Source organism: Hemiscyllium ocellatum, chromosome 1, assembly GCF_020745735.1.
Source record: "Hemiscyllium ocellatum isolate sHemOce1 chromosome 1, sHemOce1.pat.X.cur, whole genome shotgun sequence".
NCBI lineage: Eukaryota > Metazoa > Chordata > Chondrichthyes > Orectolobiformes > Hemiscylliidae > Hemiscyllium > Hemiscyllium ocellatum.
Window position 1 is genome coordinate 87,198,280 of NC_083401.1, and position 72,089 is coordinate 87,270,368.

The 72,089-nt window shown below is 40.4% G+C and overlaps 2 protein-coding genes across 3 annotated transcripts in view; both read left to right on the forward strand.

Annotated features, from left to right (window-relative positions):
- Positions 1–346: 346 nt before the first annotated feature.
- Positions 347–39,817, forward strand: asah1b (N-acylsphingosine amidohydrolase (acid ceramidase) 1b). Of its 2 annotated transcripts, XM_060830495.1 has the most exons (14): positions 347–615; positions 8,582–8,628; positions 9,479–9,569; positions 12,359–12,445; positions 13,449–13,527; positions 19,111–19,185; positions 19,549–19,594; positions 21,732–21,876; positions 26,294–26,348; positions 27,027–27,108; positions 27,414–27,545; positions 27,662–27,785; positions 38,329–38,385; positions 39,126–39,817. In XM_060830495.1, exons 1-14 carry the CDS (start codon positions 403–405, stop codon positions 39,213–39,215), a joined length of 1,323 nt encoding a protein of 440 aa, XP_060686478.1. In that variant the 5' UTR covers positions 347–402; the 3' UTR covers positions 39,216–39,817. The 2 variants fall into 2 exon arrangements, with proteins under 2 accessions (XP_060686478.1, XP_060686487.1); XM_060830504.1 differs by lacking the exon at positions 19,111–19,185.
- A 22,302-nt stretch (positions 39,818–62,119) lies between these two features.
- The window catches only part of LOC132814359 (general transcription factor IIE subunit 1-like), a 12,819-nt gene continuing 2,849 nt past the window's right edge, over positions 62,120–72,089 (forward strand). The window contains exons 1-3 of the mRNA XM_060823588.1: positions 62,120–62,564; positions 65,040–65,241; positions 65,892–66,115. Coding sequence (XP_060679571.1) covers positions 62,120–62,564; positions 65,040–65,241; positions 65,892–66,115 — 871 coding nt within the window. The remainder of the gene's footprint in view (positions 62,565–65,039; positions 65,242–65,891; positions 66,116–72,089) is intronic.

Here is a 72,089-nt window from a genome sequence, read left to right on the forward strand (position 1 = left end):
GCTGTGCTCTTCCAGCACCACTAATCCAGAAATTAATAGGGAGTTCAGTTAATGAGCAAAAACAGGTAATAACACATATCAGCTCGAAATTATTAGACAGCAGAAATGTTTTTGATTCAGTGTGATCTGTTAATTCTTGTATCAATCCAGTTAATTATAACCAGTAATGCTTTAACACTGTCTTGCATTTATACCCCAGCCAATAACTTGTTTCTGTCTCTTTTGAGGAATGATGTCCTTCTGGACCAGCGAATTATGTTTTTTTAAATATACACTGAAATCTGAAAAAAAACATATCAGAGCTTAATCAATTTGGACGGGTCTTTTCCGCCAATGTATTGACCCTCAGATTTCTAAACGATAACAACTCATCCGCAGCCAAGTTTGCGATTGGATTAGATAATGGAGAGAGAGCGCTGTCGCTTTTTGTCCCAACCCCCATCCCTCTCTTCCTGTCTCCGCCCTCAGAGGCCGTCAGGAGCTGCTGGGGCCAGGATCAGAGGAACAGGAGCAGCAGCATTGGGGATGGGACTGAGGGGAAAGATGCAGTCGGGGAGTTGCTATCTCTTACTGGCTGCTCTCTCGCTTTCTGCACTGGCACAGTTCGTGCCGCCGGTGAGTGAATACATTCGCTGTTGATAAGTCACGGCCGCAGTGAGAGGCTACGCGGTTCCGGGTTTTCACAACAATCCAGGAACCTATCAGTTACTAACTATGGAAGGTTCCCGTGATAGATCAGACAGGATTCTGGTGTTTTAAACGTTATGAACTTTTATACAATGATGTACTTTTTTTTGTACCTTTGAGAATTTTTTTGTTAAATTATCTTCAATTGTACAATTCTCAATATTTCAGTATGAAATCTGTAGATATTTACAAACTGAGATCTTGTTACTTCTATGGTAGATTTTTTGATTTTGATGAGAAATGAAGGTGGTGTTTAACTATCTATTATCTTCACCCGTAACCTTATATCCCTTGTTTCTACAAAAATATTCTAAAGTTTCATAAAATGCAGAAGTTGACCACGCCTTTGTTGACTGACTTCTTACCCCACACTGGTCTCTCAGCTTCCATAATCTTAAACTTTTCCAAAATATACCTTCCCACGACTGAACTGTGTTGTCTACTAGTGTTGGGGTTTTTCGGAAATTGATTTTTCACGTGGTATTTGATCACGTGAATTGTTCTTGTGATATTTGATCAGGACGTTTGATCACACGACACTCTCCGTGTTGCAGAGACCTGACGTTGTTTGGTCAGTACACTATCACAAAGTTCTGACTAAATATTTGGTTTTGCTTACTAGGGAGTTAACTAACCGAAATTTTAAATCAATGACTAAACAAGAAAATAAACATTTTGAGGAAAAGTAGTATTTAGGTTAAAACTGCTATGACCTTTTTGTACTGAGCATGGTGAGAAACATCTAAACCCCCATTAATTCAGCACGAATATCATTGGTATGTGATTGCTAATTAACGTTTTCAGTAATCAAATTTGTCGATTTTACTTAACAATTAATAACACTAAAACCAAACTTAATTCTTATAATCCATGACTGAAGCCCAGCTTTAGGAATGTGATGCACAATCTTTGGGGAAGTACCAAGCCTGCTTGGTTTCTATAAGTAGATTCGTTTTGGTTGTGTACATAAGACTTTTAACTCTCAGCTCTGTGCTCTGCAATTTAATGCTCCAGTGTCCATCCCTGTAGAAACATTAGGATGGAAGTGTGGAATCGGACCTGCAACTGCCTCTCTGAATGGCATAGCATGTCCTCACTGTCAGCTGTAAAATCACCAACACTATCTTCCTGCTGGAAGGCTGGAAGTGCCTGTGGAAAAGCATAATGTTAAGAAACCTAAATCTTCAGGAGAAGATATTTCAAGAGCAAAAAAAAATCCCCAGCACACTAAACTCTGGTGAAAAACAGGTTCTTGTATTTACAGCTTAAGTAACTTCATATGTTGTTATAAAGGAAGTTTTGGGACCCCAGGCTTCTAACCAACATTCTGTTACAATTGTGGGATTATGAAAGGACCTCCCAATAAAGAGACTTGGTATTTATGAAAACTGCAAGCTATCTCATTGCAAGGCAAATATACTAATCTTAATGTGTAAATATTATGCATGGCTGTATATAATAGGTTTCATTTTCAGCATAGCCCTAAAGGCTATTCTTTAATTCTCAGTACAGCTTACTGAAAAATAATTCCTTATGGACATCTACCTAACTACTTCTTTGTTACTTTGCTGAGTGCATTTTATTTCAGTTCTGTCAATATGTATTTTTTGTCTTTTTGAAAATTGATGATTTCATGGCCACCATTACTAAAGACAGGTTTTATATATTCCAGATTTATTAATTGAATTTAAATTCCATCAATGTGACTTAGACCCATGTCTACGATGCATTCACATGGATTACCAGTTCAGTGACATCATGGCTACACCACCTTTGTCATTCTTCCCTTGTAGGATAATCTTGATCTAATGTCTTAAACTGGTTTACAAACAGTGGAATTTTTTTTTACTTGTTCTTAAAACCTTTTCATAGATTATCTGAAACATTCTCTTTTAACATTTTTTAAACTTAAAGTTTTCATTCTATAATATTTTGATTCAACTTCAAAAGGACATCAACAAGTTGGTAGATTTGGGTGACAGATGAAATTCAACATCGAAACGTGAGGTGATAGGAAGAGTTTGAATAGACAATATTAAATAAGGGGATCAATTCTAAGGTGGGTGCAGAATCCAAGGGATCTTGGTGCATATGCACATGGATCGTTGGCACAACAGCCGGAAAGAGCAATTAATAAAGTATATGGTATCTTGGGTTTTATTAATAGTTACATAGAGTACAAGAGCAAAGAATTTGTATGAGTCACTTGTTAGGTCACAGCTAGAGTCTTGTATACAGTTCCAGGTGTCACATTACAGGCAGGATATGAACACATTTCAAGAATAGTTTCACGCATGAGAAACTTAATCTATGAGGATAGATTGGATAAGTTGAGCCGTTCTGCTTGGAGAAAAGGTGGTTAAGAGGTGATCTAGTAAACCTTTCAAAATCATGGGGGAGCTGGATAGAGTAGGTAGGGAAAACTGTTCCTGCATATAAAATTGGTTTGAAGGTAGGAGACGGTGGGGGGGGGTGGTAGCGGGTTGCTTTTCAGACTGGAAACCTGTGACTAGCAGTGTGCCACAAGAATAGTGCTGGGTCCGCTGCTTTTTGTCACTTGTACAGATTATTTGAATGTGAATATAGGAGGTATGGTTAGTAAGTTTGCAGAGGATGCTGAAATATGAGGTTTAGTGGACAGTGAAGAAGATTATCTCCGAGTACACCGGGACCTTGATCAGAAGGGCCGAAGGCGTGAGGATTGTCAGATGAAGTTTAATTTAGGTAAATGTGAGGTGTTGTTTTGGTAAGGCAAACCAGAGCAGACTTGTACACTGAAAGGTAAGGTCCTGGGGAATAGCCATGTGTGTATTTTCCTAGCTTGGGGGGCAGGGGGTTCCAAAGCTAGAGAGCATAGGTTTAAGGTGAGAGGAAAAAGATTTTAAAAGGGTCCTAAGGAGTAATTTTTTCACGTAGTGTGGTATGTGTATGGAACGAGTTGCCAGAGGAGGTGGTGGAAGTGGGTGTAATTGCAACATTTAAGAGGCATCTGGGTGTGTATGTAAATAATAAGGATCTTGTTTGTTTATTTTGTGGGGTTGTGGGTGTTGCTGACTGGTCAGCATTTGTTGCCACTCCCTAGTTGCCCCAGAGAAAGTGTTGGAGGGCTGCCACCTTGAACTGCTGCAGTCCATTGTGTTGACCCATAATGCCATTAGGGAGGGAATTCCAGGATTTTGATCCTGTGATATATTTCCAAGTCAGGATGGCGAGTGGCTTGGAAAGGAATTTGAAGGGCATGGTGTATACATGTAGCTGCTGCCCTTGTCCTTCTAGATGGAAGGTTTAGAAGGTGTTGCCTTTGGTGATTGCCTTGTAGATAGTAGCATCGGTGTATACTAACTGTTGGTGGTGGAGGAGGGAGTGGATGGAGTGCCAATCAAGCAGGCTGCTTTGTCTCAGATGGTGTCAAGCTTCTTGTGTTTTTGGGGCTGCACTAATGCAGGCAAGTGAGGAGTATTCCATCACACTCCTGACTTGTGCCTTGGAGATAGTGGACAGGCTTTGGGGAGTCAGGAAGTGAGTTGCTTGTTGCAGTATTCCTAGCTTCTGACCTGCTCTGGTAGCCACTACATTTATGTGGTGAGTCTAGTTGAGTTTTTAATCAATAATAACTTCCAGAATGTTGATAGTAGGGTGGGGTGGGTATGGGATTCAGTGATAGTAACACCATTGAATGTCAAGAGGACCTGGTTAGATTGTCTCTTATTGGTGATTGTCATAGACTGGCATTTGGGTGGTGAGAATATTACTTGTTACTTCCACTTGTCAACCCAAGCCTGGATATTGTTCAGATGTTGTTGCATTTGGACACTGAATGCTTTGGTATCTGGGGAGTCGTGAATGGTGCTGAACATTGTGCAATCATCAGCAAACATCCCCAATTCTGGCCTTATGATGGCGGGAAGGTCATTGATAAAGCAGCTGAAGATGGTTGGGCCTAGGACTTTTGAAGAATTCCTGCACAGATGTTCTGGAGCTGAGATGACTGACCTCTAACAACCACGACTATCTTCCTGTTTATCAGGTATGACTCCAACCACTGATGAGTTTGCTCCCGATACCCATTGATTCCAGTTTTGCTTGGGCTCCTTGATGCCACACTCCATCAAAGGCAGCCTTGATGGCAAGGGCTCAGCTCTGGAATTCAGCTATTTTGTCCATACTTAAGCCAAGGTTGTAATGAGGTCAGGAGCTGAGTGGCCCTGGTGGAATCCAAACTGGGTGACACTGAGCACGTGCTGCTTGATAGCACTGTTGATGACACCTTCCGTCACTTCACTGATGATTGAGCGTAGACTGATGGGGCGGTTATTGGCTGGGTTGGATTTGGCCTGGTTTTTATGTACAAGACCTAAACCTAGGCAATTTTCCACATTGATGGATGCCAATGTTGTAACTATACTGAAACAGTTTGGCTAGAGGAGCAGCAACTTCTGCAACACCAGTCTTCAGTATGATTGCTGGAATGTTGTCAGGGCCTGCAACCTTTGCAGTATCTAGTGCCTCCATCCTTTCTTGATATAGTGGAGTGAATCAAATTGGCTGAAGACTGGGATCTGGAATGCTGGAGGCCAGTGGAGGAGGCCATGATGGATCATCCACTTAGTACTTCTGGCTGAAGGTTGCTGTGAAAACTTCAGCCTTCTCTTTTGCACTGATGTGCTGGGCTCCCCATCATTGAGGATGGGAATATTTGCAGAGCTTTCTCCTCCATTGACTTGTTTAATCATCCACCACAATTCACGACTAGATGTGGCAGGACTGCAGAGCTTAGATCTGATCAGTTGGTTGTGGGATCACTTAGCTCAGTGTATCACTTGCTGCTAATGTTGTTTGGTATGCATGTCGTCCTGTTTGGCTTCATAAGGTTGACCTCTCATCTTCAGGTATGCCTGGTACTACTCCTGGCATGCCCTCATGCACTCTCCATTAAACCAGGGTTGATCCCCTGGCTTGGTTGTAATGGCTGAGTGGAGGATATGCTGGCCTGTGAGACTACAAACTGTGCTGGAGTACAACCCTGCTGTTGATGGCTACAGTACCTCATGGATGACCAGTCTTGAGTTGCTAGAACAACAGGCCAAATGACAAATGGGACTAGGTCAGATTGGGATGTCTGGTCGGCATGGATGGGTTGGATCAAGCATAGGAGGACACTTTTTTCTGTAAATCACTATGAAATGTGAGAAAAGCATTTTCTCACAATGAGTAGTTAGGGTGTGGAATGCACTGTTTGCAATCATGGTGGAAGCAGGGTCTATTAAGACATTCAAGAGGACACTGGGTGATTTATTTAAATAAACATGCATGTCTATGTGGAAAAGGTCGTTCAATGACACTACGTTTATAATGGTCATTTGATGAGCTCATGCAGACTAATTGACTGTCCCCCGACACCAAAGTAATTCTGTGGTATCATGCTCGCCAATCTGTGCTGTGAATTTCAGTGGCTGAATCGATGAAGCTAAGGATTAAAGAATTGGAATGAGGAGGGTTCAAGTCCAGATTTAGCTAATAATGGCAGACATTGATGTAAAAGATTCAAGGCAAAACCTCAAACTGCTGTTTGATTTTTAAGTATTTTGCAGCAATTTTCATGTTGAGCTTGTAGCATAGGGTTTTATTTTGGAGTAGGATGTGTCCATTTGACTAACTACTTTTAAATACGTCCAGATTACATCAGAATTGGGAACAGCTGGTTTTTGCATAGATATGGTCATTGGGCTAAGATATTATTGTTGTGAAATGACATTGGTTCTGTCTCCATTGCACCTCGCTCTTGTGTTATGCCGAAATATTTTGCAAACTCAGGCCTAAAACTGCATGAAATGCTGGTTTCCTAAAGTCAGTTTTGAATCTTTTTGTTTGTTTTCTGAGCAACTCTGTTTGGCCCCTAGAGCTTATTGCAACACAGAACTGTGTAATTATCAAAAGACTACTCTTCCTGTGGAAGTCACTCCGACACCAGGTTCTGGTCTTTATTTCTCAAAGTGAAGCGGGGCTCAATTTTTTTTTTGCTTTATCATTCAGTCGCTTGTTTCCTAATTTTCTCCCCAGTGTATTGGCTACATCAAAATCATATCAGGCATGCCTTTGGAGTGATCTGAGAATGAATAAATTTGTATAAGCTCCTGTATCATATCCACTGTGAAAGTACCCAAAAGCTCAGACTTGCATTTAAACAAGACAAAGGATTAGTTTATTATGACTATATTGCTCGGCTACTTAAGTCAAAATGAGTTATTTGCTAAAATTCCATTCATAAAAATTAAAATCAGAATGAAAGATTCTTAAAAGACTGATTTTATTTCTGTCTTAAGATTTCTGGAAGCCTGTTACTTGTGTAAAGATTCTACCTCTAGAGTTAAGGACTGATAAGGTTGCATAGAAAATGTTAGAGTCCATTATAAAAGACTTAATAGAAGACCACTTGAAAAACAGGATCAGAAAGAATCATCAAAAGGGAAATCATGCTTAACAAATCCACTAGAATTTTGCAAGGATGCAACTATTACAGTTTATAAGGGGGAGTTGTTGTATGTGGCTTACTTGGACTTTCAGAAAGCTTTTGATCTGGTCCCACATAATTAGATTGTTAATATTAAAGCACATGGGATTGGGGCTAGTGTACTGACATGGATAAAGAACTTGTTAGCAGACAAAAGAAAAAAAGACAGTGGGAATATATGGATCTTTGTCCGAGTGGCAGGCAGTGACTACTGGGAAACTGCAGGGATTAATGCTTGGTTGCCAGCTATTCACATGTATTAGTGATTTAGGTGAGAGAACAAAGTTTAACATCTGCAAGTTTGCATGTGACACAAAAGTTGGGTCGGAGGGTGAACTGTGAAGGGGATGCAGAAATGCTTCAGTGTGATTTGGGCAAGTTGGCAAACGCATGACACATGAAATTTAATGTTGATAAATGTGAGGTTATCCACTTTGATAACAAACACAAGCAGATTATTATTTGCATGGCAATAGATTGCACCTCCCCCTTTCCTAATGATCAAAACTTAAAATTGCTGCTTTGCCAAAACTGGTAAATCCTGTATCAATGTTAAGTATTTGCTTACACCAGGCAGGTGGCAGAGACCCATCTGTTGCCTTGCAATCAGTGTACTTAACTGTTTCGACAATTAGCTTAAATGACTGTTGTTGTCAGGTTGTGCTCAGCTAGAAAGAGCTATTTATACCCCCAGGTGAACTAAGGACTTTATCAAGGACTTTCAGGGTTATCAATAAAAATAATAATTTCCAAAATGAATCTCCGATTTCTTCTGAGACAAGTACACTCAAATCCCAATGGCAACTGAAATTCACAAGTGATCATATGACTTTGGGAGGTATTGATTAGATTAGATTAGATTAGACTTACAGTATGGAAACAGGCCCTTCGGCCCAACAAGTCCACACCGACCTGCTGAAGCGCAACCCACCCATACCCCTACATTTATCCCTACCTAACACTACGGGCAATTTAGCATGGCCAATTCACCTGACCCGCACATCTTTGGACTGTGGGAGGAAACCGGAGCACCCGGAGGAAACCCACGCAGACACGGGGAGAATGTGCAAACTCCACACAGTCAGTCGCCTGAGTCGGGAATTGAACCCGGGTCTCGGGCGCTGTGAGGCAGCAGTGCTAACCACTGTATTTATTTAAAAACAGATTAACTTCCTTTACAAAATGTACAATATTACAATTACATAGTTGTGTTCGCTTTTAAAAGCAAGGTATTATTCTGGCCTTCTGTTTTTCTACGTTTTTTTTCTATGTGTCTTGAATCAGTGAATTTTTAAAATCCATAACAGTTTTATGGAAGGTACTTTTTTGATATATTATGAAAAGAAGGTTGAGCATTTTTAAAACCTTTATTTCTTTATGCAGTACACTGAAGATTGTAGAAGAGGCACATATCCACCGTCTGGGCCCACGTAAGTCTGAAACAGTTCAGAATTTTTGTATCAACTTTTCACTAAGCAAATTTCTCATTCATTTGAGGTGCACTTCTTTCACTTGCAATGAATCCACAGGTGTAAGTTACTGATGTGACTAATATTCAATCTTTACTGCTTTTCTCTGACGTAAGGCCAATAGATATGGCAGCAAAAGATTACATTCTCTTCTGTTCAGTTGCCTTAGAGCAGCTAGAGTTTGAGATTACTATTTGTTTTGTGTATGTTCTGAGCCTTAAAGTTATTTGTGAAATATATACCCACAATTTTTCAATGGGCAACAGCTGTCCTTGCAAACAATATTTGTAAATTATTTTCCCCTCTCCAGAGGTTTTGTGTCACTGAATTGTATCTTATATTTGAAACAAAGCTGTTTGTGAAAGCTGGAAAAATCACCCATTTTGAATGAAGTTTCTTCACTGATTCAATCAAACATTTTTAAAAGGATACCATGATCGGAAAATGGTGTTTGTTTGGCCATCAAAAATATTGATTTTGAGTACTTGACACATTCACTATTCAAAATCTACGCCTTTTTAAAACCCTTTGCTGCTTATTTACTATTTTGGTGAATACTAATTAAAGAATTACAATCTACTTTGAATAAACATCTTTTGTTCCTTTTCTCAGTACATATTCCTTTTTTTTCTCAAGTAAAGGACTGACTGAAACAGTAATGTTTAAAAATATATTTTGTTCATTTGTATGTTTGCTAAAACCTACGTGGTTGTAATATCAATACAATATTATTGTATCAGCAACATGGAATTAACCTTTTTCTGTTTAATGAGACATTGTAATTAAAAAAAGGCACTGTGTATGTTTACAGGTTTAAAGGCATTGTTCCTTGGTACAAGATAAATCTTGACTTGGCTCCACGCGTAAGGTGGAACCAGTTGATTGCTGATAAGAAAGTGGAGGTATGCAGCTTTCATTTTGTACTGTTACTACTATTGCAAAATATAACACAATTGACTTATGCTGATAGTTTTGAGTTTGTGCATCAAGTGCAGCTGTGCTACACAAATCAGGAACACCCAGGTTTGAAAGTTGCCAGTAGAAAGCTGACCTTTCTTCCAATATTAGTGATACGTGTATTGAAACAGATCTCCATTACTACCAAGCACCTTCTCCTTTTTCATCCAAATTCAAAAATGTGCTCAGCTGTTTCATCAGGACAAAGTGACTCCTCATAATCAAGTATGCGAAATATTCATAATCGAAGCTTATGTAGGAATAAAGCCCTCAAACAACTGAAGAAACTGTTTCCTGGAGGCAGGGGAAAAGAGGGAATGATTGATCAGAAAAGAATGGATGAGAAAGAGGAACAATATTTTACTAAAATATGTTTAGAGTGGATTGAACAACTTTAAGTAACAGCTGACTACATGGATTAGTTAAAGTAATAATATTAGCAACAGTGGTACTAAGATTTTTTTTATTACTTTTACAATGAAACTGTTTAATTTAGTTAATTTTAATTGTCATGAAATCAAAAGGTGGACTAATGATGGATTCTGTTGCAACTATTCCATAATTTAAGCACAAGTCAAGGCTGAGATACTAAATTATGCATGAGATGTTAAACGGAGACCTTGGCCTGTTCCCTGGGGTAGATGTAAAAGGTCTGTGGTACTATTTCAAAAAAAAAGGTGAGAACGGTATCCCTGGTGCCTTCCCCCACCTTATCTCAATCAATATCACATATCAATGTTTTCTGATTATTATCACCACATTGGCTTCAGCATTTCCTACATTACAGTAGCAACTACACTTTAAGCGTGCGTCACGGACTGAAGTGCTTTGAGGCATTTGGCTATGAAAAATGCTGTGTGAATGTAACTTCTTTTTCACAGTGCAATTCCAGAGTAACCACTGACATTTACTTTTCTTGTAATTTTTGAAAGATCAATTTAATTGGCCAGTACCTGAGCATTAGTATCAAAGTTCATAACTAACATTTTGTATAAACTAATTGGTCTTTGATAGTGTGAGAGGCCCTTGTGAAGGTGGTTGTTTCTGCAAAAATCATAAGGCTGATTCATGGGGATGGGGGCGGGGAGGGGAGGGATGGGGGCGCGGTATATGTTAAGACATTCTGCTCTTTGAGCCAGCACCACCATTCATTATGATCATGGCTGATCATCCTCAATCAGTATCCTGTTCCTGCCTTATCCCCACATCCCTTGATTCCACTATCCTTAAAAACTCTATCCAACTCTTTCTTGAAAGTATCCAGAGACTTGGCCTCCACAGCCTTCTGGGGCAGAGCATTCCACACACCCACCACTCTCTGGGTGAAGACGTCTCTCCTCAACTCTGTTCTAAGTGACCTACCCCTTATTTTAAACTGTGTCCTCTGGTTCGGGACTCACATCAGCGGAAACATGTTTCCTGCCTCCAGAGTGTCCAATTCTTTAATAATCTTGTACATCACAATCAGATCCCCTCTCAGCCTTCTAAACTCAAGGGTATACAAGCCCAATCGCTCCAATCTTTCAGCGTAAGATAGTCCTGCCATTCCGGGAATTGACCTCGTGAACCTACGCTGCACTCCCTCAATAGCCAGAATGTCTTTCCTCAAATTTGGAGACCAAAACTGCACACAGTGCTCCAAGTGTGGTCTCACCAGGGCCCTGTATAGCTGCAGAAGGACCTCTTTGCATCTATACTCAATCCCTCTTGTTATGAAGGCCAGCATGCTATTAGCCTTCTTCATTACCTGCTGTACTTGCATGCTTACCTTCATTGACTGATGTACAAGAACACCTAGATCTCAATGTTAAGCTAGATATACTTGCAAGCAGTTACAAGTAACTGTATCTTGCTTCTGCAAAAATCGCAAGGTGGAATCATGAGAGTATATACCAAGAAATAACTAACTGAAAAGGGAGGTGGTCGATTGCTAGATACAGATGTGTTGACATCACAATTGTCACGCATATAGGGAGTTAGTATGAATAAGATAACTGAATAAGACCATAAGATATAGGAGTGGAAGTAAGGCCATTCAGCCCATCGAGTCCAATCCGCCATTCAATCATGGCTGATGGGCATTTCAACTCCGCTTACCGACATTCTCCCTGTAGTCCTTAATTCCTCGATAAGATCCAGTGTTGCATCAGCAAAAGTAATAACACGCAGCTATCAAGGGTGGGGGGTGGGGGTTGCACACCAACAACAGGCCACAGATAGATGTGGTAAGCCAATTAGAGTAGCAACTGCACAGAGCAATACAACTATCAGATATGAAGTAAAAGGGGGAGTACCGAGAGACTCAATTGAACTGTATATATTGTAATGTAACCTCCTGATCGGTGTGCCTACTTTAATGGTCACCCGGCTTGCAAGACCATATGAATAAAGACTGCTTCAGAATTTGACTCAAACTGAAATTATTGAACAGTGAGCTTCGTTTCTCACAATAATATAGAAATGCAATTTTGAAACTTCTTTCTTTTTTAAAAGAAAATGAACTGTCATTTTGAAAATGCTGGATCCAAGAAGCATCTGTGCGCCTCTTTCACTCCTCCACCTTCCAGTCTCTTTTCCAATCTCTCCTAGTTATATTATTGTTTCAGGAAATGAACCTTGGATTCCAGCTACCAGAATTGTGTACACTATTGGTGCTGCATATAGTTAAACTGGCTTGATTTTTCATTCAAACAATATGTAACCTTTACAATGCATCTTTTCTGATGAATTTCAGCTGACCAGTTTAATCCAAGTGATCAAGAACTTGGCAAATGATTTCTTTCCAAGTGGAAAATTAATTGAAATTGTGGATAAAAGTTTGGTAAGGATACTTTTGTAATTGTTCCACAGCACACCGTTTATGTATTTGAATATACGGGAGAGTTATGTAATTAAATGGCCAATTACTTGAGCTTAGAAATTGTACTTGCAATGGATTTTTCAGAATTCACTCTACTCCATTCATCCTTCACTCTTCCCCCTCCCCCCAACCCCACCTCCAATATTTTTTCACAACCATTGCAAAAACTGTCAGAATTTTAAAGTTGAATTGGATTCTTTGCAATGCCAATTTTGGTGACTTTTCCCACTAGGTTTAGAAGTACTGTGCCAGAAGCAGACCCCCGTCCCCTTTAGGACTTGAGCTAATTGGGCTCATTTACAAGAGATGAGTCTCCTAAAATTCTGCTTTGACTCCAAGATCACCAATTATGCTTTGAGTAGAATTGCACCTCAACCCACTATGAAATTGTTTTTTTTAATAATAAATGTGACATGGGTGATGGATCCAAACTGAATTAAATTCTTAATTATTTTGTGATAATCTATTTTCAACTAACTTTGCCAAGTTTACCACTATTAAATAAACTAAGGAATATTATCAAAGCAATTTTATAATTTTCAAAATACTGCTTCATCATTCTGTTACATAGGGAATTTGTTTCTATTAAATAAAATAAGTTTGTGTGCAAATTTATGGTGTAATTTGTTCAGATTTGTTAATTGTGCCTGTAGCAACTCTGAGGTGTTGAATTTCATATGGTCTGTTGTTTGTCAGATCTTAACACATTGCTTTTCTAAGCTAGACCTGAGATGAGGTAAGAACCTCAGCTAGATTTGTACTGTTTAGTTTACCTCCCATTGTATCTATAACTAATTTATATTCCTGCAATGCCTCTTCATTAAACTAATTTTAAGTTGACTTAAATTATTCCTCAGTTCTCAATTTGAAAGGCATATGCATAAATTAAATCTGCCAAAATGATCCTCTACATTTTCAGATTTTAATATGTATGAAAAAATTTTAAATGCAGTTTTTCTTTCAGGCTCCACTGGTGGACACACTTCCTTCACCATTTAATGAAGAACTAAAAGGAATTGCAGATGTATCAGGAGTGCCCTTAGGTATGATACATACTTGTAAAATAGATGCTATTGGACATAGATTATACCACATGATGCAGTACCTATTACTGTGAACATTGTTACTTCAATGGATTCTGGGTAATCCAAGATGGAGGGCGGGAACAATTCTGGCTAAAAGAGCTGCTCCTTTTTGAGGTAATTTCAGTGTTGAAGCTGATTTTCCTCAAGTTCTCGGAGCAGTCGTGACTTTTTTTAATAAGCTGTTGCATTATTTTGGAACTGGGAATAGAAAATAAAATCAGAACAATGGCACTTTTAAAAAGGAGGAAGTCAGACAAAGGTAGAGATAACTAGGGGAAGTGATTCAAAAGGAGAAAGAAACTTGCACAGCAGCTGCCTTTGCTGTTTGGTTTCAAGTATATGAGGATATTGGAGTTCATCTAAGAAAAATAATCAAACAGCGAAATTCACAGCTGACCTGTAGAAACCTACGTGGGGGTGTTCACAATAGGGGAAACAGTTAATTGGCAACCTTAAGTGTGTCCTTTTTAAAAAAAAAAATCTACAATACTGATGGCATGCAGTTCTGGTCTCCCTGTTTGTAGGAAGGATGTTGTCAAACTTGAAAGTGTTCAGAAAAGATTTACAAGGATGTTGCCAGGATTGGAAGGTTTACACTATAGGGAGAGGCTGAATAGACTGAGGCTATTTTCCCTGTAGCATTGAAGGCTGAAGGGTGACTTCAAAGGTTTATAAAATAATGAGGAGCATTGTTAGTGTAAATAGGCATGGTCTTTCCCCCAGAGTGTAGGGAGTCCACAACTACAGGGCATAAGTTTAAAGTGAGAGGGGGAAGATTTGAAAGGTACCTAGAGGGCAACTTTTTCACGCAGAGGATAGTGTGTGTATGGAATAAGCTACCAGAGGAAGTGGTGGAGGCTGGTACAATTACAACATTTAAAAGGCATCTGAATGGGTAAATGGGCCACATGTTGGCAAATGGGACTAGATTAATTTAGGATATCTGGTCAGCATAGTAGAGTTGGACATTTTGGGTCTGTGTCCGTGCTGTATATTTCTGACTCAAATTAATGTTGCCTCATTTATATCTGTAGGATTGAATTTTGTGGAGGTAATAAACTTCCAGGAGATAAGCAGAATTCAGGGACATTGTAACTTATTTCCCGCATCTATCAGTACAATGCAGAGAGAGGCTAATGACTACCCCAATCTGTCCTCGACGTGAGAGTTCAATTACCCCCTTAATCTTTGACTTTTCTTCTGATCTGAGCCAATGATGCTCTAATTTCAAGAAAAAACAATTCTCATACTTTTTCTTATTACCTTAACATGGCGGCACATACTCCCTCCTCCTGTATATTATTGGTTAATAACAGTTGTCCAACTGTGATTGGGTTTTTAGTACATGACTCTAAATTAGTAATTGCTTGTTGTTATAATCTGATTGGGCTTTGGTAAGTGAAAAATTGAACTCTCTGTGGTCAGCTGTAACCTTTGATCTCTCAGCTCTGACATCTGTGTCTGCCATCTCGTACAAGGCAGACACTTGAGATTTCTCACCATTCCAACTCTCTTAGTCCTTGATAAGAAATAGGGATGCCCCTCTCCATTACTCGTTATTAGTTTTTAAACCTTTATTTCTAATGTTTTTATTTAGTGATTTGTATGTGTTAAGTCTAATTTATTTGGAAACTATATGATCTTGAAAAATCTTAATTAAAAACTACTTGTATTATAAATATTAGAAAAAAACTTGAGAAATAATTAATTGGTGTGAAATGTACTTATCTTTTGGATAACAAAGAATGTTGCACACTCATTGTTTCATGTACTGAGACATTACTAAGCAAGTGTTTCCCACACTTTTCCCACACTTCCATGGGCGGCACGGTGGCACACTAGTTAGCACTGCTGCCTCACAGCGCCAGAGACCCAGGTTCAATTCCCGCCTCAGGCGATCAACTGTGTGGAGTTTGCACATTCTCCCCGTGTCTGCGTGGGTTTCCTCCAGGTGCTCCAGTTTCCTCCCACAATCCAAAGATGTGCGGGTCAGGTGAATTGGCCATGCTAAATTGCCCGTTGTGTTAGGTAAGGGTTAAACGTAGGGGTATGGGTGGGTTGCGCTTCGACGGGTCAGTGTGGACGTGTTGGGCCGAAGAGCCTGTTTCCACACTGTAAGTAATCTAACCTAATCTAATCTTTACAGTTTCTGTTACTGCAAAGCATGTTGGGAATTGTGGCCATTTTATGCTATTCAGTCATGGGCAGCCTTCACATTATTGATCCACTGTATTTTTTTCTGCCAGCTGTTATGTCTCTTACTTAGAGTCCTAGAGTCATAGAGATGTACAGCATAGAAACAGACCCTTCGGTCCAACCCGTCCATGCCGACCAGATGTCCTAACCCAATCTAGTCCCACCTGCCAGCACACAGCCCACATCCCCCCCCCCAAACCCTTCCTTTTCATATACCCATCCAAATGCCTCTTAAATGTTGCAATTGTACCAGCCTCCACCACTTCCTCTGGCAGCTCATTCCATACCCGTACCACCCTCTGTGTGAAAAAGTTGCCCCTAAGGTCTCTTTCATATCTTTCCCCTCTCACCCTAAACCTATGCCCTCTACTTCTGGACTCCCCGACCCCAGGGAAAAGACTTAGCCTATTTACCCTATCCATGCCCCTCATCATTTTGTAAACCTCTATAAGGTCACCCCTCAGCCTCCGCGCTCCAGGGAAAACAGCCCCAGCTTGCTGAGCCTTTCCCTGTAGCTCAGATCCTCCAACCCTGGCAACATCCTTGTGAATCTTTTCTGAATCCTTTCAAGTTTCACAACATCTTTCCAATAGGAAGGAGACCAGAATTGCATGCAATATTCCACCAATATCCTATGCAGCTGCAACATGACCTCCCAACTCCTGTACTCAATACTCTGACCAATAAAAGAAAGCATACCGAATGCCGCCTTCACAATCCTATCTACCTGCAACTCCACTTTGAAAGAGCTATGAACCTGCATTCCAAGGTCTCTTTGTTCAGTAACACTCCCTAGGAACTTACCATTAAGTGTATAAGTCCTGCTAAGATTTGCTTTCCCAAAATGCAGCACCTCGCATTTATCTGAATTTTAAACTCCATCTGCCACATCTCAGCCCATTTGCCCATCTGGGCACGATCCTGTTATAATCTGAGGTAACTCTCTTTGCTGTCCACTACACCTCCAATTTTGGTGTCATTTGCAAACTTACTAACTGTACCTCTTATGCTCGCATCCAAATCATTTTATATAAATGACAAGAAGTAGAGGACCCAGCACTGATCCTTGTGGCTCTCCACTGGTCACAAGCCTCCAGTCTGAAAAACAACCCTCCACCACCACCCTCTGTCTTCAACCTTTGAGCCAGTTCTGAATCCAAATGGCTAGTTCTCCCTGTATTCCATGAGATCTAACCTTGCTAATCAGTCTTCCATGGGGATCCTTGTCGAACGCCTTACTGAAGCCTATAAAGATCACATCTACCATTCTGCCCTCATCAATCCTCTTTGTTACTTCCTCAAAAACCTCAATCAAGTTTGTGAGACATGATAAGGAATTGAGATTTGTTAAACAATTTCAGGCCATTACTAAGAGGTTTCTCTTGGCATTTTCAATATTAGTTCCTCTACACTTGTTTTAATTGATGTCGTGGCTCTATCATAGCATCTTGAAAGCACTCACCAATGTCTTTCCCCTCATTCCATCTCTATTTCCTTCTTAACTGGTACTTTATGAATTTAGTGACTCATTGAGTCATCCCATGATGAAAGCAGAGCTTCAAATCTGGGAATATAAATTGCACTGAGCCCTTTACCTTCTCTTCGTATCATTTTTCTGTCCCTTAGATAGTCATCCTTTGTTCCTACTTCATTACTTGCTCGCCTTCTCATTGTTGTAACTACACACTGCAACACCCATTCCAGAAATATATCTCTGTCCCAGATCTCTCAGGTCAAATTCTTTGGAAGTTCTGAAATTTTAACCTTGCAAAGTGACACTTCCTGCTATGTTTGCCCAAGTCTGTCATTTGAGATGCCACTTTTTAATGTTTAGATAGTTCATTAGGTTTTCAATAACTTAGATATGTGCATAAATGTCAGACTTGGGAACAGGAGCAGGTCATCCAAACCTTTTTAGCCTACTTCAACATAGAATAAAATCATGGCTAATCTGGTTTTCTCAACTCCATATACCTGTCTGTTTAGCATAACCTGCAACTCCCTTTTTAAAAATCTAATTCAGCCTTGAGTAAATTTAATAGCATAGCTTTTACTGTTTTCTTGGGAAAAGAATTTCACATACTCTTAAGTGACATGCTGTTGCACAATTTAAGATCCAAACTCTTTCTTTCAATACAATAGATGTCAACTACTTGCACAGAGTCCATTTCTTGTCACCAAATCTCATTTGAGGCTTTGTCAGTGAAGATGACCATTATAAACTGCTGTAGTGGTTGGCTGTTCTAGTTTGAAGTGTGAATCATTCCATGATATTAACAGCACTTCTGACTTAATTATAATGATGCATGCCTTAAATTGTAATTTTCTGTCTGAAACCGCCTTGGCTTCAAACTGTATTGGTTTCACAAAAATTAATTTGAAATAGCATGAATATTATAAAGACTTCTAAATTGGATATAAACAATTCATAATAATTGTTGTGATCCTCTGGCTCTGCACCCTAATGTTCTGACTGAAGAAAATCTTATCACTAATAAACTATTCAATGAAATATTCTGAAGTACATTCAACTGTAACCAAGCTCCTGTAAGTAAATATTTACTGTTTAACCATTTCTGTTTTTAACATACTTTTACCATATTTTGGCCAAATGACAGTAACTAACGTTGCTTACAGTTAAAACCTTCATGAACTCTTAACAAGAAATCTCTCTCTCAAGTCCTGCATTGTGATCATTTTTAGATGAGTAACTTTTACAGAAGGTGTTGAACTGGATAATTGTGTCATAAAGGAATGATTATCTTGTTATAATGTTTCCTTTGGGGTGTATCAGATCACTGAAGTATCTCCTGTTTATGTTGGAGCTTTTGAAACCTTGGGTTTAGGTGTGATTGTCTGAAACGAATTTGGGAATCAATTATTAATTTATTTTGTAGTAGAAGCAGTCCCGACAGCAGAAAGTCTACCTTTGTACTCCGATTCAATCTCCCGTTTCAATAGATTACATCATGAGCAAATATGGTACTGAAAACAGTACTGTACAGAAATACGTTTGGAGTTAGGCTTTTACCTATTGTTGGGACTGTTTTGAAGACAGGTAGTGAAGTTCCACTGCTTTCCATCATGATATGGGACTACTTGATGGTGACACATGGTGCTCAAAGTGGGCGTGTTTATTTTTCACCATTCGTATCATTCCTCCTTCTTGATCATTTGTTTTAAAAATGAAGAAAAAGAGGCGGAAATTTAGTCCAACTTTACATTGACAAATGTGCAGGCCTAATTTGCAGAACTTGGAAAGATGGTTAAACTGAAATGTCAAGCTTACAGATTTTCTTTTATTCTTAACCTTTTATTCCTAACATTTTTTTTCCCCTCTATCAGGAGAAGTTATGCTCTTTAATATCTTCTATGAAGTTTTCACGGTGTGCACATCCCTTGTAGCTGAAGATAATGCAGGTATATCGTCAACTGAAGATTTCTCATCTATTTCTGTTGGGTCACATTTTATTGGGAAGTGGTAAAGAAATTAACTGAATCCTTCGACATGCCTTTATGGCAAGAATTGTATCAATATTTCACTACTTTTATTTAGTCACAGTTTGGCTTATTAGACAGCCTATTGCCCATCCATCAGATCATCCCAAGTTACAACATCTGTTAACTACTTTAATTCCTTTATTTGTATATCCTTCATGTTCCTGTTACACGTAGTGGATTTTTTTCAAGGGGGACAGAAAGAAGCAATGGTTTCTAATGTTACTTGCATTGTTCAGGCTGACGTGGCAGAAGAACTGAACATATTTATCTTTTGACTTTTAGGGAGACTGTACCATGCTAGAAATCTGGACTTTGGATTATTCCTTGGGTAAGAAACTAAGTTGATTTTATATTTAGGGACTAAAACCTTTATCTCTTTAAGATTAATCTTTGCATCAGTTTTCAGTTGGTAGACACTAGGAACATACCAGGCCTTTGAAAGTCGGGGGCAAAGGTGAGTGCAGTGGCCATCATGAAGGAGGAGGTACTGAGGAGGCTGAATGGATGAAAGTGGATAAATCACCTGGACCAGATGGACTACACTCCAGGTATCTGAGAAGGTAGCTAAGAATTTAGAGGTATTGTTGGGGATTTTTCAAGAATAACTAGAGTCAGGGAAGGTAACAGAAAATGGCAATTGTAATAGCCCTGTTCAAGAAGGAAGGGAGACAGAAGACAGGAAAATAAAGACTGATTAGCCTGACTTTGTTAGTAAAATTAGTAAACCCGTTATTAAGGATTAGATTAGAGTACTTAGAAGTGCTGAGTAAAATAGGGCAGACAGAGCATGGTTTTATCAAGAGGAAATCATTGGTACGTCTGCTCAAATTCTTTGAGAAGGTAACAGTCGAGTTAGACAAAGGAAAGCCAGTTGATGTGATCCATTTGGATTTGCAGAAGACCTTTGACAAGGTGCTGCATAGGCTGCTGCAAAATAAGACAAGCCCATAGCATTAGGGGCATGTTGCTGGCATGGATAGAGGATTTGCTGACTGGAAGAAGGCAGTATGAGGGCAATTGGTTGTTTTTCCAGGATAGCATCTGCTTACGAGTGGAGTTCCGCAGGGGGGCGTGTTGGGAACAGAATTAATCACATTATGCATTGACGATCTTGGGGATGAAGGAATTAAGGGCATTGTTGCTAAGTTTGCAGATGAGACAAAAATAGGTGAAGGAACAGGTTGTGGTGAGGAAGGAGGGAGCCTGCAGAAGGACTTGGAGAGGCTAGGAGAGTGGGCAAAGAAGTAGTAGATGAAATATCATGTAGAAAAGTGTGAGATTATGCACTTTGTTAGGAAGAATGAAGGTGCAAAATCTCTGAGCGAGAGTGGGAAGTTAGTTTATCGCTAATCAGCATTAGTGTATGTGTATACAAATCCCCTAATATCAATATCCTAGGGGTTGCTATTGACCAGAAATTGAATGAGGCCAGTCATACAAGTACTGTGACCACGAGAAGATTGGATACTAGGAATCTTAGTGAATAACCCACCTCCTGATTCCGCAGAGCCTGTCGATTATCTGTTAGACACAAGTCAGTAATGTGATGGAATACTCTCCGCTTGCTGGAGGATTGCAGCTCCAACAGCAATGAGGAAGCTCGATGCCATCGAGAACACAGCAGCCCATTTGACTGACACCACATCCACAAACATCTACTCTCTCCCACTGATACTTAGCAGCCGTTTGTACTATCTACAAGATATGTTGCAGAAATTCACCAAGGCTCTTAAGACAGCACATTTCAAACCCATGACCACCACCACCATCTAAAAGGACAAGGGCAGGAGGTACATGGGAATCCTACCACCTAGAAGTTCCTTTTCAAATCACTGACTGTCCTGATTTGGAAATATATCTCAGTTTCTTCTGTGTTGCTGGGTCAAAATACTGAACACCCTCCCTAATGGTATTATGGTTCTTTTACAGCACAAGGACTGCAACAGTTCAAGAAAGTAGCTCACCAGCCTCTTGAGGATTTAGGGGCAGAAACAAATGCTAGTCGGTTGGCGATGCCAACATCCCATGAATAATTTTTTTTATGCATAATGGTTATCAGGTAGCATCTGACCTGGTGGTCTACCCTCAGAAAAGTCTGCTGTTGCAGTTGAAAGATTTAAATACCAGCTTCCTCAAAGTCTACTTGCAACTGTTTCATTGTGCTGGCTAATCCATGTGCACTCACAAAGCAGTTTCCCAATACTTTAAAGACTCCAGACATGATGTGAGGTTCCTTACCCTTACCTATGACTGAATATACTCTGTAAGAATATTATTCTTGTACAGCTAATACATTATAGACTTTGGGTAAATCCAATATATGAATACTGACTCAAAATAAAAGGTATAATATAAGGCATTTTTTAGTGGCATGGGGAGTTGTTTTTGTTTGGTGCCGATGCTCTGCTGGTGTTTGGGGTAATGGTATTATTTGTTTTAATCGTACTTCTGTCTTCTCCCTGCAGTTGGGATGTCAAAAATGAGAGCTGGAAAATTCCAGAATACCTTCGACCTCTAACAGTTAACCTGAATTTCCAGAGAAACAACAAAACTGTATTTAAATCCACTAATTTTGCCGGATATGTTGGAATGCTGACTGGCATGAGACCTGTGAGTTATTGGAAATTCCAAAACTGCTTCTGTCTTTGCCTTCTAATCTATCAGCTTTAAAAACCGTGTTGCTCCAATGCCTGTTTTGTAGATCAAGATGTAGATCTGCATTTGTCAATAATATTCAGTCTCCCATCCAAGGAAAAGAATCTTCTGTCCATGTGTTTGTCTGTGAGACATAAGACATCACTGTGCAGCAATATGTCTGCCCATTGGCTAACCTTAGCCCCTGACTTTGGGGAGTGTGTGCCTCCTGATGAGTTTTTTTTCCCCTACCTTTTATCAATTCATCCCTCCCTCACCAGCACTGGTTTTGATATAAATCCTCCATTGTTAGCAGGATGAGACGACGACAGTATATGGAAGAATCCAAACAATCCCTTCCTAATTAATAATTTAAAACTCACCAGCCATCCTGTGGCCTTAGGGTCGTCCGATCGTGCTAGCAAACTGCTGTTTTTCGAAAAGAAACCATGTGTAGAGATAGCTGATCTGGGAATACAAAACAATAGAATGGGCAAGGACACTGCTCTCCTGGCCCTGCCAAGACACAGATGAGGGACTAAAAATGGCAAATGCTGATACTGAGGATGTCGTGGAGAAAATGTAGAGAATCGCCAGGAGATGTGAAGAGTTATTCAAGGAGTAGGTCTTTTTATTTGCAAACAAACAACTGTGACACTCAGAAAGCAAATTCTTGAATGCCCTAAACCTCTGGGTCTGTGGCTCTTTATGCCATTTTATTAATCATGTTTTTGTTAGCTTATCAGCATGCCCAACTGTATTAATCAGAATTACCTCACTCCAGCTATACAATAAACCAATCATGTTAGTTTCCATTATCTCTCTACTTCTGCCACTATGGTTTTTCCTACATTCTACTTTAAATCGTAACATTAGTATATTAGATATTTTACTGCCACCTCTACAACAATGGTCTTCCATCCCAGACCCTACTTAATATTATTCTATGATTAGATATTTTACAGTCAAAAGTCTCAAGCAGGCTGACTCTACTAACTATTAATTAAATATTTAATGTCTTGTCCTAAATATTTATTGTCACGACTTGTCCCAACCTGCCATGATTATATTTAGCAGACGAGGCTGACTTTACAGATTGTTGTTATCTCAGCCTGATCTTTCAGCCCCAACTTTACTCTGCTCATTGGTGTAGCAGCATTCCACTATTCCTATCCCGTCCTGCCACAGTGATCTTTTGACTAGTGTTTCATTTCACAGACCCCTTGTAACAGATCACCAGTAGTCTTCGTGCTTTAACCCTTCCCATGCTTTCATGCTCTTTATTTTCTATATTGACAGCTGTTAATCTGATAAACAATAAAAATAGCCATCAAGCAGATGATACTGGCACACTGAAAGGTTCTAGATTCTTGAGGCAGGCTCTTTTTGGTGGGGAGAGGAAACATCCTGTGGCCAGGAGCATCAGGTAAATTTAAATGCGAACGTGTCCAAGAGAACACTCTCGTTCTATCTCCTGTACTGCTACAGCTATCCCTGCTTAACTTCAGAAAATCTTGGTTTGAATTTTATTTAGGGGAGCAAGGATGGGCAATGGGTGTGTGGGGATAGGGGTTACGGTTACGATTGACAAGACTACATTGAAGCCAATCAAAGCCTCAGCTCTGCAAAACTGTTGGTGTGCACCCATGCTTTAAACAAGTACAAAAACAAAGCAAAGTTCTGTGGTAGCTAGCAATCTGAACGAAGTAAAGTTGTGTAAAATTCTTAATGCTACTGTCTGTGTTCAATTCCATAATTCTCCACTGCCAGACCAGCTGAGCTTTCCCAGCACTCTGTTAACATTTTTACTTTAAACAATCCTTTGTCTTCACTTGTGATGCCCTGTGGCCTCTGTCTGAGTCCAGTAGCTGCTCCTTCATGTGGGACATCATCAGAAACAATATCCAGGCTCCTGTGCCTGGCCACTTTTATATGTCTTGCAAGTTCTTGAAGAGCAATTGTTTCAGTGTAGGCTTAAGGTAGAAATCTGAATATAACCCAGATGTTGGTGATGGTCTCCTTCTCCTTGCAGGATGCTCTCAGCTTCAGTAGCATTTATTTAGATGAATCCTCCTGAGAGCTCCCGCATCATGCAGGTCAGTCTTCAACTAGTTCGCTTCACTCACGTGATATCAAGGAATGGTTGGAGATACTGGATACTACAAAAGCAATGGACCCTAACAATATTCTGGCTAGCCAAGCCAAGCTGTGTTACTCCACCTGCAACACTGGCACCAATTCTGTAAAATGGAAAATTACTCCGGTCCTTTCCGCAAAAAGCAGGACAAATCCAACCCAGCCAATTACCATTCCCATCAGTCTGCTCTCCAACATCAGCAAAGTACTGGAAGCGGTCATCAGTAGGACTATTAAGCAGCACTTGGAAAGGAGTAGCCTGATTGCTGGTGCAGAGTTTGGGTTTTGCTAGAGTCTCTCTTCTGAAATGAATTGGTGCCAGTGTTGCAGGTGGAGTAAAACAGCTTGGCTTGGCTAGCCAGAATATTGTTAGGGTCCATTGCTTTTGTAGTATCCAGTATCTCCAACCATTCCTTGATATCATTCCTGATGAAGGGCTTATGCCCGAAACGTCGAATTTCCTATTCCTTGGATGCTGCCTAACCTGCTGTGCTTTAACCAGCAACACACTTTCAGCTGTGATCTCCAGCATCTGCAGACCTCATCTTTTACCCGTAGAGTCTCTCTTCCCCTAATCTGTACATATCTAGTCCAAATGTGCTCAAAAGAGCAGAGATGCACTGTAACAATTCACCAAGATTCCTTCAGCAGCACCTTCAAAACCTGAAACCCTTACCATTGGAAGGGCAAGGTCAGAAGATACAAGGGGAGGTGGGGGCTGGAAACGAGAATTTTAAAAGCAAAACTTAGCTTGGCAGGTAGTCATTGCAGTTCAACAAGTACAGGGGTAATAAAACTTGATACAAGTTAAGATACAAGCTATGGAGTTTTGCAGTAATACAAATTGTGTTTAGAATGTGGGAGAACAGTTGAGGAAGCATTAGGATTGTCCAGTCTGACACTAACAAATACATAGACAAAGGTTTCAGTAGTTCAGCTCAAGCAAAGGCAAACTCAGGTGATCTAGCAGAGCATTTTAAACATGTAATTAATGAGATTGGCTCTGATAGAGAGAGAGATAAAAATATTGTTTGCTTCTTTATGCAGTATTGATATTCTGCATCCACAGTTGCCCTTGAGAAGGTGGTTTTGAGCTGCTTTCTTGAACTACATTTGATGTGGGCATATCCACAATTCCATCAGGAAAGGAATTCCAGGACTTCAATGCAGTGAAACTTAAGAAACACCGATGTTTCAAAGTTTAGCTGAGTGGCTGGGAGGAGAACTTGAAGTGGTGGTAAATCCAAGTATCTGTTGCCCTTGTCCTTCTAGATGGTAGCGATCATACTGCCTAAGGATCATTGGTAAATTTCTGTGGTGCATCTTGTGAATAGTACTCGCTGCATATCTATGGTGATGTGGATGTGCCAACCAAGTGGTTGTTTTGTCCTGGATGGTGTCAAGCTGCTTCAGTTTTGTTGGAGCTGCATTCATCTCACACTCCTGACCTCTGTCTTGAAGATGGTGGACATTCTTTGCAGGGTCAGAAGGTGAGTTACTTTCCCCAGGATTCCTAGCCTCTGACCTGCTCTTGTAGCCACTGGTTTTATAGATATTTGCTAAGAGCCATTCCGAGGTGCTGTGACATATTTCTGGAGCAGGTGGGACTTGAACCCAGGCCTTCTGGCTCAGAGGTAGGGATATTACCACTGCCACAAGAACAATATCTATATGACTAGTCCAATACTTAAGTAAATTACAATACAGCAATGGTAGTCTTTCCTGCACTTTTTGTTTATTATACAGGTTTTAATAAACTTGAAAGGCTCTTACTGGCTTGATTCCAAGATGCCCATGGTTTTATGATTCTGAAGAATAGAAGAGAAGTCTACAGACTAGTGTCAATCTATATAGATTGTCCAGAATAGACCATAGAAATTGGTCATTTATTCTTAAACATTTCCACAAACAATCATTTTCTTCATGTTCATGTCAAGAAACCCTTTATTCATTTTTAGGCCTCTCTTCTAGAGAAGGGAGTCCCAGCCAATTTTAATTTTTCTCGTTGAGTATAATTCTTGACACCGATATCATCTACTAAATCACCAACAGTTTGACTCTTTTGTACTCTGAGGTGACTATCTCCTCCCTGTTGGACCATTGACAATTGAATAAGATTACAAGTTAATGCTTTGTATCTAACTGACCATTGGAAAATAATTGTCAATACACAATAGATTCAGTGTTTTAAAAATAATCATGTGGCAGTGCACTTTGAGGACCCTCTAATGTGTAATCCAAACTACTGTCTTTACAGGGGACATTTACACTTACAATGAATGAACGTTTCAGCATTGATGGAGGATATATTGGTAATTAACACTGATTATCATTAAGACTTGGATTATTTTAGCAAAATGTAGTTTTATAACACTTTTCCTTTGTATCTAAGGTGACTAACATTCTATACAAGCCACTATTATATAAACGTTTATAGAAATTTTAATTTATTTAAATATCCTCCACCTGTGAAGCAGTCTCTTGATTACAGCAGACTTGCTTCCTCTCCAATCTAATTGATTCTGCAATTACTAAAGCCAATACATTGGCAGATTCTGCCACATGTGGGAGAAATGGGCCACTTGAAGGATTCAGTAGCTGGGATATTTAGAAGTTTGTGAACTCGGTCCCTTTCTTCAACTTCACCTCCGTATAGTGCCGACAAAGTTGGTGCCTTCCTGGTTGGGCCTTCTTGACTTTGACCAATCACAAACCAGAGCTATCTGTAAGTTGGCAGGTCTGTTTGACCTCTTCAAGGATTCATTTCTGATGTCCTTATCGGAGTCCCCTGCCATGACTAAGTTCCCATTAGAATCTAAGAATCACAGCTAACATAAATGATGAAGTGTCATGAATTGTCTTTTTTTTTCCCCTGATAAGTGTCAACACAAGGTTTCGTAGGTTAGATCCAAATTTTGGGGTTCTTTCCTGTAAGTTTGGGGTATTTGCAAAATTCCAACATTTTAAATCTATGTTAACTCGATTTGCAGGCATCATTGAATGGATATTAGGTAAAAGGGATGGTATATGGATGAGTTTCCTCACCCGATCTGTATTGGAGAATGCGACCAGGTAATGTGTCTATCATAAATTCTATTGTATTTTGAAGGTAGCTATTTCTCTTCCTAATTTAGATATTCTGTACTCCTCAGTGAACTATTTCAGAATTTCAACATCTAGTTTCTATTATATAGATCTTTCAGCCCAGAAATAATTCCTCAAAGACATTCTGCGGTCCAAATGTTAGTAACAAACTGAGATAATTTTCTTTTTTGCTTTTCCAAATGCCAGATTTTTATTCAAGCTAGAATCTGTAAACTCTCCTTGATTTTGATGGAATGGATTTACCCACCCTAACATTTTTGACTATCTTGCAGTTACGCACAAGCCAAGGATCAGTTAGCCAAAACAAAAATGCTAGCACCGGCCTATTATATTCTTGGAGGAAACCAGTCTGGTGAAGGTTGTGTAATCACCCGTTCAAGGACAGCTGCTCTGGATATCTGGGAGTAAGTAAATCCAAATGAAATAGGATTTCTATGTTCTGCATTGTAAATGCAGTGGGACATTTGGATCAGAGAGATTTGTTAGAGTTTGATTTTGATTTTTTTATGTACAAACCTAGGCTTGACATTGAGCATGGCATCTGGTATGTGCTAGAAACAAACTATGATCATTGGAAGGACCCACTGTTTCTGGATAATCGTCGAATTCCTGCCATGAAGTGCATGAATCAAACAACGCAAGCTGTAAGTCTGTCTTTGCTAGCTTACACCATTGTGGTCATGGCTGGAAATGTACTTTGCATCTGTCAAGCTCTCTCTCTCAAAACAGGACAATGTGTACAACCTAACAGTGTTCTAGCAGACACAGCTATATGTTGTGAAAATTTAAAGGCTCTGTGTCTGTATATAGCATTTATAACGAAATGAATGAATTGACAATTCAAATACAAAGCAATATGTATCTTACATTATCCATTATAGAGATATAGATGCAAGATTTTAAAAATAACTGGTATCTCAGTATTGAAAGGTGTATGACATTTCAAAAGCTGAGAAAAAGTTGGAGAGGCTCTGTTAACTAAAAATATTAGTGCTAGTTATAAATCCGTTTGGATAGAGGTAAGTCTCTTGGAATGATTTACAGGCCCCCTGCTGGTAACTACAATGAATGACAGGTATACATGAAGAAATGATGGAGTCACGAGAGAAAGGTATCGTGGTAATTATGGACGATTTTTAATGTGCACATAAATTCACTGAATCAGATTGGCAAAGGTAGCTTGGAAGATGAGTTCATTATGTTTTCAGGCTCATGTTGTGCAGCCAGTGGGAGAAGGCTATCCTAGATAGGGTAATGTACAGTGGGACAGGATTAATGACTTTTCAGTGAAGGCACCCTGAAGTATTGGTGATTGAATGTGAATGTGATTGCATTTCACATTCATTTTAAGGGCGAGAACAGTAGATCTTAAGAGTATTGTTTTAAACTTAATTAGACCAATTGTGAAGCTCTAAAGAAGGGGTGAGCTTGCCAATGTGAATTGGGAAATTTACATTATGAGAAGAACATAAAAATGAATGGAGTGGCCAACATTTAAGGAGTTATTTCAGAACACTCGGGACATATATTCCAGTGAAACAGGCACCTGGAGAAGAGTGCACTCTCCATGGCAAACTGAGGAACTTAAAGATAGAAGATGTGTACAATTCACAAAGATCAGGAGAGGGTCAGAAGATTGGACAATATTCTTTTAGAAAAGCGAAGAATGACTAAAAGTATAAGGATGGAATTGGAGTATGAGAAAAACCTGTCCAGTATTATAAAAATAGGTATAAATAGTAGAAGGAGAAAGTGAGGACTGCAGATGCTGGAGATCAGAGCTTAAAAATCTGTTGCTGGAAAAGTGCAGCAGGTCAGGCAGCATCAAAGGAACAGGAAAATCGACGTTTTGAGCATAAGCCCTTCTGAAGAGTGTCGATTCTCCTGTTTCTTTGATGCTGCCTAACCTGCTGCGCTTTTCCAGCAACACATAAATAGAAGGGTAAGTAAGCACTGATCCTCAAAAGCAAGTCTGAGGAACTTAGAAAACATGGAAACGGCAGGTGAACTGGACAGATTTTGTTTTTACCTGATTCAAATAATATCCCAGAAATATGTGAGATTCAATATGTGGAGGTGAGGGAGGAACTTAAAACAATGATCACCACCAGGGAAAAAAAGTATTGAGGAAAACTGACGAGCCCTGATGGGTTTCATCCCAGTGACTTATAGAAAGTGGTTCCTGAGATAGTTTATGTACTAGTTTTAAATTTTTGAAAATTCCTGAGATTCAAGAAATGTCTTATCCAATTGCAAAGTAACAAATGTAATTCTTCTATTCAAAAATGGAGAGAAATGCGAAGCAGGAAACTGCAGGGAGTTAATATCTACCAAAAGGTTAAAGGTTTAATCTGGGGGATCCAAGATGATCTATCTAGGAAGATTGCATTGCAGAGCTCTGTACCACATCGCAGGCAGGACAAAGTCCTAACCCAGCCTACTCAGGTCATCGTGATATTCTAGGACTCTGAAAAATTTAGAGTCCTAGAAAGTTTGAGGAAGTCACTTACCTGCCTTCTCACTGTCCAGGGATGTCTAAGAAGGGAGCAGGCTCGCTCGAGACCAGGGCCGTGGCCCAGTCTACAGGATCCTCTGACTGGATTTTGTATCAGGCCCTGGTATCGGAGTTCGTGAGATCTCACGAGACGCTGGGTAAGCAAATTGAAGAGAAGCTGGCCCCAATCCCTATTGTGCTGCAGAAGCACAAGCTGCAGCTGGGAACCTCAGGAAAAGGTCGAACGCAGTGTCACAGTGGTAGAAGCTGAGACTGATTCCTCCAAGGATAGGATCCAGAGCCTGTAGACCCAAGTCCGTAATTTGCTTGACCAGGTCAATGATCTCGAGAACAGGGGCAGGAGGGAAAAATATTCAAATCGTTGTCTGCCGGAGGGGAAGAAAGGTAAGCGACCAGTGGAATTTATTGAGGATTGGCTGCTGAAATTCCTTAACTTTGGAGGCTGGAATGGGAAGTCTGAAGCTTGAGAGGGCTCACCTGATCATGGTATGGAAGCCAGGTCTGGGCAACGCCCTCGCTCTATCCTGGTGAGGTTCCATAATTATAGAGACAAGCAGAGAATCATGGAAGCTTCCAGAGTCCAGAGGAAGGTCTTAGTTTACGGGAGTTCTAGGATCATGTTTTTCCAGGACTCCTCGGCAGCGGTGATCGAGAAAAGGAAATCCTATGATGGCATTATGAAAAGACTGAGAGAGATTGGGATCCAGTACTCTCTCAAATACCTGGCGGTGCTTCAGATTACCTTTAATGGATCCTTACACTACTTTGACTCATCAGAGAAGGCAAGAGACTTTGTGGACGAGTTAACTTAGTCTGAACAATTCAATGTGTATAGATAATAGCGCTTTTTGGATTTTTTTTTAAGAAAGTGAAGTCCTGTTAGGATTTTCTTTTCCTCTTATTTGTGGGCAATAATCTGGGTTAAATTATGCTCTGGGATGGATGGGGTATTTACTTTAACTTTTAATCTATACCAGGAGATGGGGTACTTACTATTCACTTTAATTTCTTCTTTCACATTGTTATTCTTTTTTGTATTTCCCTTTTTTGTGTCACTTGTGTTTGTGGTGTGGCTCTAGCTAGGAGGAGAGAAAATGGTTGGGATGGCTAGTCGCCTATTTACAGGCAGTTCAGGTATTTAAATGTCCTGATTGCTGTGTTGGCAGTTTGGGGTGTGTAGGTGTCCCCTTTGGGCGGGGTGTGGGGGAGCTCCCCTATCAAGTGCTGTTGGTGCTTTATATATAATTTTTTTTGGTTTTTGTTATATATAATCTTTGAAAGTTGTGTAGGTTTGTTAACTGTAGCGGTTTTAGTTTGTGTTGTTTTTAGGTTCTGTGGATTTTCTTTTATTAAGGCTCAGAGTTTTGTAATTTGAGTTCTCCCCCTCTGGAGTATAAGTGTTACTGCAGAAGGTTATGGCTAATGATTCTTTTAAATGGCCGTCCCTGGAATGTCAAAGGGAGTCACTCGCCAATTAAGAGAAAAAAGGTACTCTTGAGCCTTAGAAAGGAAAAGATGGATATTACTTGATTGCAGGAGACACACTTGGATGATAGGGAGCATTTGAATCTACAGCAGAATGGCTTTGATCGGGTTTACTTTTCATCTTTTTAATATTAGGAGTAGGGGAGTGGCCACATTGGTTAGGGAGGAATCTCCCATTTAAGTTACTAGAAAGTGTTAAAAACACACGGGAGGATCGTATTCCTTAAAGCTTTGATCAATTGGGAAGAATATGGTATTGTAAATTATGACTGTCCCCCGGCCCATCCCCGCAAATTTCTGGTAGATGGGTTCTCTAAATTGATTAGTCTTGAATCTCATCATAGGGGGAGATTTTAATTGTCTTATGGATCCCACGGTAGACAGGTTGCCCAAAGGCCCCCCCCCATACCTTCTTTACACACCAAGCAAATAGTGGTTCTGTGTGTGGAGTTAAGGTTGGTGGACGTCTGGAGATGTCTCCACCCTATAGACAGGGATTTCACTTTTTTTTTCCACAGTGCCGCACTAGGATTGTTTTTTTTTTCTCTCTAACCCCGTGGCGACCCTGGACTTGGTAATATTACCATCTCTGATCACACTCCAGTGTACCTGTTGGTTAAGATTAGGGACACTGTAGTGGGCCCGAGGCACTGGCGAATGGATCCCTTTATCCTTAAGGATACTAAGTTTGTGGAGTATTTCTCTAATGAGTTCAAGGCTTTTCTAGACACTTAATTCAGGTTCAGCTAGTAGTCCATCCATTCTTTGGCATAAGCTTCAGCAATTTCCCAGAGGGTTAGTTATTTCCTATTCTGCCAATTGGAAGTGGCAAAAGGGTGAGCAGCAATGTCTGCTTGAAGCATGGTTGAAGGCAGCTGAGAAGGTCTACTTTGACAGGCCCTCATTGGCCAAGCTACAGAGGATCACAGTGCTTCGGTCTGCATTGAACTCCATGCTCATGCAGACAGCAAAGAAGGAGCTTGCTTTTGCAAAACAAAGGCTGTTTGAGCATGGTGACAAACCGGTAAGTACCTAGCGTAACTTTCCAGGAAAAAGAGTGCCCCCCAATCCATTATGTCAATCAGGACAGGTTTTGGAAACCTAACCTGTGATTCTAAAAAGATCAATGTGGCGTTTCAGAGATTTTACTCTGAATTATACCAGTCCAAAGGTTGTGAGGATAGGTGGGCTGGGATGGAGTCTTCTCTGGAGCTTCCGGGTGTAACCCCTGAACAAGTCTTTTCTCAGTGCCCCTTTATCAGAGCAGGAGGCTGTGAAGCAGTTTGAGTGGAAAGGTGCCTGGTCCTGATGGACTCCCCATCAGTGAACTTTTTAAGGAATTTATAAGCATATTGTCAGGTCTGATGCTCAACATGTTTAATGACTCAGACAGTCATGATCACCTCCCACCATCTCTGAGAGAGGCCAATATCTCTCTCATTCTCAAAAAAGGAAAAGTCCTGGAAGACTGTGCTGCTTATAGGCCCCATTTCACTTTTAAATTTTGATTTTAAAATCCTTTCCAAGATTCTTGCGTCAAGGCTGGAAACTGTGTTGCCTTCTATTATTAAAGGGAACCAGACGGGTTTTATAAAGGGCTGCAGATATGCCAATAATGTTGGGAGGTTGCTTAATGTAATTGAAGCGTGTCAACAAGGATTGGTGATCTCTCTCGATGCAGAGAAGGTATTGACCAGGTCGAGTGGCTGTAACTCTTTAGAGGGGTTTGGCTTGGGCGAAGTCTTTATAAGATGGCTAAAGGTTCTCTATAGTGACCCTCTCGTCACATTTCTCATGAATGGTGTGCGATGAAGTAATTTTAATATCTCAGGGCAGCCGACAGGACTGTCCCCTTTCACTATTGCTTTTTACGTTTGTGAATGTGGGTACTGGAGTAGTGCTGGAAAAGCACAGCAGGTCAGGCAGCACCTGAGGAGCAGGAACATTTGGCATTTCGGGCAAAAGCCCTTCATCAGGAATGAGGCTGGGAACCTCGGGTGGAGAAATAGATGGGATGGGGGTGGAGCTGGGGGGAAAGTTGCTGAGAGTGCAATAGGTGGATGAAGGTAGGGGTAAAGGTACATTGGTGATCAAGGCATTGGCGAAGGCCATTTGTAGGGATGATTTGGCGGCATGGTGGCTCAGTGGTTAGCACTGCTGCCTCACAGCACCAGGATCCTAGGTTCGAGTCCAGCCTCGGGTGACTCTGTGTGGAGTTTGCACATTCTCTCCGTGTCTGTATGGGTTTCCTCCAGGTGCTCCAGTTTTCTCTCTCAGTCCAAAGATATGCAGGTCAGGTGACTTGGCCATGGTATATTGCCCATAGTGTTAGGTGCATTAGTCAGAGGGAAATGGGTTTGGGTGGGTTACTCTTCGGAGGGTCGGTGTGGACTGGTTGGGCCAAAGGGCCTGTCTCCACGCTGTAAGTAATCTAATCTAGTACATCAGCTCCAGAAGTGGGGTCAAAATCACATAAGATTTGTAAATGGATGATGTCCTCATCTTTTTGTTAAACCCACCAGTTGTGCTGCCTCATCTGATACAATGTATCAATTTGTTTCTGGTTACAAAATCAGTTTTGCAAAATCAGAAGCTATACCTGTGGGTGGTCTTATGAAAATACTAGATTTTGAGAGCGAATCTTGATTCCTTTTTGGAGTCATGGTTGGGTGGGGAGAGGTGGTTCTTTATTTGGGTATATTCATTACTCCAGTTTTTGATCGGCTGTTTACAGATAATTTAGGTCACTTATTTGACAAAATCAAACCAGTCCTTTATGAAGGTGTGAGGGGCTTCCAGTTTCTTGGTTAGCATTAAAATGAACATTTCCCCCCCTGTCTATTGTACCCTATGTTTAGATTAGATTACTTAAATGTGAAAACAGGCCCTTCGGCCCAACAAGTCTACACCGACCCACCGAAGCGCAACCCACCCATACCCCTACATATACCCCTTACCTAACACTACGGGCAATTTAGCATGGCCAACTCACCTGACCCGCACATCTTTGGACTGTGGGAGGAAACCGGAGCACCTGGAGAAAACTCACGCAGACACGGGGAGAACGTGCAAACTCCACACAGTCAGTCGCCTGAGGCGGGAAATGAACCCGGGTCTCTGGCGCTGTGAGGCAGCAGTGCTAACCACTGCGTCGCCATGCCGCCCACGAATGCTATCCTTGAGTTTCACTAGACAAATGTTGAGGAGACTGGCTGGTTCAGCTCTTTTATCTAGCATTGTAAGCAGCCCGTTATTAAGTTAGCTAAATTGCAGTTGCCTCATGGACTGGGCGAGGTGGATCTCCCAGACATTAAAAACCATCAACTAGGCTCGCTTTTATCTTATGTGAGTGACTGGGCTTGTGGGGGACCCTCTTTCAATATGTCTAGATATTGAAACTTCTCATGCAAGGTGCCCCCTTACTAGCTTGCTATTCCTGGACAAGACGAGGACAGTTGAGGAATATTGCCACAACCCAATAGTTATCAATACTGTCAAAGCATGGAGGACAATGCGGCAGAGTGAAGGCAACATTGTCAAAGCATCTTTTTTTACACCTATAGTAGGGGTATGCCAGGTTTTTAACCTGAGATGTTAGACTCCGGGTTTAAACTTTTGGACAGCTAGGGATGTGTCCTGTATGGGTGACTTATTTGAGGGGGATACAATTATGTCATTTAACCAGTTGGCTCAGAAATATGAGCTATCAAGCAGTGAACTCTTTCTTTCATTTGTTTTTCTAATTAGGGATTTCATTCAAAAACGGGCTACGCTTTTAATCCCTACAGATCCAACATAGAGAAGAGGGTGCTCAGTGTTAAGATAATACTTTCTATCAGCATTCTTTATCATCTGTGGCGGGGGGGCAGCCCTTTTGGATGAGATCGAACGGCTTTGCAGGGAATGGGGGAGAGTTGGGTGTCAAGATCTCCTCAAAGACATGGGAAGGTATATGAGAGAACGCGAGAAAGATCTCAATTTGCAGTAGGACCCACGCTTTACAATTGAAGATTCTCCACAAGGTTCACTTGGCTCCAGATCATTTATGGGAGTAAGTGAGGACTACAGATGCTGGAGATCAGAGCTTAAAAATGTGTTGCTGGAAAAGCGCAGGTCAGGCAGCATCAAAGGAACAGGAGAATCGACGTTTCGGGCATAAGCCATTCTCCTTTGATGCTACCTGACCTGCTGTGCTTTTCCAGCAACATATTTGTAAGTCTAGATCATTTATCAAAACTTAAACCAGGATCATCAACATGTCCCAAGTGCAAAGCGAGTATGGACACTCTTACTCATTGCCTCTGGTTCTGCTGCAGGCTCTGAACATACTGGAGCGCTGTAGTAGGTATATTAGAGAGGATCTTGAGGACAAGGGTGGAGATGGACCCAATTTCTCCTCATCTTGGCCTTTCCTGTAGATGCGTATAAGAAAAAAACTTTTCAGCATCCATACTTTTTGCGCAAGAAAGAATATTCTGTTAGATTGGGTGTCTGAAAATCCTCAGTTTGTTGGGTTGGCATAAGATAATTATGGAGCATATCCCTTTGGATTTTCTTACAAGTCCTTTTGGACTACCTGGACACAGAGAGCCAGTATTTTGTCTCGCTGAGCCATGTTGTTGTTGTTGTTGTTGTTGTTATTTTTAGTTATTATTATTTTGCATATTTGGTTTCTATATATAGATTTATACATGAGTGCAGTTTGGTATTTTTCTTTGTACTGTGTTGAATTACATTTTTAGATTTTTTGATATTACAACAAATACATTTTTCTATAGAAATGTATTTTAATAAACAAGTTTAATCTATTATTGAGGGGTTTGTAGCAGGGCACTTAGAAAATCTCAATGGCAGAGCTAACATGGTTTTGTGAAAAGGAGAGCAGACCTTACTCATTTTAAAGTTCTTCAAGGAATTAACGTGAAATGTGGATAAAGTGGAACTGGTGGATGCGGTAAATTTACATTTCCACAAAGGCATCTGATAAAGATAACAGAAACATACATGATATTACTCATAAGAACTGAGTAGAGGGTAAATGTTTGCATAGTTATAAGCTTGCTTAGCTAACAGGAAATACTAGGCATAAATGGGTTGCTGGTAGAGAACAACACAGATCAATACTGGGACTTCCACTATTTGCAAACTATGACAATGTGAGAAACGAAGCTCACTCACTTCAATAATTTCAGTCCGAGACAAGATCCGAAGCAATCCACATGTTTATTATACGCTTGCAAACATGGTGCCTGGAATACGCACGCAGAGTTTAGCAAGTACATATATCTTATATAGGATTCACTCCTCCAAACCCAGTGTCCATTACTGTTGTTTATCTCTTGCCTTATCCAGCCTTGTGCATAACAAAGTACAAGTTTTACTTGGCAGTTTCACCACAACCTGCTGTGGTCCATTGTTAGGTATATCCTCCTTCACTACTATCTACTTCCCCCACTTGTGACATTTCCTCCCATTCCCCAACCATATTGATCCTTATGACCTTTTAATTGTTTTTTTTTGTTTTTCCTGAAGTGGGAAGCAGATGCTTATAGCTACTGTTTGTGCAAGCATATCTGGCTTAACCTACATCCTCACAGCACCTTATCTATTTGTCTGTAACATCTACCATTGTTTTCAGGCACATTTCATTCTTGTATGCACATTTTAGCTAATACAAAAACAATTGTATATTTCCTTCACATAGTTTTCATTCTTGTTGACTCCGTTCTTAGTTGAAACAATTATACACTGGTGTGAGTGCATTTACCTTGCATAAGTAATTATGATTGCAGAAGTAACACTACTTTACCTATATCCCACAACAATGACTTGGACTGAATGTGTGATTGTTAAATTTGCTGATGACACAAAGGTAGTTGGGATAGTAAATTGTACAGAGGACTTGAGATGCAAAGGAATATCTGTAGTGGGTGAGCAAAAAATTATCAGATGCAGTATGATGTGGAACATGTGAATTTGTTCACCTTGACAGGATGATTAGAGAACAGCATATTACTTAAATGAAGAGAAATTGTCTACCTCAGTTTTACAGAGGTCTGGGAATTCTGGTACATTGCCAAAAAGATCATATGCAGATATGGCTGTTTTAGTTCATTGCAATGGGAGTGGAATTTAAAAATAGCTATATTTTAAGGTTGAACAGGTCACATCAGAGACCACATCAGAGGTACTCTGTACAGTTGTGTTCTTTGAAGGACGCAATAGCATTAAAACAGTTCAGAGCAGATTCACATTACAGATTTCTTTGGATAAGGTGCTAGTCTCATGAGCTGCAAATGTGTTGCTGGTCAAAGCACAGCAGGTTGGGCAGCATCTCAGGAATAGAGAATTCGACGTTTCGAGCATAAGCCCTTCACGGCTAGTCTCATGAGGAAAGGTTAGAAAGACTGGCTTTATGTATTAGAAGAATGAGGGGTGGGATCTTGGAACATTTTAAGATTCTGAGGACACTCGACAAGATGGATTCTAAGAAGATGCTTCCCCTTGTTGTAGAGAATAGAACTAATTGATCATTCTAAAAAATGTGGAGTCTCCCATTTTAAAATAGATCTGAGGATTTTTTTCCTTCCTGAGGTTTGAGTTTCTTTAGAGCTCTCTTCCCAAGAGCATGGTGAAGACAGGATAATTATTTTTTAAAATCCAGGCAGGCAGATTGACTCGTTTGTTAGTGCAACAAGGGCAGGAACTTGGAGTTTGTGCATAATTTGATCGTAGCCCTATGTCATCAACTAATGAAGCAGGCTAATGGAGCCGAATAGTCTACACTCACATGTAATTGTTAGCTTCTGTGTAGGTCAACTCAGGTTAAGAAATCTAAATGCAAATATAAATAATCCAGCTTGGTTTTCATTTTCACTGATGAAACTTGACTGTTTATATGGCTGCTTGGAACATATTAAGCTGATCTTATTAAAATATTCAGTAAAATTATTTAAAAGTTGACATTTTGTTGTTTGCAAAGTTACATAAATTTCTAACTTTCTGAGCAGCACTAGTATTTTTTGAAAACTTATTCCATCATTTTGATAGTGACATCTGACAACAGAGAATTTTGTCTTTTTTTTGAAGATGTAGTAAATGTTGATTATAAATTGGGCAGTTTTGTGTTAGTGCAGTTTGCTTACTGAAAGTATAATGAGATGCATGCCTTATTCTTTGTCTTTCAGAATATTTCTGTAGAAACTATTTATGATGTTTTGACAACAAAGCCTGTTCTCAATAAGGTGAGTGTAAATTGAATTGTTCCATTTTAGATGGTCTGTCTTCTCTCTTTTTAGTGCAAAGGTACAATGTTGCTCAGCCATTTTGGGAATTATACTGCTTAATATTGGTAGATTCCAGTCATTTTGTTAATCTCTAGTCCTTTTTAGATTTTCTTTCTCCTCATTTATTGCTGTTTTAACAGTGTTCCAGATTGATCAAGAAACAAGATTCTCCTATTAGTATTCGTTAATTCCAGTTTTACTTAGCAAGAAGTATTTCACCAGTCACAATCTTTGAATTGACTAAAGTGTGTGTGTATGGGTAAATGTGATTTTATATATTTATATGCAGTAGGACAAACTTCATGGCTTAGCACATGTTCAAGAAAGCCCTGAATGAATTCTGGTATCAAAAATCTAAACAGTGAGGAAGAGAGAATACAGATTCAAACTGGTCGAAGACCAGATCCTTGACACTGATCAATGCCCAAAACAAACTTCTGAATAAAACTCTGGACTCTTTTCTTTTAAGTAAATGGATAGGGCTATGGCAAATCTGACATTTTATTAACAGGGATTACCTGAGAGATTTCTCCTTGCGTGTGAAATATGCTTGCACTACTTGAATCTCGAGTCTTTGAAATTATGATTTGACTTTTTTATTTTTGCTATATGAGCATGAATTTATATTGTATATCGATAGTATTTGGACTCGACCTAGGAAATTTGAGAGATTTTCTAATAATATTTGCATTTCACAGTTGACTACATATACTACCCTGATGGAAATCTCTGAAGGAACATTTGAATCATATTTACGTGATTGTCCAAACCCATGTATGCCATGGTAGACATCTGTACAAGGCTGTACTGTGGAATTTAACAGCTGGATCTGAATATGGACAAGCAGTTCAAGCTGCATATATGCTGCTTACGGAGTGTATTAATTTCTGATGGCACTGAATTTCTGTAATGTGCAAAACATTTTAGGTTTTCATGTAGGCTTTTGTTATACAGATTTTCATGCTTAGCTAAATATTTGAAATTTAAATGTATGGACTAAATGTGAAAATTTCTTGTATAATTGATTAGTTCAGTAATTTCAAACCTAGCAAGAAGCACTTTAATGATTATGCTGAGCAGAAAATTCTATTGATATCCTTTTCTTACTAATCAGTAATTTATTTGATATTGGGGAAACTAAGCATTGCTTATTAAGATTTCTGTTTTTAAAATTGTCTTTAATTGTTAATTTGATGTAGACGGGACCAAAAGACAAATATTTCAGTCCTCTTTTGACCATACAGTCTACACTTTAGTGAATGTTTGGAGTTTATCATTTTGCTAAATAACCTGCTTGGATTCTAGTTTGTCAAACAAGTTTGTTACCAAAATACATTATGTACAAGATCAGTGTGTTGTATCTGACCATTAAAGCTGATGGATAAATCTATTGATTAATACTATTTAAGTTCAAATTTTCCATTTTAATAGTTACTAATATTTATTTTATAATGCAGTAGTTCCTAACTCTGGCTGTCCATTTTTGCCAACATCACCTAACTTCATCCTTGTCTCAGTTCAAATGACAAAACCCTCAATTATGTTTTTTGTTATGACCTTGCGTTTCCACCTCACTTCTAACATCTCTTGCACACTCTGCTTCCACTTTGTCCCCTTCATATGTGACACACAAACTCCATCATCCAAAATTCTATCTAAACTCTATGTAAGTCTCATTTCCCTATTGCCGCTCAGCTCACTGACCAACATCGACTCCTATCTTTGTGGATCTGTCACTCCCAAGTTTGTATCTCGTTTAGTCTGGATATTCATAATCCTTTAAATCAGGTCTGTGATACTTCCCCAGTTTCAGTTACTGTAACAATGGTTGCTGTGCCTTCGAATGTGTGGCCCTGAGCTCTGGAATACTCTTCTAACATCTCTCTGCCTTTCAACCTTGTTTCTTTCTTGGAGGTGCCTTTAAACCTACAAGGTGGACCTATGCTTTGGCCATTTGTCCTAATGTCCGTCTAAGGGGTGAAATGCCATACTTTTGTCTTAGAAATCTTTGATGAAGCATTGAACCATAAGTTATTGTAATCGTTCAGAGGCTCGTCTCCAGGTTGTTGGGCAGCTGATTACAAAAATCAAAGGTTATCTAAACAAATTATAAAATGTTAGACTAAAGTAGCAAATAAAAAAGGGTAACTCAGTCCTCCCTTCACAAACCATAGTGATTGTCATTACATTCAATTTGTTTGAGAAGTTGAGTTGTTCTAAGCTGCTTTAGTCAACAACTTCAATTATTGCACATGTTAATGCAGGCTGGTATGTAGCTTAGAATTATTTATTAATATGTATGTTCCTCGACATCTCCATGTTCAAAGTTGAAGGGATGGGATATTCTGTTGTTGACCTAGAGTTCTTCCAGTCTATCCTCCAATAACCTGAATCTTTCAGTCTGGGAATAATTCCCTACTTCTTAACTAGGTCAGGCAAAAGATGTCCATATTTTTGGAGGAGGTTTCAAGCCAAATCTACAAGCTAGGAGTCTTTCCAGCCACAGCAGCAGAGGCTGGTTCAGAAATTCACGTAGGCAGCAGAGAAAACTCAAACCTCCCAGCATCGACCTAGGAACACAACATTGGGCTAAGCTATCCACACTAATGGGTCAGATCTAAACTGGATGTAGTCTTGACACAGTTGGTGGAGTTGGTGCTGTGATGATAATGCCATTGAATGTCAAGGGGCAGTGATTAAATTGTTTCTTCATGGAGATGGTCATTGCCACTTGTCAGCCCAAGCCTGGATATTGTTGCATTTGAACATGAAGTACAATTCTGCTGTTGTTGATGGCCCAGGACAGTTGCTTGACCCGTTCCAAGACTGTCTCATTTAGTGCGGTGATAGTGCATACAATGCTATGGAAGGTATTCTCAACATGAAGGCAGAATTTTGTCTCTACAAGGACTGTGTGGTGGTTACTCTTACTTAAACAGTCATGGACAGATGTATCTGCAGCTGGCGGATTGGTAAGAGTGAGGTGAAGTATTCTTTGCTCTTGTTGGTTCCCTCAATGAGTGCCACACACCCAGTCCAGCAGCTATGTCCTTTAGGACCCAACCAGCTTGATCAGTAGTACTGGTTCTGAGTTACTGTTTATGGTGGACATTGAAAAGCCCCACCCAGAATACATTTGTGCCTTTGCCAATCTCGGTGTTTCCTCCAAATGTTGTTTAACATGGAGGAGTATGGATTCATCACGTGAGGGAGGATGGTACGTGGTAGTCAGCAGAAGGTTTCCTTGCACGCGTTAAACCTGAAGCCAAGAGTCCCTGGTCCAGAGTCAGTAGTCCAGTCTGAACTCTGAGTGCAACTCCCTCCCGATTATGTACCACTGTGTTGCCACTTCTAATGGTTCTGTCCTGCCACTGGGACAGGACATCCAGGGGTGATGATGGTGTGTCTGGGACATTGTCTGCCAAATATGATTCTGTGAGTATGACTATGTCAGGCATTTGCTTGAATAGCCTTGAGATGACTCTCCCTGTTTTGGCACTAGCCCCAGCCATTCGTGAGGAGGACTTTGCAGGGTCGACAGGGTTGTTTCTACCATTGCGTTTTAGGCACCTAGGTTGATTCCAGCTCTTCCAGCTGGTTTTATTTGTTTGTCGAGACTTTGTATTGATTGATACAACTGAGTGGTTTGCTAGGCCATTTCAGAGGGCAGTTGAAAGTCAACCACTGGATCTGGAGTCACATTTTTGCCAGTCCAAGCAAGGAGACAGATTTCCTTCGCTGAAGGCCGTGTGAGTTTTTCCAACAATAACAATGGTTTCATGGTCATCAGTAGCTTCTTAATTCCAGATATTTTGCATTGAATTCATATTCCACCATTTGCTGTGGCAGGATTTGAAACCAGCTTCCGGGAACATCAGCTAAGCTTCCTCAATTAATAGTCAAGTAATAATACCACTTAGGTCATCTACTCCTTCCGTGGTTACAATTGTTTGAGGTCAGTCACCTCCACTCCAGGCTGTCTCTGCAGGAGCTCCTCAGGCTAGTGTCCTCGACCCAAACATGTTCAGCTGCTTCATCAATGACCTGCCCTCCACCAGAAATGGCGATATTCGCCAATAATTTCACAATGTTCAGCGCTATTCCAAAACATTAGATGCAGAAACAGCCCATGTCCATTTGCAGAAATACGTGGACAATATTCAGGTTGGGCTTAAAAATGACGAGTAACGTACATGCCACACAATGTCAGACAACGATCATCTCCAACAAGAAAACGGCTAACAGTGAATGACATTACAATGACTGAAATTCCCACTACAATATTCTACCTGTTTAAAGTCTGGTTGAAGATTTGTAGCTCGGGTGTCCGTTGTTGTGGTTCTGTTCGCCGAGCTGGAAGTTTTTGCTGCAAACGTTTCGTTCCCTGGCTAGGGAACATCATCAGTGCTATTGGAATTCTACCTGTTTATCACTGACCAGAGACTCTACTGGAGCAGTCATATGCATGCTGTGGATGAAAGAGTAGATTAAAGGCTATGAGCAATTCAACTTCAGGACATATGTCAGGAGTGTGATGGAATGGTCTCCACATGCTCCACAGCTTGTCATTTTCCAGGATAAAGGTACCCATGCAGAACAGAGACAAGAATTTGTGTTTTTTTTTTGGCGGGCTGAGACACTTTGGAACTCTCTGCCTAAGGCAACAGTGGAGGAGGCAGGGTCATTGAATACTTTTAAGTCAGAGGTGGGTAGATTCTTACTAGACCGGAATTGAAGAGAGGTGGCAATGTGGAATGCAAAACACAAACAGATCTGCCATAATCTTATTAATGGCAGCAAGGTGCACTGCAGTAACTTGACAACTCTAACAATGATGCCTAATACCTGAATACAAGGGCAGCAGATGGGAACATCATCTCCTGTAACTTCCACATACCAGCCCAGCTTAAAACTATGTGACCATGCCACTTTCACTATCAAACTCCTGAAACTCCCTTCCTAACTAAATGTGTGGATGTGTCTAAGGTAGAGTCGCCATTGTCCTCCCAGACCATAGGCTGCTCTGTCATTAGGGAGAGAAAACAGGTGCTGGTTTAACCTAAGGGTCACCAAGCCTCAGCAAAGGGAAACTTTGAGATGGACAGATCTTCATGTGAACATCAGCCAGTGCAGGAAATGAACTCACGATGTTGGTGCTAGTCTATATTGGAAACCAACCGTCCAGCCAAATAAGCTAACCAATCCCAACATCCCCAAGGTTCACCATGCCTGGTGCAATTGGGAATGGGTAATAAATACTCATCTAGCATTGGCTTCTGCATCTTGTGAATTTTTAAAAAAATTAACGTTTATAAATTCCCATTCCCTGGCCCTCGGGAATCTTATCAGTTACTTCTTGACTCAGACTGAATGTTACCAGATCTTGCTTTGGGCTGATTAATTACCAGATGAGTTATGATCTGAGTTTTGTAGGGACTGTCTTCAAACAGCTCTGCTCCAGTGCTTAATGATAGAAGAAAGATCATTGCTAATTGTGTCAGGGTTGTTTCTCTGAGGTTTTTTTTTAATTCACTTGTGGGACACTGACTGGCCAGCATTGTTATCCTATCCTTACTTGCCCTCGTGGTGGTGAGCTGTTTTCTTGAATTGCTGCAGTCCACTTGCTGTGGGTTGACCCACAATGCCGATAGGGAGGGAATTCCGGAGTTTTGACCCAATAATTGTGAAGGAATGGCAATATATTTCCAAGTCAGGGTGGTGAGTGGCTCGGAGGGTACTTGCAGGTGGTGGTGTTCCCGAGTACCTGCTGCCCTTGTCCTTCTAGATGGAAGTGTTCGTGGGTTTGGAAGGTGCTGTCTCAGGACCTTTTGGTGAATTTCTGCGCTGCATCCTGTAGATAGCATACACTGCTGCTACAGTGCCAGTGGTGGAGGGATTGAATGTTTTAGATGTGGTGTTAATTAAGCGGGTTGCTTTATCCTGGATGGTGTCAAGCTTCTTGAGTGTTATTGAAGCTGCACCCATCCAGGCAAGTGGGGAGGATTCCATCACACTCCTGACTTGTGCCTTGGAGATGGTGGAAAGACTTTGGAGTATCAGGAGGTGAGTTACTTGCTGCAATATCCTTAGTGTCTGACCTGCTCTTATAGCCAATGTGTTTATGTAGTGAGTCCAGTTGAGTTTCTAGTCGATGGTAACCCCAAGAATGTTGAAAGGGGGGATTCAGTGATGGTAATACCATTGAATGTCAAGGGACAGTGGTTAGAGTGTCTCTTATTGGTGACGATCATTGTCTGGCATTTGTGTGGCATGAATGTTGCTTGCCACTTGTCAGCCCAAGCCTGGATATTGTCCAGATCTTGTTGCATTTGAGCACAGACTGCTTCAGTATCTGAGGAGTCATGAATGGTGCTGAACACTGTGCAATCATCGGCGAACATCCCCACTTCTGACCTTATAACAGAGGGAGGGTCATTGATGAAGCAGCTGAAGATTGTTGGGCTCTAGAACACTACACTGAGTGACTCCTGCAGAAATGAGATGACTGACCCTCCACAATAACAACCATCTTCCTTTGTGCCAGATATGACTCTGTCCAGTATATTGTTTGCCCCAGATACTCATTGATTCCAGTTTTGCCAGGGTTCCTTGATGCCATACTCAGTCAAATGCGGCATTAATGTCGAGAGCTGTCACTCTCACCTTACCTCCAGAATTCAGCTCTTTTGTCTGTGTTTGAACTAAAGCTATAATGAGATCAGGAGATGAGTGACTCAAACCCAAACTGGGCATCATTGAGCAGGTTGTTGTTGAGCAAGTGCTGCTTGATAGCACTGTTGATGACCCCTTCCCTAACTTTACTGATGATGGAGAGTAGACTGATTGGGTGGTAATTGGCTGGGTTGGATTTGTCCTGATTTTTTTTTTATTTGAGTTCAAATTCCACCAACTGCCATGGCAGGATTCAAACACAGGTCCCCAGAACATGATTCTGGATTAATAGTCTAGCAATAATACCACTCAGGCGTCACACCACACCCCTCCCATAGTATTGGGAGGCAGGGGGATGTTGCAATTTTCTGGATACAGAGATATCCTGATGTACGATTTTGACAATGCTACTCATTTTAGAGATTTTATGTTGGTTTGAAGTAACACTTTAGGATGATACTTTTTAATGTAGCTATCTTTTTAAATAGTTTGAATTTCAACCAGCGGAAAAATTAATGGTGAAGGCAGCCTGTGAACAGGAAGGTAGCTACTTGCAAGAAACAAACCATGACAGATCAACAGACATTAAAAGATATCAAATGGTTTGGCTGCAACCAAACTGGAGTTGATTTAATCATACTGGGAGTCTTATTGGACTGTGGAATGCAACTCCTGAGGCCGAAGGAAATAAGTCTTTGTCTCACCCCAACATGGCTCAGGTTACAGAGTTGGAGTGACACTAAATGACCTTCACCAGTAGCTCAGAACCAGGGGTCACCATTTGTAAGAATGTTGGGTATGCCATTTAGAACTGAGATGAGGAGAAATCTCTTCACCCAGAGTGTGGTGAACTTGTGAAATTATCTGTTACAGAAAGAGCTTGAGGCTAAAATATGGAATGTTTTCAAGAAGGATTTAGATATAGTTCCTAACGATAAAGGGACTAAGCAGGAACAGGATAATATGTTGGTTGATCAGCCATAATTCAAATGAATGATTGGAGCAGGCTTAAAAGGCCAAATGTCCCTGCTCCTATTTTCTATGTTCTAAAGGTGTTAACTCGGACTATTTCCAAGTAAGAGATGACAATCCCTTGGAATTAAGGATTAAAATTGGAAATTTCAGTTCTCCTTGGCACAGTTTCACTTCTGTGATGTGTTTCTTCTGTGAGACAATTTCAGAGTTAGAAGAAGGGAGATGTTGTCTGATCTAGCAGCATTCAAGGAATGTCCAGGTATTGAAGGATGAGAAACGTCCACATTGTCTTCACTACTACTATTTCTAGACTTCACAAAGTCTTGCTTAAACCAACTTAACTTTATTCATAGACACTGCTCATTCTTACCTGGTTAGATCAGGCACAACTGAGGCCCTCACTGTTATAAATTAAAGATAAAGTACTGAGATATTTGATTTAAAATGGTTTTTCTATTCTTAAACTGATGCTAGGACTGCAACTATCGACTTCAGAGATGCAGACCTTTTCCTTTAGATCAACGACAATCACTTTTCTCATACACCAGTCATTGAAGGACTTTAACTCAAATTGAATGGCCTCAGGATATTGCTAAGGCAAAACCTGATCAGAGCTGCTTTGTTGTCAGCTCTCCTTTTGTCTCCATTCTTACTGCTCGTTCTATTTTTAAACTGAATTTCCTGACAGTAGAATATTGATATATTTTTGGAGGGTTTGTCAAATGGCCTCCCATTGTCTGCCCCATTGACTGACCTTTCATTCCATCTCCAATATTCAGGAGAAACTGGGTAATTTCACTACAAGTACTTAAATGAATGTTAACACCTTACATGCATTTAAGGTGAATCAAGATGAAGTGCAATGAGGAGAAAGGAAAGGAAAGATACACTAGTTGGGGTCAGAAGAATCATAACACATAGAGGCTAATGCGAACTACTAATCCTAAACTGCTAACCCCAAAAATTCATGACACCCTGCATTCTACAGAGCTTTGCAGAAAGTGAGCGGTTCAGGTGCTGGAGAGTCAAGAGTCGAAAAGTGTGCACAGTGAGTCCGGCAGCATCTGAGGAGCAGGAGAGTCTCGGGCATAAGCCCTACATCAGGACTGTGGATGGGGAAGGGCACTGAGAAATAAATAGGAAGATGTGGTTCAGAAAAGATTTACAAGGATGTTGCCAGGGTTGGAGGAAATGAGCAGGGAGAGGATGAACAGGCTGGGGCTGTTTTCCCTGGAGCTTCGGAGGCTGAGGGGTGACCTTATAGAGGTTTACAAAATTATGAGGGGCATAGATAGGGTAAATAGGCAAAGTCTTTTCCCTGGGGTCGGGGGGTCCAGGACTAGAGGGCATAGGTTAAGGGTGAGAGGGTAAAGATATAAAAGAGACCTAAGGGGCAAATTTTTCACGCAGAGGGTGGTATGTGTATGGAATGAGCTGCCAGAGGATGTGGTGGAGGCTGATACAATTGCAACATTTAAGAGGCATTTGGATGAGTATATGAATAGGAAGGGTTTGGAGGGATATGGGCCGGGTGCTGGCAGGTGGGACTAGATTGGGTTGGGGTATCTGGTCAGCACGGACGGGTTGGACCGAAGGGTCTGTTTCCATGCATCTCTATGATTATGACTCTATGTGGGTAGGGCTGGGGTGAAGGTAGCTGGAAAAACGATAGGTGGCTGCAGGTGGTGGTTGGGGGGGTGTGGTGTTTGTGATTGGTCAGTGGGGAGGGTGGAACAGATAGGAAGGAAGATGTTCAGGTAGGACAGTTCAAGAGGGCAGTGCCAAGTTGGAAGTGGGAGGAGGGGAAATTAGGTAACTGGTGAAATTGACGTTGAGTATATTGGAGAGTCCCAAGGCGGAAGGTGAGGCGTTCTTCCTCCAGTTGACGGATGTAGGATTTGGCAGTGGAGGATGTCCAGAACTTGCATGTCCTTGGGGGTGTGGGAGGGGGAGTTAAAGTGGTTGGCCACAGGGTGGAGGGGTTGTTTGTTGTCCTTGAGATGTTCCCTGAAACACTTTGTGAGTTGGTGTCCTGTCTCTCCGATGTAAAGGAGACCAAATCAAGAGCAATGGACGCAGTGGATGAGGTGTTTGGATGTGCAGAAAAATCTCTCTTGGATGTGGAAGGATCTTTTGGGGCCTTGGACAGATGTGAGGGGAAGGTGTGGGTGCAGGCTTTACATCTCATGTAGCAGCAAGGGAAGGTGCCGGAAGTGGAGGGTGGGCTGGTTGGGGGTCACATGGACCTAACAAGGGAATTACTGAGGGAATGGTTTTTACGAAACGCAGATAGTGGAGGGGAGGGAAACATATCTCTGTTGGTGGGGTCTGATTGTATTTGGTGGAATTGGCAGAGGATAATGCACTGTATTAGTGGCGTGGAAGGTGAGGATCAGTAGAGTTCTATCCTTGTTACAGTTAGAGGGGTGGAGGGGCTCAAGGCCAGAGGCACGGGAAGTGGAGATGATGCACTGGAATTGTTGATCATGTGGGAGTGGAAATTGTGGTCCTTGAAATAGGAAGCCATCTGGGAGGTTCTGCAGTGGAATTACTCCTCCTAGGAGCAGATACAGTGGAAGCGGAGGAATTGGGATTAAGGGATTTCATTTTTATAGGAGGGGGGTAAGGAGGAAGTGTAGTCCAGGTAGCTGTGGGAATCGGTGGGTTTGGGAGGTTAGGAGGAAGTGTAGTCCAGGTAGCTGTAGGAATTGGTGAATTTGGGAGGTTAGGAGGAAGTGTAGTCCAGGTAGCTGTGGGAATCGGTGGGTTTGGGAGGTTAGGAGGAAGTGTAGTCCAGGTAGCTGTGGGAATCGGTGAATTTGGGAGGTTAGGAGGAAGTGTAGTCCAGGTAGCTGTGGGAATCGGTGGGTTTGGGAGGTTAGGAGGAAGTGTAGTCCAGGTAGCTGTGGGAATCGGTGGGTTTGGGAGGTTAGGAGGAAGTGTAGTCCAGGTAGCTGTGGGAATCGGTGGGTTTGAAATAGATGGTCCATGTTGAGTCGGTCGCCGGAAAGGTCCATGAAGGGGAGGGAGGGGTCCAAGATGGTTCAGGTGAACTTGATGTCATGGTGGAAGGTGTTAGTGAATCCCATCCCAGATCCAACCCTCCAACTTGGCACTGCCCTTTTGACCTGTCCATCTTATTTCTTACCTATCCACTCCACCCTCCCACTGACCTATCGTAATCACCCCACACCTGCATCCACATATCACTTTCCCAGCTCCATCCCCCCCAGCCCCACCTCCACCGTCCTATTTATCTCTCAGCCTCTTCCCCCTCCACATTCCTAATGAAGGGCTTTTCGGATGCTGCCTGACCTGCTGTGCTTTTCCAGCACCACACTTCTTGATACTACAGAACTTTGGCTATTGTGTACTGCAAATCCATTGTGATACTTTTATAATTAATAAACTGGTTTCTTATTTTCTCTGACCCATTTCCTTTACGTCGTTATAATCGTGGTACTCCTTGACTGCTTGCAGCAGTATTGAGAAGATGGATCTTTGTTTCCGGATGAAGGGCTTTTGCCCGAAACATTGATTCTCCTGCTCCTTGGATGCTGCGTGATGTGTTGTGCTTTTCCAGCACCACACTCTGATCTCCAGCATCTGCACTCCTCACCTTTGCGTAGTCTTGGAGGACTGTCATTCCTATATGTGAATCACTTACTAACATCAGAAATATGCAAGCCAGAAAGAGCAAGGGAAGATGCAGTTGGGATGTCACAAGGCGATTTATCTTTAGTATCTACCAAATCACAAAGACTTTTTAAAGTTTATTAATTACCCCTAATCCAAAGTTCAATGAAGTACAAGCAAAAATAATATAATGTATTGGAGTCTTTTTAAAAAAAAACAAAATTTGCTTGCTTTCCAACATAATCGGTACAGTATTGAGTGTATTTCATATACATATTTCATCTCAAAAATGACAAATTGGAAAAAAGCTTTTAATTACATTATAATGAAGTTTGTATGTTATTATTTGGGAACTTGGATTATAAAGTACAGAGAATTGGGATTTTGGTTTGTGTTTCTGTGTAGGTAACATCTTTTTTAATGCTCAGAAGTTAATTTTTGAGCAGTGGGTCAAAACAGCAATTCCAACAAATTATGTGGCTTAAGCGTAATGACTAGGCAAACGGTGTGGTAAATTGATGATTGAAGCGTTTACTAAATTTACCTTTTATTATCTATGGAAAGAAAGAGACCAGAATTCAAGAGTAATATTAATGAGGGATTTTAAACTTAACATAGACTGGAAAAGACAGATAAGCACATGCCAGAAAGTTGTGAATTTCTGGAGTGTGTCCGGGGTAGTTTCCTATGGTTAAGTGTCTAGGATGTGACAAGGTGATAAGCAATATTGGATCTGGTAATGAGCAATGAGCCTGATTTCAGGGACTTTTCATGAGCATTTGTCACATAGCGATCATAACATGATCAAGTTTTGTGTACTGCTTGTAACAGACAAGCAAAGATCAGTTACTAGAATTTTGGATTTAAGTAAGACAGCTTTTAATGGGATGTCCACAGTAAACTGAGAAGCTCTGCTAACAGGTAAAACAACTGAGGAACAGTGAACCATGTCCAAAGAAACATTTAATGCTATTGGTACATAGTTTGTACCAATGTGAAGGAAAAAGCTCTACCTCAAACAAAAATAAGGCCCTGGACATCTAAGGAGGTAAGGGCCAACATAAAATTAAAATAAATAATTTATAAAGGCACAAAAAAGTATAGATCCCACAGAATAGGACAAATACAAATCCCAAAAAGGGCTGCAAAACACCCTATTAAGTGTAGTTAAAAAGGATTATGAAAGGAAACTTGTAAGGGACATAAAAGGCAGTAAGAAGTATTCTAGTTATATAAAAGGAAAGTGGCTGATTAAGAAAACAATTAGCTGACTGAAGACTGAGAGTGGGGATACTATCAATGACCATGGAGAAATGGCAGACATGCTGAATGATTAAAATGCTTCAGCATTCACAGCAGAAAAGGAGGGTAGCTTTCCAAAAGTCCCAAAGGAATTAACAGAGGATCAAGAACCCTCGGGAGTGTTGCTGAACAAAGAGACCTTGGAGTGCAGGTTCATAGCTCCTTGAAAGAAGAGTCACAGGTAGCTAGGATAGTGAAGAAGGTGTTTGGTATGCTTTCCTTTATTGGTCAGAGTATTGAGTACAGGAGTTGGGAGGTCATGTTGCACCTGTACAGGACATTGGTTAGGCCACTGTTGGAAAATCGCGTGCAATTCTGGTCTCCTTCCTATCAGAAAGATGTTTTGAAACTTGAAAAGGTTCTGAAAGATTTACAAGGATGTTGCCAGGGTTGGAGGATTTGAGCTATAGGGAGAGACTGAACAGGCTGGGACTGTTTTCCCTGGAGTGTCGGAGGCTGAGGGGTGACCTTATAGAGGTTTATAAATTATGAGAGGTATGGATAGGGTAAATCGGCAAAGTCTTTTCCCTGGTGTGCGGGAGTCCAGAACCAGACGGCATAGGTTTAGAGTGAGAGGGGAAAGATGTAAAAGAGACCTAAGGGGCAACTTTTGCACGCAGAGGGTGGTACATGTATGGAATGAGCTGCCAGAGGAAGTGGTGGAGCCTGTACAATTGCAACATTTAAGAGGCATTTGGATGGGTATATGAATAGGAAGGGTTTGGAGGGATATGAGCCGGGTGCTGGCAGGTGGGACTAGATTGGGTTGGGATATCTGGTCGGCATGGACGGGTTGGACCGAAGGGTCTGTTTCCACGCAGTACATCTCTATGATTTTAAAGTAAATCATTAATAATGGGGAAACTAATAGAACTGAAGAGTGCCCAAGCTTAGGATCTGATCATTTCCATTGATGAGTATTAAAGGAAACAGTATAGCACATTGCTGATGCCCTAACTGTAATCTTTCAGAGTTCCCTGTGTTCAGGAGTTGTACCTCTGGACTGGAAATTTGCTCATGTCATTCTGGTCTTTAACAATGTTGCCATTGGGAATCCAGGGAATTATAGACCAGCTAGCCTAACATCTGTGGTGTTGAGGTTGTTGGAGTCTATAACCTAGAGATAGGGCAACTGATCACCTCAAAAATTTTCAATTAATCAGTAATATGGATCATGAAGGGAGGTTATGCCTGACAAATCTCAAAGAGTGTTTTGAAGATAGAGTGGTGGACAGAGGTAAGTCAATGGATGTTATTTATATGGTCTTCCAGAAGCTTTTCATAAAATCAAGAGATTGCTTGCTAAAGTGGAATTGAGGGCAAATTACTGACATGGATAGGGAACTGGTTGAGTGGCAGGAAACAGAGTTGGAATAATAGGGAAGTACTCAAAGTGCATAGGGGAATCCCAAAGGGATGTGGTGGGCCTCAATTATTCACAATATTTATTAACAACTTGGATAATGGCATAAAAAGTCAAATATCCACATTTTTTGATGCCACAAAACTGAGCAGCATTGCGGACAGTGCTGATGACAGCATAATATTACGGCAGCTTACTGATAGAATGGGCGAATGGGTGTAGCTGCGGTAGGTGGATTTTAGTACAAGCAAGTGTGAAGTTATCCATTTTGGACCAAAAATGGATAGATCAGGGATCTTTTAGAAGCTGCAAAGTTAAATACAATGGATGTCTAACAATTGGGTTTCAGGTAGATAGCTCTTTAAAAAGCCATGAACAGGTACAGAAAATATTTAAGAAGACTAATGGAATACTGGAGTGCATGTCTGAAGGGCTGGAGCATAAGGATACAGACACTTTGCTGCAGGTATACTAAACCCTAGTTAAACTGCACTTACAACACTGTGAGCTGACCACACCTTAGGAAGGCTATTTCAGCCCTGAAGAGAGATCAATACACATTTACAAGAATGATATCTGGATTTCATGGGCTATGCTTTTGGGAGGTATTGGGCAAATTAGACCTTTATTTTCAAGAATTTAGAAGGTTACAAGATGATCTAATCGAGATCTTCAGGATATTGACAGGGAAAGATAAGGTAGATAAAGATAAACTATTTCCACTGGTTGAAGATTCTAGTACTAGGGGCACAGTCTAAGAATTAAGACCAGAAGATTCAGGAGAGATATTATAAAGCACTTCTACATGTAAAGAGTAGTGGAGATTTGTCACCCTCTTCAAGAAGGCAGACAGCATAATCAAACACCCCTCCCACCCCGGTTATAATCTCCTCTTCCCACCCCCCACCCCGGTTATAATCTCCCCTCCCATCCAGGTTATAATCTCATCTCCCACCTCTCCCCAGTTATAATCTCCCCTCCCATCCCGGTTATAATCTTGCCTCCCACTCCTCCCCAGTTATAATCTCCCTTCCCATCCCCTGGTTATAATCTCCCTTCCCATCCCCTGGTTATAATCTCCCCTTCCCATCCCCTGGTTATAATCTCCCTTCCCATCCCCTGGTTATAATCTCCCCTTCCCATCCCCTGGTTATAATCTCCCCTTCCCATCCCCTGGTTATAATCTCCCTTCCCATCCCCTGGTTATAATCTCCCCTTCCCATCCCCTGGTTATAATCTCCCTTCCCATCCCCTGGTTATAATCTCCCTTCCCATCCCCTGGTTATAATCTCCCCTTCCCATCCCCTGGTTATAATCTCCCTTCCCATTCCCCACTTATCATCTCCCCATCCATTCGAATTATAATCTCGCCTTCCACCTCGGTTTACCTGTCTGATTGCTGGGATGACAGGGCTGACATGAGCAAATATTGGGTCAACTGGGCTTGTACTTACTGAATTTAGAAGAATGAAGGGAGATCTCATAGAAACATATAAGAAAGATCCTGATGGGATAGGCTAGGGAGAATGTTCCCGATGCAGAGAAGAATGTTACCGATGTTGGAGAAGTCCAGAACTAGGGATCACAGTATAAGAATAAGGGTTCTTCACACATTGTATGCTATGATCTGAATAATGTGCAGAATTCTGTCCTAAGGCAGCCAGCAGTGACATTTTATAAATACATCATTCTGGAGCTCCACAGCCCTTTCCTGAAATACTGCTGAATATAAATTAATATGAAAATTCCACATCGGAGACCAATAGATTTTTGTTCAGCAAGGATATCAAGGTTTATGAAATCTAGGCAGGCATATGGATGTTACAGATCAAACATGGGTGGCACATGCTAAGTTTTTGAGATGCCTTTATAAGACGACATCTTTAAATGAACAGATGTGATGGCTGTTAATTGACTAAAGATATCAAACATGAAACCTGCCAGATGACACCACTGTGCTGTGCTCCCTCCTGTCAAATTAACTAGATCCACCTTTCAGACAATATTATTTTTAATAATAAGGAACACAAAATATCCAGGGACCAGGCTTTCAAACTCAGTAGCTGTGTACATATATAGTTTCATGCTGCGTTCCTTCAGAACACTGATTGTTAATTAGTGTCCAGGCTATCAGCCTAATAAGAAATATTGGCGGCCCACAGAGGAGATATTTTTTCTGAACATAAGCACATCTGTTCACTTTGTTTGGTTGTGATTTTTTTCACCTTTAATTATTTTCCCTGCAAATATGACTGGGAATAGTTTTGTTTTTTTTTAGTTTACTGAACGTGGCATGGGAAAAGGATATAACAACTGATATATTTAAATGTAGTAATTGACAACCCAGCTGCTTGTGCTGTGTGGCAGTTATGCACTGATTTACATTTAGAAATTTCTACTTAGGAAGGAATATAGTGCCCCCTCCTGAAAAATGTGTGATCATGCAGTCTGGAAATGTCTAAAAATCTGGGTGACAAACTAGAACAGCATGCTTTTGAGCACTAATATGAGATCACAGCATGAAGGACACAGGATTGATTCCAGAATCTACCAAGTTCCCTACCTCAAGAATGCTGTCATCAGGAGACACCAAGGTGAAAATGTATTCCTGCATCTGAGGGGAAAAATATTTGTTTGCATTTTACCACTTCTTTTCCTTTTGATCAATTGACCCTGACAGCTCACTATTTATCTCACCCTCTCAATAAATGGTGTGTCAGCTGGGAAGTTGAGAAATGAAAGGTACATACTGTCTCTTGGGAGGCAACAAAAATTTTGAAAACTGTTCCTGCTTTCGGAACAAACAGGGAATTGCACCCAACTCTCTCCTGAAATTACACTTGCTTTGTTACAGTTCACATTTTTAACAAAGCAAGTGTAATGTAAAATTTCAGGAGCTGGAGTGTAATAGTAAATACGTTTTTATGTTAAAATATGATAACGTGATGAAGTTTTATGAATACAACAACCATTCACATAGGGCTGCATTACAGCCTTCTGCCATGCACGTTGGTCAGCTAACGGTCACAGTCGAATAACTTCCCACTGGTTGCCCCTTTGTTGAAGATAAATGGACTATCTTGCTCCAAGTATTGGAGCCAACAAGCCTCAGTCAGAAGGAAACAGGACAAGAAGGGTTTTCTTGCTCTGAGTGCTACCCTTCAACCACTATTAAAAGGAAAACTGGACAAACGGTTTCAACTAACCTGCAAAAGCCAAAATTTCACTACCCAGAGTTGACTATCGAACTATCAACTCTTCATGAACAACTAACTCAAAGAAACTGATCAATATATCTTTTGATGTTTCTCTCTTCTTGGACTGACTTGCTCTTCTTAAACTGGGTGTGATATGTTATTCTTTCTTTTCACATTTAATAAAAACTCTTTTGTTAACCTCTTAGATTAATCCAAGAAAGCCTTGGTAATTTGGCCAGATTTTAAATTGCTTTGATTCTGTCTATTGTTACAACTTGAGGTAAACCCTTCTACTAATTTAACCCAGCCACACAGAAAAGATTCACCCCATGCTGTTAAAATTCGAGAGACAAAGAACTATCGCAAAAGTCACGATTTAAAGTAACAATTAGCAACTTTTTTTTAAGTCTAACTGATTAACTAGCAACTATTTACAAATTCTTTCTCTAAACCTGTCTTTTACCTTCCCCTCTAAAATACTGGTCTGCTAAAAATCCCAATTACAACTTATAAAAAATATAATCACATTTCAAAACCAATCAGCTTGCCAAATGTCCTCTGTAGATTTTCCTCTCTCTTCTTTTCTTCGTCTTAGAGATTCTCCTTCCCAGATCGTTGCTAGATAAGGTCCCTTTAAGAGAGCAGATCTTTGTGCAAGCAGTCTTTCTAGTTGTTGGTGCTTGGCAGTTCTCTTTGCTACTCTGGGTAACTGTTCCAAAATGTCTGACATTTATACCCGAAAACATTAGATCCTTTCATTGATTTTAATATTGTCAAAATATCAAATTCAAACTTGATTGGCGTTTGGTATCTTGGGACATAATTTAAACTGATTGGCCAAATTTGGATTTGTTTTTGTCTCATAGCAACCCAGCCAGTGCTAGCTGTTCTGATCAAGCATTACATGGTTACCTTGTTCCAGACTCTCTGTGCCTCTTTAAGTCTTTGCTAGCTGTTCGACTCTCTTAAAGGTACAGTGTCCCTTTCAGCTTCATGACAGTATGGGAAGACTTTCATATGAGGAGAGGTTGAGTAAGTTAGTCTTGTACTCTTTGGAGTTAAGAATTAGAGAGTGTCTTGTTGTAACATAAGATTCTCAGGGGGCTTGACAGGATTGATGTGAAGTGGTTGTATGCCCTTCTGGTACTAAAGGGCATAATCTCAGTATAAGGCGTTGCCCATTTAAGACACAGAGATGAGGAAGAACTTTTTCTCAGAGGGTAGTAAATATATGGAATTCTTTACCACAGAGGGCTGTGAAGGTGGGGTATTTAGTATATTGAATGCTGAGATAGACATTTTTAATTGGTGAAGGAATTAAGAACTAAGGAGAAAAGACAAAAAAGTGAAACTGAGTGGAGCGATGATCAGATCAGCCACAATCTCATTGTAGACCCACTCACCTAAATGCTTTACTTCTTCTCTCATGTATTATAGTCTTATTCCCTCCTCAAAGGTTGTCTAATTTTTCACTGTCTAATATAATACCTGCGTTGAGGAGGGAGGGAGGCAGACAACAGGAAACTATAGGCTGATTAGCCTGACCTCAGTTGTTGTAAAATGTTAGACCATTATTCAGGATGAGATTGTTGAGGACTTGGAAGTGCATGGTAAAGTAGGGTTGAGTCAACATGGCTTCGTCAAGGGGAGATCATGCCTGACAAATTGGTTAGAATTCTTTGGGAAGGTAATGAGCAAGTTCGATAAAGGTGAGCCAGTGGATGTGATCTATTTGCATTTCCTGAAGATCTTTGACAAGGTGCTGCATAGGAGGCTGCTAAAAAAGATAAGAGCCCATGGTGACAGTGCAAGGTACTGCCATGGATAGAGGGTTGGTTGACTGGCAGAAGACAACAAAGTGTGGAAAAAGGGGTTTTTTACAGGATGGCAGCCACTGATTAATGAAGTTCCGCATGGGTCAGTGTTGGGTCCACAGCCATTCACATTATACATTAACGACCTGGACAAAGAAGGCATTGTTGCTAATTTTATAGATGACACAAAAATAGGTGGAAGGACAGTTAGTGCAAAGGAAGTGAGGTTGCAAAAGGACATGGACAGGCTGGGAGAGTGGGGAAATAAGTAGCAGAATACAATGTGGTAATGTGTGAGGTTATGCACATTGGTATGAAAAAGAGAAGCATAGAGTATTTTCTAAACAGAGAAAGACTTTGGAAATCTGAAGGACAAATGGAGTGTTTATTTGGGATGCTCTTAAGATTAATATGAGGTTCAGTTCGCAATGTTAGCATTCATTTTGAGAGGTCTCGAACAGAAGAGTAGACACATACTGCCAAGGTTTTATAAAGTTCTGGAATATCGTGAGCAGTTTACAGCACTGTATCTAAGGAAGGACATGCAGTGTTGGAGAGGATCCACAAGAGCTTTACAACAATAATCCCAGGGATGAAGTGCTTATCGTATGAGAAGCAGTTAAGACTTTGGGTCTGTACCCTATGGAATTTAGAAGGATTAAGGAGGACATCATTGAAATTACAGAATACTGGAGACCTGTATAGAGTGGACATGGAGAAGATGTTTCCACTGGTATGAGAGACTAGTACCTGAGTGAAGGGATGACCCTTTACACCTGAGATGAGGAGGAATTTCTTCACCCAGATGGTGATTAATCTGTGAAACCCATTGCTACAGAAGGCTGTGGAAGCTAAGGCACTGAGTGTATTTCAAACAGATATAGATATGTTCTTGAGTAGTAAGAGGATAAAGGTTACAGGTAGAAAGTAGGGGATGGGGTTGAGAAACATATCAGCCATGATCAAATGGCTTAATTCTGCTCCAAATCTTATGGTCTTTCCTTCTTACTGACATTCATCATTCACACAACTCGAAGTTTTGACATCATTTCTACAGTGCTGTTCTCAGAATTGGGCACAGTACTCCAGGTGAGAATATTCACTTAATGTGGAGCAAAACTTCTTTGCTTTTGCACTCCAGGCCTCTCTTCATGAAAGTCAAATGCCAAGATCAGCCGTGCTTCTTAAAATTGGCCTTAACAACTTTTCCTGGCACTTAAAGATATTTATGCAAAATCCCAGCTTCTTATATTTTTTACTAAAGCTACATCATTTTGTAAAAAGTATAATATAATCCCCTTTGATGTCTTCTGTCAGTTCTCTTAACTCCTATGCTGGATATAAATTGCAACTTAGTTCTAATTTGTCTCAATTCTAAGACTAAATCTAAGATTTCCCACATTCTACAACACTTGGATCTGAGCTTCCCTACCATTCCTTCATTGAACTCAAAATACTCACTAAGTAGAAAAAAAGTTTTTTCTTTAAAAAGAAAGAAAGCTAGAACTTTTGTCTATCTTTCTTTGAGTAGCTTTAAAGTGGGTGAGAAAAACAATTTATTGAGAAAAACAATTTACTGTCCAATCAGCTATCTGTTTTGTGTTGATATCACCTGTCAGCTTTTTTATTGTTGGAAGAGGTCCTGCAGAGTTCAGTTGGGTTTGGGCTTCAACATCAGTTCTGGTGCTATCGTTCAACTCCCAATTTTGGTTTGATTACTCTTCCTCAAGTATTAATTAGTTGCCTGAGGAATCACAGTAAAATGTTCACCATTTGTACCCATTTCAGTAATTCACTAAGGAGAGGCAGCTTCTGTATGTAATTGCACAATTTAGCTGTGGTGTGATTGACTGGAATCATTTCACTTGTGATTTGATTCTCTACTTGCTCCTCCTTTAATCAGCTGCTTCCATTAATTTATTGACATGATGGGTAATGGTTGCATTAGAGATTGTGAGTTGGATTTTTAAAACCTTTTACTTTTTGTCTAGCTGATTTATCTTAGATCGTAGAGGGAAGTTATTTTCCTTAGTTTGTAGACCTTTTGGCTTTCTGTGTTGTACAGATTGTATAGAGTTTATTCTTCACATTTGCTTTTTACTTGGTTTTTGAGATAAAACTGGGCTTATGTTTCTTACTTTAGATTTTCATTCCTCTCCAACGAATTACTGTTTGTGACGAACCTCCTAAAAAAATACAAGTTACTTTTATTAAGAAACATGAGACTGGGCATATTGTTATTGAAGTATGGGATCCATGTTAACAGATTTTAAACATCTTTATTCCCATTATGGTCTGAAAATGGGGTTTATATAGTATCCTAATACTTATGGGTGTTTTTAAGCATAAAGCTTGAGAAGAAATGTGATTTTGATACTTCAAGCTTTGGTTTTAAGAATGCGGATCACTTGAGTCTTGATTTTCTTTTTAAGACTTGAGATTGGGAGGAAGAAAAATCTCTTTTGAAGCTCAGATGTTTGGTGAGAGCACTTAAGTTCCTCAAATACTTCAGTTCCAAACATACTACTATACATATGTACTATAAAACTTTGTTTTAATGAATATTGTTTCAGAAGTTAAAGTTTTTCTGGGCCCCCTCACTTGATTTTCTAGAACTGTAAACACAGACTAAGTTGTCCCATACACAATTCTTGACCTGACGACTCTATATTATTTCACTCTATCAACATGTAAAGGTAGCTAAAACTACTTTTCCCAATCAAATCATCTTTTGCTCTTTAATAGTTCTTACAGACAAAGAATATGCTATCACCAAACAATTCCTGGAGAAATTTGAACTTTATGGAGCTTGAGCATTACGGGCAAGGATAACATTTGTCTGTACCTAGCTAGTAAACGTTTGTCCACCTTGTGCAAACTTTGACTTAGTTAATATTCTATATGTGATGACATATTGCAAGAACTACTTGATTATGATCTATACTACTTCAACTATATCCCATGTGACAGGTAGACTATTTGCTTTTAAAGGATTCCTGGTATGAAGATCTCTAATAATGATCCTAATTGGATAAACATTGACAGCACTTCAGAGTAGAGCTTGGAGGTTAGAGTCATACAGCAGTCTTTTTGGACCATGTTCCCAAACCAAGATAGTCCAACCGGCCTGAGTTTACCTCATCCTTCTGAACCTTTTCTTATTCATGTATTCTCCAAATGTCTTATTGTTATAACTGCACTTACATCCACCACTTCCTCTGGCAGTTCATTCCACACAAATCACTGTTTCTATGAAAATATTGCCCATCTTGTCCTCCTTAAAACTTTTGCCTTTCACTGTGCAAACATGACCCTGACACCCCACCCCCCACCCTAACCCCCAACTTTAAACTCTCCCATGTTAGGAAAAAGACCTTTTGCTATTCACCTTACATATGCCCTCATGATTTTATAAACTGCTAAGCTCACCCCTGAATTCTGTTCCAGTGGTTAAAAAGTCCCAGCCTACTCTTATAACTCAAACCCTTAATTCCCAACAAAGGCCTAGTTAACCTTTTCTGAACACTCTCCAATTTAGTGTCCTTCCAATAGCAGGGTGACCAGAACTGCACACAGTACTTGAGGCTTCAGCAAGGTCCTGTACGATCTCAACATGATGTCCCAACTCCATACTCAAAAAAGGTCTGACCAATGCAGGCAAGCATACTAAACACAATTACCTGTGACACACATTTCAAAGAATTATATACCTGAACCCCTAGATCTCTGTTCTGCAACATTGCCCAGGGCCCTACCATTAATTGTATAAGTCCTGTCCTTGTTTGTATTACCAAAATGGGGTACCTTACAATTATCCAAATTAAATCCACCTGCCACCCCTCAGCCCACTGACCCAAACCACCTGTACTGCCCACCACGGGAACATTAAAGCACATAGTTCTTTTCTTCTTGGGGCCTGGTTAACCAATGCTGGCACAGTGGTTAACACTGTTGTCTCACAGCACCAGGGACTCTGGTTCAATTCCTGCCTCCAGCGACTGTGTAGGTTTCCTCCGGGTGCTCTTGTTTCCTCCCACAATACAAAAATGTGCAGGTTAGGTGAATTGGCCAGGCTAAATTGCCCCATAATGTTCAGTCATGTGTAGGTTAGGTGTATGTCAGGGGTAAATACAGAGTAATGGGTTTGGGTAAGAGGGTCAGCATTGCCTTGGGCCAAAGGACCTGTTTCCACACTGTAGAGATTTTTTAAAAAAAATCCAATTCGATGTTATTGTAATTATACTGCAGAGCGGAGGAAACATTCCCTAGGATACCTAGCCCTGCTTACTAGCCTCCCGCTCACACAATCATAGAACCCCTACAATGCAGAGAGGCGGCCCATCAAATCTCCGAAGAACACTCCACCCAGATCTAGCTCCTCTCGATTATCCCTAAACCCCGCGTTCCCGTGGCTAATCCACCTGACCTGCGCAATTTTGGACGGTGTGAGGAAACCCACGCAGACACGGGGAGAATGTGCAAACTCCAGACACGTGATTAAATGAGTTTCCATTGATGGTCTTCGGGAGATTACAATTAATAACCAGTCACGCTTAAAACGCGAGAGTAGAATTTGCATTGCATTTCTAATTTTAATGGAGGGATTTTGCCGGTCTGGTTCTTGGAATTGTAATACTCGCGTTCCCCTGAAAGACTTAGTAATTTTTGGGTGTTTTTTTTTAAACTGAGATACTGCAAGGATTCTCCAGCTTGTTTAAACAAAAATTACAATCATGGACCAAAACGCGATTACGGAAGTCCCTGCATCTCTCAAACGCTTAGCAAAGTACATAGTGCGTGGATTCTATGGGGTGGAATATTCCCTCACTCTGGACATTCTCATTCGCTATCCCTGTGTGAAGGAGGATGACCTGCAACAACTCTTGAAGTTTGAGAAGAAGCAGCTCCGCTCTGTCCTCAACACCCTAAAATCTGACAAGTTTCTTAAGAGCCGAATACGGGTGGAAACCAATTCTGACGGGAAGAGTTCCAGACACAATTACTATTACATCAACTACAAGCTGCTGGTGGACGTGGTCAAATACAAACTGGATATAATGCGCAGAAAAATTGAAACTGACGAGAGGAATTCAAGCACAAGATCATCTTTCAAGTGTCCGCTCTGTTTCAGTACATTTACTGATTTGGAAGTCAATCATTTGTTTGACCCTTGTACAGGTGAGCTGGGACTTTATCGGTTTCCCCAGAACATATGTTTTGTTTTGTTTTGTTTTGATTTTCATCCTTGTTTTGGTAGAGAATTGTCGGTTTTGAATTCATCCCACGCGATAATTTAAATATCACCGCTGAAGATTTATTTGGGTTAGCAGCTGACAAACTTTCAGTGCGATGTTTTTATTTCTCTCTCAAGCCGAGATACTGCAAGGATTCTCCAGCTTGATCCTGAAATTTGTCCCATTCTTTCTACGCCCCCTCACAAAGTACGGAACCAGCTAAACTTATCTAACATGTTTGGTGCTGGTCAGATTGTGGCGGGGTTTAAGCGCGCACGCGTATCCGGGTAGTCCAGGTTTTAGCCTGATTCAGTACTCCAGCAGAAATTGCTGGAAGTTACATGTTGTACAGTGGTTTGTCCAAATAGGATCCGTGCTGGAAAAGCACAGCGGGTCAGGCAGCATCCGAGGGGCAGGAAAATCGACGTTTCGGGTAAAAGCCCTTCCAATGAAGCATTCCTGACGAAGGGCATCTGCCCGAAACGTCGATTTTCCTGCTCCCCGGATGCTGCCTGACCTGCTGTGCTTTTCCAGCAACACACTAGACGCTGGTTTCCAGCATTTGCAGCCCTCTTTTTTTTGCCAAATAGGATCAGTGCCGTAGGAAGGGCAGTAATATTATATACTACAACATTCGCACCTGGCAGCAACTTGCCGAACTCTCACTTGAAATCAGCTCTTTTAATGTGGAAAATGCAAATTGCTTCAGAAACCAGAGGTCTGGACGTCGATTCTCCTGCTCCTTGGATGCTGCCTTAACCTTGCTAACCAGTCAAATACCTTGAAATCCAAATAGATCACATCAGGTGCTCTGGCCTCATCAGTCCTCTTTGTTATGTTTTCCAGAAAATCCAATCAAGTTGGAGACTTGATTCCCCATGCACAAAGCCACGTTGCCCATCCCTAATCAGTACTTACTCTTCCAAATACGTGAAATCCTGTCCTCAAGATTCCCTCCAACAACCTGCCCACCAACAATGTTAGGGTCACGTCCCCTGACGTTTCCTTAGCACCTTTCTTAAATAGTAGCACCATGTCAGCCAACCTTGTCTCCTAGCACCTCACTAGTGACTGTCCATGATAGCTTCCAAGAGTGTTCTAGAGTTCACCTGATCAGGTCCTGCGGATTTATCCTCCTTTTATGCATTTTATGATGTCCACCACTTCTGTAATATGAACACTTTTCAATTTATCTTCCCATGTTCTATATCTTCACCGTAAAAACTGATGCAAAATATTCATTTTAGTATCTCCCCCAATTCCTGCAGTTCCATATGTAGGCAGTCTTGCTGGTCTTTCCAAGTGGTGAGTTACTTGCTGCAGGATTCAACCTCTGATTCCGCTGTTGCTGCCACAGTATTTGAGGTTTTGTCTGATGACTAGAAGAGCTTCTCCGAGGACCTATAAACCTGGTAGCACCACAGCGACGACAAAACTCTGAAGTTGTACCTGTGGACTAACTTGGATGAATATGCCCAAATTAACCTACTTTTATATGTCCCTTAACACCTTTTTAATCTAAGGGTTTTGTGGGAGAAACATCTTTTTTTTTCAAACAGGTGGTTAGCTTTACATAAGCAGAGCAAATACTTTACAATTGTCCTTCCCAATTAATTCAGCCTGAATTAGCAACCCGTTCACACACCTTCTCAATTTCCATCTGTTACAATGTACTACCCTTGTCAGATCCTGCCTTTTATTTCTTGTAGCTCCTTTTGCAGTATATTAAGCATGTGGTTTTGAAGTTAGTTTTAGAATTGCTCAGTAGGTACAGTCCAAATAGACTTTCTTTTAACAGAATCAAAATGTCAATAACTGGGGATTTGAAACTTGAAAGGCTGAAAAATGTGATTTTTTTGGGAGAAATAATTGCTGAGCACTTTTTTAATGGTTTAACTAATGGCATCTCAAGTACAGTGTAATTAACTTTTGTTGAAAACACAAGGATACAGGTGAGGTAACAAATCCCAAAGCAGAGGGTAATGTTTTCCTCCCATTCACCATCTTCAGTTACTGGAACAGTTCTTTTTCATACCTTTTTGGAGGCAGTGACAGATGTTTTATATTTTACTTCTACTTTGTTTAAATTTCAGTTGAAGCAACATTGTGTACAGCAGACTGAGGAGGTAAGAGGAAGCAAACTAGAGTTTCTAGTAAATTTCTTCCTGTGATTTTTGGTGATTCTCCCAACCCCTTCATTAATTGGGAGAGAATCTTCTAAATTAAGAAGGCAATGTGGAAAAGGCAAAAGCTTTAAATTTTTTTGTCAACGTAAGTTTATGGAGAATATTGGGAGTAAGATTAACTGGATAGCACAGCTAGCACCTGGGCTTGATAGGCCAAATGTCATAATCCTGTGCTCCACTATTAATCCTTCCCTTGTTGTTATCCTTGTTTGCTGTTCCTGTAAAATCTATAGGCAATTTTAACTGTACATACTGTCACACGGAGGTAGAAGAAGATGCTTCTGCAATACCTAAACGTGATGCTCGAACACTTCTGGCAACGTTTAATGAACAAATTGAACCGATTTATGCACTTTTACGTGAAACTGAAGATATTGCTCTTCCACATGAACTCTTAGAACCACAACCAACTGAGATCCCAGAACTGGCAATAAGGTAGTGTATATCTGAAATTCAGTAGTTGTTATACTGCTGGTCACGAAATAATTTAATCAGAACAGAAAGCAAATGCTAAAGGATACTTTGAATTTGGGTACTAACTTATTACCTGAGGAGTAAGAGATGTGAAATGGTGGCATATTAATCACCCCAAACATTGAATAAATTGAATGTTCATGATTCTAGTCAGCAATACATGGTACAGGATGTTTAGAGAACAGAACTTGATTAGCTAAACATTAAAATCTTACATATATAGATCTTGCTCATCTAAAATGATATTTCCAGATTTATCTTATCCTAACTGTACAATGCCAACATTTGAAAGTACCTATTATTGTACAAGAAGATAATTGCAACCAGTGCTTTGTCCAAATCCATCGTTAATATAAATCTAGAAGAGTGGCTCTATTAAAATTGTTTATGTTGGATAACATTAGGTTGAAGTCCCTGTGAAAACTAGAGCTTGAATGACCCAAAGGTTCATCATTTTTAGGATTTAGAATTTTAGATTATAGCAGGAGCCCACTTCCCAGAACCCCACAAGAGATTGACTTTCTTGTTCACATCAGTAGTGGTTAGGTATAAAAGTCAGGAATCACTCAAAGCTTTATTCATGTAGTGAGTGATTTGTATTTTATTTTCAGTCAGAATCCGAAGACACATGGCCTTAAAAGTAATGATCGTCCAGAGAGATGGTCAAATAAAGCAGTTTGCAATGATCTGTATGAACAAAACATTGTTGTAAATGTCCAAGAATCTGATGCTAAATCTAAGAAAAAAACTGTGAAGCCTGTTAAATCACAGCCCATCTGGATGACTGCAAGCACTGTTGAGGGAGTTGGTTTGGATAAAAAGGAGAATTCAGTTGGTGAGTATGTGTATTTTAGTATAATTTCCTTTGAGACTTGAGGAAATCATTTAACGTGTTTTATTTTCAGCAATCCTGAATCGTTTGGTTTTTTTCTTTCAGTTATGTGATTTATTTTCTGACAGAATGTGGGTGTTGCTGGCTAGGTCAGCATGTATTGCCCATGTCCTCATCAATCTTGTGATGAACCCCTTCCTTCAACAGCAGTCAGGGGAGTGTAGATCGATTCAGTGCTGTTGGGAAGGGAGCTCCAGGATTTTGACAGTGTTCCAAGTCTGGTTTAGAGCAGAACCTTTGTGGTGATGTTCCCATGTTACCGGCTGCCCTCCTCTTTCCACGTGGTAGAGGCATTTTGAATGTGTTGCCAAAGGAGCCAGGGTGAATTACTGTTGTGAATCTGTGTAGTTGCTACACGCTGGTGTGTGTGTGGTGGGAATGAGATTGAAAGTGGTGTGAGAAGTACCAGTGTCAAAACTTGAGGGAATAGTAATCATGACCCACTATTCTGCAACTACCTCAATGTCTAAAATTTAAATTACCAAGATGACCAATGTGACTGACTGGTATTCAGTATAAAAAGCAATTCATGCCAGGTCCCATCACTTAACAGGAAACTGGTTGTTAATGTTTTATTTTCTATTTATTAAAGTTTTTAATCTACTACATTGTAATGATCCAGGTTATTATTTACAATTTATTTCCTGGCAGTTGTATGTTTTAATGTATTAGAAAGAAATTAAAGGAGCTAGTAAATATCATAAAGATTTTTAAGCAATCCAAAAAACGGTTTTGCTCGAAGCTACATTTTAAGACAAGAGCCTCTGACGGTATGAATAGAGGATTGGCTAATGAGTAGAAAACAGTTGGGATAAGGGAATGTTTTCAGGATGGTAATCTGTAATTAAAGTACTCACGAATCAGGGCTGTGTCCACTACTTATAATACAATTATCATGCAAATCATCTAGTTTGTGGATTAAAAACATGGGTGAGAGGGCAAATAGTGAAGATAACACAACATCTACAGAGTGACACAGATTTAAGTGTTTATGCAAGAGCTTTGCAGATGGAATATAATGTGGAAATAGAGTGGTTATGCACTCTGGTAGGAAGAATAGAGAAGCTGAATATTAAAGTGGACGAAGACGGCAAAAACAATGGAACAGAAGGATTTGGGAGTGTACATACATACAAAAAGCTAACATCCAATTACAGTAGGTAATAGTGAAGGCAAATGGAATTTTGGCACTTATTTCAAATGAGTGTTTCTCTTTTCCCTTTTTAAAAAAAGGGAAGACTTTCTAAAACTATACAAGGTACGAGTAAGACCACAGCTGGAATACTGTGAACCTGTCTACTCTCCTTATGTAAGGAAAGTTTTATATTCTGGCATTGAAGGTAGTCCAGAGAAGGTTCTCTACAATCATTCCAGGAATGGAAGAGTGCCTTAAGAAAAAGTTAAGTTCAGCTTGCTATTTTTAACTTTTAAATAAAAAGGAGTCCATATTTATACAAGATTTATAGAGAATTAACCAGGTAAATGTGGAGAAAGTGTGCCCTTGTGGGAGTGTCTAGGACCAGAAGAAGATTATATTTCAGATTAAAGAATGACCCTGTAAGGACGGATGAAGAATTTCTTGAAGATAGTGAATTCTTTACCACAGTGGGCTGTTGAAGCTGGGCCTTTTAAGTATATTCAAGACTGAGAGCTCTTTTTTTATTAATTAGTAGGGGGATTGAGGGATTATGGGGGAATAAGGCAAGAAATTTGGAACAGACTTGATGGGCTTAATGGTCTACTTCTGCTCTGATGTATTATGACCTGGAGGTTTAATGTATGCATAGTAAATACCCTTTCCTACTAGTTAATTAGGTATCCACTTTGCACAGTTGGTAGTGCTGAGTTTTGAGTCAATGTCACTTCCTTGTCCAGTATTTGCGTATAACCCAACCATTATATATCTTTTTTTTTTGCCCAGTGACTTTTTTTTGAGACTTCAAAAAATTTTTTTGAAGCCCTGGTTTGCTTGTTTTGAAGGTGCAAGAGAATGTAAACTTCCTGTGCTTTGAATGTGAGCTTTTACTAGATGGCTTTCCCTGACTTTTTAAGTGGCTTCTACCCTACTTGTGGAATACTGCAGTGCATAATAATAATTGCTCACTTTTAAACATTCACTAATAGGATGTGGCATTGCTGGCTGGGCAGCACTTATTTCCCATCATGAGTTGTACAAACTGCTGAAGCCCAGATAAATTCTCAATCCTGTGGATGGAGAGAATTCCAGGATTTTGACCCAGCAACAGTGAAGGATTGGCAATCTATTTCCAAGTCAGGATAATGAGTGATTTGGAGAGGAACTTGCAAGTGGGGATGCTCCCATGTATCTGCTACCCTTGTCCTCCTTGTTTATAGTTGGCATGGGTTTAGAAGGTGCTGTCTTTAGGATATTGGTAAATTTCTGCATTAGCGGTTGCAATAGTGGTTTGTATGGTGTCAGGTTTTTGTGCTGCTGAACTGTACTTATCCAGGCAAGTGGGAAGTTAGGCGAGTTGCATGTTGCAGTATTCCTATTCTGACCTCTTGTCACTACTATTGATAGCAAATCCAGTCCAGTTCAGTTCCTGTTCAATGGGGATGCCCAGGATGTTTGGGTTGAGGAAATAACAATGCTGAATATGCCAAGAGATTTGGTTATAACACCTTTTTTGAAGGTTAAAGAGCAGTGGTGAAATAGTCAGTTGTGTGGCCTTTGTTACTTGCCACTTTTTTTGGGTCCAGTAGATGCCAGTGTTTTGTAGCTGTACTGGAATGGTTTGGCAGGGAGGACTGCTGGAGGAGACAGAGGTGGATCACGCACTCAGCACTTCTGGATGAAGATTGTTGCAAATACTTTAGCCTTTTGCATTAACATTCTGGACTCTTCCGTTGTTGAAGATGGGAAAGGATTTTTGTTGTGAGGTTAAATGTTTTTAGTGCTTCATTTATATAGCTGTTGTATGGCATGTTTATATGGGCCTGGAAGGGTTAATACTGAGAAACGAGATGAGCACCATCCACTGTTATCATACACATGTGGGTAGAACTCCTTTTAGGTTAATTTGAAGGGGATAAGGTTTCTGGTTCTTTAGTCACTGTCACAATATCTATCAAAGGAACCTGTAACCAGATGGGGACATGTAGTTATGATTTAGTTTATCACGATATTATTCTTAAATCAGGAAATAGTTACTTCTGACACTAAAGGAAGCTGGTCCTGAAATTCACTACACTGGCAACAGCAGCTCAAATGGAAACGAGCTGACATTCTCAGACAACATAATGGCCAAAAATTATTTCTCTCTGGGCTATGGACAGAGCATGTAACTGATGTAACATTCCAGAAAAAAATTACTTTCTGCATGCTGCTTTCCCATAAAGAAATATGGTGCATCCTCTATTCTGCTGCCTGCCTAGCAGTCACTGTACCGCCTCAGGACATTGCTGAATTTCTGCAAAATTCCTCTCCTGTTGGAAAGAGAAGGAAACTCTGCGAGTGTACAGGACTGCCTTGTGTATAGATCCGATGGGACACTGCAAGTAGTGGCTTCTGCTTGTTAAATGAGAATCTTAAATTGGAATTGTCTTTTTGTACTAGTATCTTCAAATCCAAAATCAAACTCTGCTCAAGATATTGTGTAATTACAAATTTCAAGTTACCACGATTTCTCCTGTTTTTTGGCGCACTTTACCAAAACACATTTTTGGTGCACCATGTATTCCTGCAAACAAACATATGCCACTAAATTTCTGTTGTTTTAAGGGTCTCTTTCTGACAACCACAAAATATATTGCCAGATCTATGTAGTGAAAATGACTGAACAGTACTATACAGCTCCCCTGATTTCAGTAGAAAAGTTTGTTTCCCTTCTTGTGAATTATCCTGTTGAGTGACCTAATGGGTCAAAATCCTGGAATTCTGTTAACATTGTGGGTCAACCTACACCATAGGGCTGCTGTGGATTCAGACAAGCTTACCGCCATGCTCAAGGGCAATTACTGACTGGCAATAAATGCTGGCTAGCCAGCAACTCCCACGTGAACTTAGTCTAAGGTTTTAACCTTAGTTCTGGCTAGAAGAGCCCTGTTAATGTTTCTCTTCAAAGTATCACCAGCATTGAGCTCCTATTCCTAGTCTGGTTCAACAGCACCCAACTAACAATGTTCATAAACTGAAAGATATTGATTTTACAAAATGAGTTTTTCACCAGCATAAACTGTCAAACCTATCCTCTGCTCATCTCAATCTGAGAGGAATAGACACGGGTGATATCACAATTTATCAACTGTGGTCTTTGATCGAGAAGAAGGAAAAAACAAACTTGCAGCAGATAACATCTGGCTCTGGGCCTCCTCCCTCATTCAGTAAGATAGTGGCCAATTTCATTTAACTCCATGCTCCTTCCTAGCTAACTCCCCACAAAACTTTGCATCTTGTCCAGAATCTGACACCCTCTAAATGAATAGTCAGACTTTTCCTCAAGGTGGTGGAAAGTGTGTCAAAGACTCAGACCCTTAATTCTCAGATGCCTTAACTGGGTGACAAGTTAGCTCTAGATTGTTTTAAATAGGAAATATCCTCTCTACTTAGCTGTCAAGAATCCTTGATCCTATATCTTGTTTAGGGTCTGTCTTATTTTAATCCAGCCACCTCTTAATTTTCTAAACTGCAGAGGACACAAGATTAGTCTGTCTTTCCCTCATAGAACATCCCATCCATTCCACAGTTAGTCTAACAGTTCTTTGAACTGCTTCCAACATAATGTTTTCTGACTTTGAGGCTTTCTGAATTAAGGTGACTCATGCTGGGCACACATTCCAGAATTAACCATCTTTTCTTTATGCCATTCATCCTGCAATAAACAAACATTGAATTAGTTTTCATTAGTTATTTGCTTTTGATTCATGCATAACCCATTAGATATAGGAGCAGATACAAGTCATTCAGAATAGAGTCTGCACTGCCATTTGATCATGACTGATATGTTTCTCATCGTCATTCTCCTGCCTTATCCTTTGTAACCTTTTGATCCCTTTACCCTTTAAAGAACCTATCTATCTCTGTCTTAAATACAGTCAATAACTTGACGTCCACAGCCTTCTGTGGCAAAGAATTTCAGATTCACCACCCTTGGCCTGAAAAGATTCCTGCTCGTATCCATTTAAAGGATGTCCCTGCAGTGAGGTGTGCTTTCTCTCCAACTGGTGAAAATATCCTCTCCACATCCATTCTATTCAGGCCTCTCAGTATTCAAAATTTTTAATTAAAATTCTCCACTCCCACAATTCCCCATCCTTCCAAATTCCATTGAAGACAGACCCAGAATCAATAAGCCCTTCATCTCCAGGATCATCTTTGTAAACCTCCTTGGAACCTCTCCAAGGCCAGCATATCCACCTTTCAGACTGGGGTCAAAAACTGCTCAATATTCCAAATGCAGCCTGACCAGACCCTTGTGCTGCCACAGCAGTATATCCTGTTCTTGTATCCCAGCCCCCTCGCAATGAATGCAAACATTGCATTTGCTGCCTCAACTGCCAAATGAACCTGCATATTAACCTGGAGAGAAACCTGAATTAGGAATCCAGGTCCTTTTCTGCTTCAAATTTCTGAAGCCTTTCCCCATTTAGAAAATGGTCTACACCTCTTCTCCCAAACAAACTGCTTTCCTCTACTTTTCCCACTTTGTATTTAATCTTTTGCCCATTCTTCACCTTCTAAATCCTCCCACACCCACTGGCTCTCCTTTTGTCTAACTTGTTCATTACCCCCTCAAAAAACAGGAGCAGATTATTCAGGTATTATCTTTCCTGTTATGAAGCTGTGCTGACTCCATTCCTATTTTATAATGCACACTGTACTCTGCAACATCATCATTTAATATTGGACTCAATCTTCCTAATGATCAAGGTCAGGCTGAGCAACCTAAAATTTGAC

What these genes read in the sequence shown, in the direction of transcription:
- asah1b (XM_060830495.1), top strand. Translation starts at nt 403, where the DNA reads ATGGAGAGAGAGCGCTGTCGCTTTTTGTCCCAACCCCCATCCCTCTCT. An exon ending in GTATTGGAGAATGCGACCAG is followed by an intron (nt 27,109 to 27,413) that starts GTAATGTGTCTA and finishes ACTATCTTGCAG; the next exon opens with TTACGCACAAGCCAAGGATC. An exon ending in GCTGCTCTGGATATCTGGGA is followed by an intron (nt 27,546 to 27,661) that starts GTAAGTAAATCC and finishes GTACAAACCTAG; the next exon opens with GCTTGACATTGAGCATGGCA.